This window comes from Strix aluco, chromosome 9 (assembly GCF_031877795.1).
Source record: "Strix aluco isolate bStrAlu1 chromosome 9, bStrAlu1.hap1, whole genome shotgun sequence".
NCBI lineage: Eukaryota > Metazoa > Chordata > Aves > Strigiformes > Strigidae > Strix > Strix aluco.
In genome coordinates, this window is record NC_133939.1 from 30,951,330 (window position 1) to 31,019,953 (window position 68,624).

The following is a 68,624-nucleotide window of genomic DNA, read 5'->3' on the forward strand; positions in this document are numbered from 1 at the left end:
TCTAGCGTGCATGTCTTTGGGAAATGTAGCCCCACTTTTCTCTCCAAAAAGATTCTCAAATGCAGAATAGCCAAGTTTCTTTTTTCAAGAAATAATAGCAGCTGCTGGTGGGTGTAAATAAATAAATAAATAAGGTGACACATACACAGAAGAAAAAGTTCATTATTTCCATCAAAAGCCCTGCCAGAGATCTTATCACTACTGAAAAACTAGCCTGTGTTGCCAGAACTTATTACATATCATCTCACTTGAATTGGTGTAATAATGCCACTTTATTTTTCTTTATAAAGAAATGTGTTCAAAGGCGTGTTTATATCCCACTCATAGATGTGACGTTTATAGTCAAAATATGTGTAATTGCCAAAGTTCAGGTCTATTTCTGTGTTCTTTATTAGTTATCACCCCTCTTCTATTTACCACAGAGCAGTTTACATAAAAGGTGCTGAAGGTTAGGATTTTAGGTAAGCACACGAAACAAAGAGAGAACACTTATCTGTTACTATGTGCGGCAGTCAAGTTGCGTGTAGGTGTAGCGAAACAGCTTTTGGAACCATAAATGTAATCTTGATAGCACTTGCCTGGAAACAGGGCTATTGTATGTTAATGAAAATGGTATAATCAGCGTGAAGTGAAACCGGTGACTAACTCAAAAACAAACTTCCTGTCTGTAGCAAAAGCCCTTTTGTAGAGAAATGCCTTTTCTTCACTGACCCATGACATTATAGCACATTGTAGTATTAACTCTGTGGCAGTAGTGTTCAGATGCAGCAAGAAGTTATAATTTGGAGAGTTTTCACTCTTTAATTTGTTTAATTCCTCCATCTCCTGACCAGGAACAAAGAGTATGACAGTTTTCTGTCAAATGGCAGTGAGGAATGAATACTTTCAACTGTGATCTTATCATATTTCGTAAGTGAGGTGGGAGATTTCCAGAAGTCCTAAAGAAGCAGAGAGCGGTGTTTTCAGGTCACCAGGTTATGGTCTTTTCTTGCCTGTGAGGAATCACTGTAGCCAGCTGCCTTTCATCTCAGATTGGTGGTGTAAAATTGTGGTTGTAAGTATTGGCGGTTATTAAGGTCTGGGGATTTTGCCCTAACTAACAATGAGAGAAACACATCCTCATTTAAAAAAATGAGAGTACATCTATGGAAAGAGGTCTCCTAGATAAAACCAGAGTTGTATTCCGTTGCTTTTTCATTGCCTGCAATTCCCATGAACATTACCGAGTGATAGGTGGATCCAACAGACTGGAGAGTCCGTAGCTGTTATGTGGGTAGTGTGGAACTGGCGTGAGGAAGGGGCCTGCAGAGGGGAGACAAGTGAACCTGTTTCCCCTGGGTACCAGAACAGGAGAAATAAAAACTTTTATTCCATTTATTAAGAAGAAAAAGTGATTTAAACATAGTGAAAACACTTGACAGGTTTTAATTTTTAGGGGTGTCTGTAGTTTTCAGTGGACAGCATGGAATTTCACGTTAGAATGTCATGTAGTCAAAATATCTGTTGAACAGTGTTTTGTGGTATATTTTGCCTAACCCTAATAGCAAGTAAGAAATTAATAGCTGCCAGTACTTGCGTTCTTCTAGTTCAAATTACCGTGAAATGTCTGTCAAGGTAAACTCTTTCCATTTCCTGACATTATTTCTCTTGCTCCATTTTAAAACCAGTGTGAGCAATATATCTGCTTCTGGATTCAGATGGAGCACCTGATGACTTTGTCATCCCCAGCTGGAAACGTCTACACCCACAGTTTGCCCTGCATCCTGAGCTGTGTGATGGCTCCCTAGGCTGCTTCCATTCCGAGTGAGCCAGGGTAGCCCAAAGCCCTTTGCCGGTCAGAGCTGAGTGCTAACCTTGCACTGAGCCACAAGGAGGTTGTCCACAGCTCCTTTTTTTTTTTTTTTTTTGCCAGCTTTCTTGTAGCCTCTAGCATAGACTCAGTTGTGAGAGGAATGGAGGAAGCCGAGCCTTAAATCACAGTAGGTGTTTACAAAGTGAATGTATTTAAACCCAAAGTCTCCTTTTTTGCAAGTTGGTTCTATGTGCTGTGAACATTTACATTGTCTGCAAAGGGGAGATGCCAAGTTAGGAACATGGCAACAAAGCAAGCTGAGTTATGGAAAAACTCCACTTATTCAACCTCCAGGGACATTTGTATAAATTGACATCTTACCTGACAGATCGGTGAGGATTAGCTGACTGACTCACTGTTCTCTGTCCTGTGTTGCCATATTTCATCCTTCAGGCTCCTGAGCCAAATCAGTTGATACTGAAGGAGACTCAAACCAGCATTTCTCTGATGGCAGTGGCTGTAAAAGAGAAGCTGCAATTTCTGTCTCCAGGTTTAAAAAGGATCACACAGCCTTCAGTCAACAGTCAAAGCTTTAAAACCTTTGTACCCATCCAGGCCTTTTGCCTGCTTTTGGTTTTGGATTCGTGGTAAGAGCTGTGCAAGAGAAAGTTGCCACACAACCATGTCTTGCTCTCTGTCTGAATCTATCCCCACATGTTTTTTTCAGGAGAGATGATATTACTAGACTTGCAGAAGTTCACAAAAAATGCACCCATTTCTAGGCACTTGGTCTAAACTCGTGAAAGATTTACAGTATGGCTCTCCAGGAAGCTGAGCATCTCTAGGTCGCATGTAGGTAGGCAAGCCACAGATCCCTCAGCCTCACCCTGATTGAGTCCTTAAGACTGCAAGAGAAAAGAAATTAAACTAGACAAGAGGAACGGCCTGCTCAATTGAGCTTTATTTTGTAATACACAGGCAGACTGCAAGGTCAGCAAATCTCTGCGAGCTATGTGGCCATATGGGCAACGGCAGTTTATGAAACAACCGTGCCAGATTTGGCAGCCTTGATGATGACCACATGGCAGGTCAGTGAAAACCATTTCAGTGCCAGTTGTATAATTTCACTCTTCAGTCATCTGAGAAGAGTATGTAAGACAAGATTTTTTGAAAGGATGGCATCGTTTCAGCTCTGAAACTTGCACTGTTCTTTATATAGTATATACGCTGCTGATGCAACCAGCAGAGTTCTTTTGCTGCATCTTGGGTAGTTGAAAACATTCAACTTTAACTATTGATTGTTATTCTTTATATGTGTGTAGACTTGTATTTGAGTACTTTGAAGTAATTTTGAGGTAAAGATATCAACAAAGGAGATGATGGTTTAACTAAGACCCATGTTAGGCTCGGACTGATAAGTTATTTGCAGCCTCAATAGCCTTCAAATCTCTTGAGGGCCTCTACTTCAACAAAACGCCATGTTTTCTGATTGTTTTAAAAGGGCTGCTGCTTCTAACTTAGTTGGTTTTGGCTGGTCAAGGTTGGAGGGATCATTGTGGCTGACCACTGATTGTATCACCAGCCTAAATACTGTTTCATCTTCCAGGCCTTCAGCTGCTGGGCCAGATTAAGGTGAATGTGGGAGCAAACTGAGTCTTGCAACACCTGGCCTCTGCAGATAACCCCACCCAGCTTGACTTCAGGCCAAGTCACAGCACAAACAACCTCTGTTGTATTGACAGATGACCTCATGAGAATGAACAGATAAAGTGATGTTGATACGACTTGATCTGTGAGCCATGTCCGATGTTGTCAGCCAGGGCAGTCAGGAATGCTGATGTGACCACAAGCCCCTGGAGAATTTGTCTGAAGGCTCGCTATCATCACGCCCTGTCAAGGCACTGCCTGCTCCCTCGGGCCTTCATCCCCCCGCTGGCTCTTGCCAGGCAGATTCCTTGCCCCGGCGGGGAAACCCACTGCTCTGAGTTTTCTGCAGGCCTTTCTGCATACCGCAGTCTGTAACTGCAACCATAAATGTAAAATATTATCACTCACTGAATGTAGATGTATTTCTATTTCTCTATACTTCATTTTGTCATAAGTAGTTGCAGTAAGAAGACACCACAGGAGTACCAGTGGCAGTTTATCAGTGTAACCGCCTCCATTGGTGCACTGTACTGCTCGAAGTGCCCCAGTAAAACACATCCCAAGCTAGTCCCATCATGTGAGAAAAATGTACTGGAAAGACCAGACAAAAATGACTTCAAACGTGAATTGATTCTGTTTGTAACCCATCACTGAACAAGGGTGAGGGACCTGCAGTAGGCTCGTAGAGACAGATCCCACGGTTCTTTGTCAAGTGAATTGTGACTTACCTGGCAATCATGTCTGGATGAAAGTAGAGTAACGTGGTATCAGGAGCCGATCCATAGTAAACGGGGAAAAAATGTGAGTTCCTTTATTTACAAGAAGCCTGTTCCCCAGGACAGACTTGAATTCTACTTGTTTGTCCCACTTGCAAACAACAAACAAGATACCTGGTCCTAGGATCTCTTCCAACTGATCCTATTAATGCTTCCATTCATTTTGGCCAGTTCTTGGTTGCTCGAGAAGAGGTGAACTTTGAGGATCTCTTAGTATCAATGAAACAGATGTGCCATTTTAACACTAAGCAAAACAAAATGTCAGGATGGTCAGAGGGTTTCAGTTTTCATCTGCACTTCAGGGTTTTTTGCTTGGTTTCACCCTACTAATGAAGCCTGCTGACTACTTCGGCCTGTGAGCAGATTCTTTCTGTGTAATGGTAAAGTAAAAATTAAAACTAGATACATCATTAAAGATGGTATACAAGGCACAAATGTTTGTCACTTATCCAGTTTATCAAAATCACTTGAAATTCTGATTCTGTTCTCCAGAGTGCTGACAACCAACTTGATAGCATCCACAAATTCTGCATTAGGACTTCTGGTGTTCAAGGCATTAATACAAATACAAACTGCACTACAAATCTTTTGATATGTCTTCCTGTTTTATGGCAGACTGTTGATAACTACTCTGAATATAATATGATAATATATCAACATTGTTTTCTTACTAGAAACAGAGGATGTGGGAAAAGCTTTTCTACAGTCAAAAATACATCAGATCCACCAGCTCCCACTTTTAATATATGGCCACTTCTTTGGGCAAACATGGAAAGTGTGTGCACTGTGGTGTGGTTTGGCCACATGTATGTCTGGATTCGCATAAGAAGTTTCTTAACAGGTTATTATCTTCTAGGTGCTTTCACAGACTGTTTAATGAAGCGTTGTAGCATTCAGCCAGGTATGCTGACACTGAGGTGACTGACTAATGCAAATATATATGTAAGAGTCAGTTTTGGTTTCATCGTTAACTAGTGCCTTGGTATCTGTCTTTGTACAGTAAACAACATATTTCATAGTTTACATCAGATTGAATCCTTCTGCAAATATAAACAAGTACATTCATGAGAACAGGAAAGTAAACTGTGGGACATTCATGGCTGCAGTGGCGAATTGATTAAAAATAGTCTCTTGTTGATTTTTTTAAACTCAAGCATCCAGCAATGTAGTGTGTGGCACCTAGATTAAGAGGAGTTTGGGGTCTGCACAGCCTGGAGAAGCGTTTGGAGGAGGCTTTGGGATCTGGTGATTGCTGGGATCTGGAAGGAATGTGCCAGTTCTCTGCATCGTGAGCTCACTCTGCACTGGCATTGCTTAATGATTTTAAAGCTCCTTTTAGTCTTCCTGGTTAAATGCTCTCATATGAAAAGACTTCCCTCACCCAGGAAGGACTGCTGTGGCACGCTGTCAAAGAAGGGGTAAAAAAATGTCCCATTTAGTTTCACTCTCGGTTAACTGGAAGCAGAAGCGCCTGCAATCCTCATTCTGCGTGTGGCTGGTCCGGGCGTTCCCCTCGGGCTGGGGTGCGGCGGGGCCATGTGGGGAAGGGGCTGATCCGGCTGCTCCTGGCACGGCTCACCCGGCTGCGTGACTGGGTACGGCTTGTCAGCAGCGGGGCAGCGGCTTTTAGGGAGCGTGCTTACCCATGTTTAGCAAGTGTCAGCCGTGTTTGCTCTCTGCCTGCCAGATTCGTAGCTGGTGTGAGCGCAGCAACGTCAGTACCTGTGTGCTGCAGTTAGTAGTCCATAAATACCACCCCGAAAACATGAGTCGTGCCCCCTGTGTAAGACTGAAACCCACCTGGGACTGCAGGGAGTGGAGGGAAGGGGAGAGCACGTAATACCCAGGACATTTTATAAGGTGTGGTGCTGACTCAGGCTAGCTACAGCCAAATCTTATGATTTTGCTGACCAATAAACAGAATTACCCCGTAACAACAAAACCCCACGACTTAAACAGTGCGAAGCGGCCGTCTGCCATATGTGTAAGACTCCTGAGCACCAAACCTAGTGTCATGTCCGAGGAGGAGGACGCAGCTCAGAGCTGTAGGGTTGGGAACCACCACAGCAATGCCGTTAGCTGCTTCTGCGGTAATGAGCGTGGTGAGAATGTCTCAGTGCACTGACAAACGCATGCCCCGTGGCTTTGGATGGCCTCCCATTTATATGGAGAGCTGCCTTGGTTCTCCACATGTAGTTATCGAGCTCAGTCATGAAGAGATTGACATCTGTTAATAAAACGACTGCATTTAAACTAAGTCTGCTTACCACTAGCAGTGATAAAAGAGATTACTAGATGCTATTACAAAATCAAATCATCCTCCAAGAGGCACCGTGCCGAGGGAAGGAGTTGCAGCTGACTGTGCTGCACGGTGTGAGGTGAGGATGGGGCGCTTCCCCCCATGCTTGGCCACGCTCCGTGGTTAATACCGCAGCCACTGTTGCCTCCACACAGTCTGCTGCTCTCTCGATGCAAAGACCTGGCTTGGCTCTTAGCTGGGTTTGTGGAGAATGGCCAAAGTTGGGGCAAATTCCTTGCGTCTTCTTTGCCACTCACATGTCTGTAGAGAGCAGGCACCACCAGGGAAGACAGAAGTGGGTTTGCCATTTTAGTGACAAACATTGCTGATGTGAATGATTAAAAAAATGGTATCCAAGTGACAAATTCATTAAAAGTTAATTCTCTTCCTTTATATGTAACACAGCCATTTATTCCTATCATCAGTAGAAACCTTATAGAAGCTCTAATTATGTGTAATTAACTTTTCTCTCTTTTTTTTTTTTTTTTAAACCAAATACCTAAAAATCTGTGATCTCAGAAAAACAAGCTGTGTTAGAAGGGGAGAGCTGAATGTGGGATCAAAGTCATCATCTATTCTTGCTAATGAATGTGCTCCAAAGAAATTCACTCTCGGTTTTGCTTCACTTGAAAAAGAGCAGAGGCTCCAACAAGAAATATCCAGGGTATTATGAACTTTCCTGCTATATAGTGAATATAACTGAATGGATTATTTTATAGTTGTAGTTATAATGCATGAGGCGCTTGGGATTCAGATGGTGAGATTTATTGGTGCTGTGAGACAGCATCCCTGGTGAGTCTGTGCTTTCCTGTGCTGCGTAAGAGAAAGGCCGAGGCTCCAGTGCAAGGGGACTCGTCTGAAGGCAGTGTTGACTCATGTAAGACATTTTAAAAGAGAAGTAGGATTATGGCTGCAAAAATTAGGTAACACTCTCAAATTCCTGATCTTCTGATCACTACAGGGGCAAAGGTCATTTAATCTTTTTAATGGTATGGACTGTGCTTAGACTGCATCAGTAAGGGAATATTTTAAGGGAATTGATCATAGCTCCTGGAGAGAGAAGAGCTGCATGCTCTGAAGTTGCCTCTGGATCCAAGTGCTTTTTCCACTGATGTGACAATAAAAGCTGTACAAGGAAACAGATGAAAATAAATGCTGCATTTTCAATGCAGATTTTTTTTTAAAGCAAAATTAGATGTCACAGATAAAGAATGAAAGTTTGCCATACTGGTGATCCCTAGCTTCATGGGTGAAAACAAGTTTCTGTCTGATCTTTTGGGTTGTGAGATGGGCTCAGATTTCAGTTGCAGAGATCAAATGAATGCTTATTGTAGTAGTGTTCCTAGGCCATGGGATAGGTCATATGGCTACAACCCTGCTGCCATTTACACAGCACATTTACAACATTATACAAACCTTGTCTTGTCTTAACTGCAGCAACCCTCAGTTAATAGTATACCGAACCTTCACTTGAAGAGGAGTTTCACCTGATTTAACTTACCCTCGCAAGCCTCGGAGCCCACAGGCAGCCCACACTCGGCTGATTTGCCTGTTAGTCAGGATGTAGCAGTGGCACAAACATTACCTGGGGATTGCGGGTAGTGGTTTGGGGATGAAGAGGGTTTCTCGAAGCTTCTCCTTTGCACATCCTCAAATATGAAAGAACAGATTGTGAAAATGGAGTAAAAGTCATCTGGAACATTAGAAAAAACCCAACAAACTGTAGTGTTATCTCTTTATTGTAGATGTACCATGAGTCTACAAATAGACAGGCTGTGTTCTTACTACAGTTACTTCATTTTTAAAATAACATATTGGTAGCAAAAGTAAAATTTCAAAGTAAAGTTTAATGTAGATAAAGACCAAACCACCGTTCCTACTCCTACTTACCGTATGTGAAAAGCCACTGAATGTTACAGCTATGCCAATAACTGAACTCATAGTACAATGACATTCTGTAAATAGTATTTAAGCATTGACAGTATTTAAACATTTAACACACTGAGCCTGGTGTAAGTGCACTTTTTCAGCACTAGGAAATCTATTGCTTAATTAATGTTTTATGGCAGTTTGCATATGTGAAGCACAATATAAATGCTGAATATGGTTCAAGTTGTCAGTATCTGAACATAAATTATGTTTCACATGGGGTTTGGGATAAGAAATTCCATAACATTTGGCAAAATGGCTTATGCATTCCCAGTAATTTTACATAAAATATTCACAGTGTCCATTGACTGGAAACAATATATGTGATTCTTTTAGTTGAACTACTTAATTCAGCAGATAACCACTGCTGCTTCATAGTTCATGGATGAGAATTTAAGAGAGCAGCTGAGGCATACATTTGAATTTGATAAATGACAAAGGAATCATTTTGGAGGACAGAGGACACACTGTCCACTGAGCTCACAGTACAAAACAAAAAGTCGAGGCGACCACTTTCAGTTGAATAGTAAAACGAGAGCTGGTCCTGCCCTGAGCGCAGCCAGTCTCGCACAGAATGGAGGCATGAGGAGGTGTGATAGATACATCAGTGCTTCAACTGTCCTACCAAATTTATTTTTTCTGACATTCAGTCAAAGTGAGACACTGCTTACAGCTTCTGGTTTTGTTTTTCTTTCCTCCTTTTGATGATGTCAGAGTTGTTAGGGCCTGCTACTGCGCCCTTTGCATACACAAAATCAAAGCAGATAAATGGCTGAGACAAGCAAGAATCAAGTCTGCACGGGGCTGTGTGAAAGACTTGAATGAGCTCTAAGCAGGCTTGAGTGTGGAGGGAACGTTGTCCCGGCCTGTAAGGCGCCTGTGCAGCGCAGGCCGAGCCGGGCAGCTGTGGCGCTCTTGGCGCTCGCTTGCGTGGGGCTGAGATGCGCTGGGCGGTCTCTGAGCCTGGTGCTGTCCTGCCGCTGCTCACGGGGCCGAGGGCAACGCACAAACCTGCTGTCGGCACCGAAAGGACAGCAGCCTGAATGGATCTGGAGCTGCAGCTGCCAGACAGAAGCACCTCCAAAATCCCTGTGAAGGGACAAGGCAGGAAAACTGCCATGGAGGGCTGATATGGAGCAATTACCAGTGAAAAACAGGTGATTGTGGTAAAATAATTGCCTCATAGTGTCTAAAACTGATTTGTCCAGAAATTTCTAACAGTGGAAAATTTCTTTCTGCTGTTATTTTATGAAATGGTGTCAGTATTCACTCAAATAACAAAATAATTCTTTAAATTGCCTTTTTTTCCCTGTACTGAGTATCTCAAGAGACGCAGCTGCAATGCTGTGGGATGTTTGCTCACCAGAAGATGACAGTTTGAGCTCAAGGAGGAAATTATTGCGATACACAGACTAACAGAATGGGCTCTCCTCGTCCATTGCTTTGGACAAAATCCATGAGATTTCACTCAGAGAGCTGTAAAACTAGACCCAGGAACTCCTGGTACTAGTTATTTCCTGAAGAATGTATTTTCTCTTTTGCTGTCCTGTTTTATGCTTCTTCGAGGCAGACCCCTTGTAGATCTCTCAAAGCTGCAAGGAAGCCTGGTCAGATACCACTACCTGAGTGAAACCCTAACTCTCAGCACCAATTTGCTGGGAGAGAATTCAAAGCTAGAACCCAGTTTAGTGGAGGACCAACAGCTTAAGCTGCTTATGCTTTTCTTACATCTTCAGTTTGAGCAAGAGAGGTCTGAGACTTGTAAGACTTCTTTCCTCTATCAGTACATCTGCAGAGATAATGAGAGTGTATTACAAACACACTATGCCTTTCCTGTAAGTTTTTATTAAATACAAAATACTTTAAGTGCTCCTGGTGGAGCTGAATGACTCACAAGATTGGTAATGGGATTAGATCATTGGTTCAAGACTAGTTCAGGACCAATATCCTGTAATCTGATATAGGTGGCTAAGCCCTGTTTGTGTCAGTGGGGTTCGGTGGAGAGATCCTGGCTTTCTCCTGCAGGTCTCGATGCAGGGGGTAGAAGAACGCAGGCTAATAAGTGTTGGCATTTAACCATTGGGTTTGCTCATGTTCTTGTTTCTGTTCCCAGTTCATGTTCTCATTGCTGGGTCACATCATTAAAGAAATAGAACCTTTTAAGTAACTGCGCAGAGCAGGCAGAGAGCTTTTTTGCTCCTGCAGTGCCTCTTGCCCCGAAGGACCCCACAGGTACTCCTGCTCTGGCCAGCAGTGTCTGAGGCTACCGGCACCTGCTCTTTGGACATGGCAGAGGGGACACATCTCTGCTGAGCGGTGAGTTGTCAGATTGTGCAGGAGGGTCCTGCATCTGCCCTGTCTGACAAATCAGCCTGAATCGTGCTAATTTGTAATTAAAGACTTTCAAATTGTATCCATCCACAGTCTAGATGTCATGCTTGAACTGCGGTTTTGTAGAGCTTGTCCATGCTATTCTTTAGTTCTAACCTAGGAATATCTTCAACATACTGAGAGTTTTTCATGTCTCCTGACTCTGAACAGTAGGTACAGTCATTCTCTCTCATTTTCTAATAGGATTTTTATTACTTTTTATACGGAAGGATAGCATCTTTTTCTTCTCATTTAGTGCAAGAAAGCCTTGCTATAGCCAAGAGGGAAAGCTTTCAAATTGCCCGAAGCTCAGAAATTTCAGAAGATTAAAGATCACATCCGCATTGGCCAGGATAAAGATATTCTAATCTATTTTGTAAGAGCATTGGTGCTGTCACCATTTTCTCCTTTTGCAGAGCTTATGGAAGGAGAATGTAAAACGTGGGCCTTCACAGATTGTCACCACTTTCATGTCATCTTTGGAAACAACAGGAGTCCTCACTTTATTTTCCTGGCCAGCACGTAACCGCCAATATGTCCATATTCTTTCTGCTCTGGCACTATTTTTTCCCCATCATGCATATTTTAAGACACCCTAAGGATTTTAAAAATATTCTAGTTTATTTTAATGTTAGTGTCTAGGACCCACAGTAGTCACAGAATGCCATCTCCCCATACGGGAGAGCGACAGCGCTCACTGCAGAGCTCCTGGACACCGCCTTGTGTAGGGGCAAAATTCCTCACCCACAAACCGCCTTCTCTTCCCTGGCCAGCTACGGGAGGCCTTTGGGTTTTAAGAGGCTGTGGGAGGAGGTGAACACTGGAGAATTAAATTGTGGTTATTTCAGTTAGTTTTTTCATGAGATTTCTGAATACTCCTAAATCTGCCTGCAAGAGGTCTTCGGGGTGGAAAGGGAGGAGACAAAGAGGCATGAAGCATCGTTATTTCTGCTGTCACAGGAACAATCCTAGGAACAATTGAGTTTAAGGAAGTTACATACATGTGCATATATATGTATATAAAAATATATACCAGGGTATGATATATTTACATATACACATATTAAATATATAAATATAGTATAGATTATATATTTGTATACGTAATACAGATCATCTATAATTCTATATTTAATAGCGTATATAATCCACATTAAAAATACATATAAAATTCTGTATTCTCTATGTCTTTTGCTATTTCGCTTCTGGGAATTACAGGCATCATTCTCATCCCCCACATTTGTCAGGACTGCTGAGACCTGAACACTCCACCTCCATTTCTGCCCACAGCCAGGTCTGTCCATCTCCTCCCACAAGTCTCCTTTTTCTTTCTTTCTTAGGTTTTCTGTTCCTGATAAAATTGTTATTCTGGTTTCCAGCTCTTCCTAAATGACTTGCAGAAGGCAGTGACAGGTTGCAATTTTAAATCCACTTAGCTATTTTTTTTCTGAATAATCCTGTTTGACAGGCTTTTCTCCCCTCCCTCTTTGTCATTAAGCATGGCTGCAGTTCAGGCTGAGTGAAGAGCAGGCTAATTGTTTTGGTTTGGGACACCAATGAGAGAGAGGGAGATTTTCAGCTACTGTAGCCGAAGCAGAAACAACAGAACTAGTGTCCAAAACCCAGCTGAAAAGTAGTTTAACTTGTTACATGCCATGAACATCTATTAATTAATGTTTGGACTGACATTTGAGTATTGATTCACTACTGGTAAAACAGAATATGGACGCCTTTAAACTGTTTATGATCAAGGCCCAGCAATTAGAGGACAAATGTAGATAAAATCACTTCCTCTTGTGCAAAGTTGTAATTTTATTCATACAGTTCTTAACAATGATCTGTTACAGATTATGAATATATTTTTTGTTAATGCTTATGCTAATGCTTTCTGATAGCATAAATTACACAATCTAATCATCTTAAATTTTATTCCTCCCTAAAGTGAATAAAAGGCTGACCTAAGACGAGTGGTTAGAAAATGAGTGTGGATCTCCATCTAAGCTCCCCCACCATGACCTGTGCTGTGTAGAGGTGAGGGGCGAAGCGCTGGCTCCAGGGCTGCCCCCTCCAGCCAGGCTTGCCCAACACTTTGCTCAAGCGCACAACCAGCCTGTCTGTGCAAGCGTCCCCGTTTAGCTCACAAAAATGCTTTCTGCGCCTTGGTTAACAGGGCACATCAGAGACCAGCCAGGAGAGAGGGAGGGATGTGTGGCAGAGAAGAGGCGGGAGGCAGGCAGCGTGCTCAGCCCCCCACCTTGCTGTGCTGCAGCTGTCTTGTGACCTGGTGCCAAAATTGATCCCGGGATCGGGACAGAGAAGCCTTTCCTACCATGTAAAGTGTACCAGGGTATTACTGGGCTGATGCAAACATGGGCTCACCGGGTATTTGTGTGGGCTGTGGATCTGATACAGACGTTGTAGGTGGCTGTAGTATATAGTATATAAGTAGTAGATATAAACCACGTACACTGAATGGGAAGAAAAGGTGCCTAGATAAACCTAGACTGTGTGGTGGAGCATTACTGCATCTGTGCTTAGAGAGATACATGCACTGTGCTAGTCAGCAGCCAGCCACCAAATCATGAATAGCAGCAGTGGGGGATGACCAAAGGCAGGACAACCTGCCCACAGCCTGCTGTCCATTGCTGGGGGAGAGCTGGAGGGTACCTCTTCGCTAACTTGTTGGAGATAGACCAAATCTTACCCTGCCTGTGCTCTGAGCTGGTGGGATACATCCAATCCAGGAGCCAGATATTTGTGTTAGAGGTGTTGCACCATGGCGCAAGCACGGCCACGGGGCTGTTCCACTTGTTCCCTGGAGCTAGGACAGATCTAGCCACGGGCAACGTAAATGTGAGTCTGTGGGTGCACAGCTCTGCAGACGTGAACTTACACCTGGATTCATTCCTTTTACATGCTTATGGAAGAGGCTTATGTTAGAAGCCAGATTGCCAGAGCCCCTCACTACTCGACCAGTGGCAAGAAAGGGCGAGCTTTGGGCAGGTGAAGCTCTGGCTAGATGAATGACATCGCAGGCTGAGTTGCTCTCTGGGGGTACCAAAACTTAACAGGGGTGAAGCTAGGTATTTGTATTTGATAACATCATGGGAGTCAGCTGTTTTGGTAAAACCTCACTTTGCCACTCGGAATTTGTGCATATATTCTTTTTTCAATGTTGATTCACAACAAAGTTAGGCCTCTCAAGGACAAAGCCAAGTCCTTTAGAGTACATGCACTCTTTCTTCCTCAGGCTTTGATCTCTGTTTCTCTCTCTCGCTCCTTTTCACTTCTGTGGGCCAGGCAGGCCTTACACATACCGAGGTCAGTCTGGCCCAGCAACACTCACCTTGCCCAGGCTTGCACTCTCCAGGGTCTCTGAAAGCCCTGTTCACTCAGGTGTTTGAGGACACTTTGGGGAGCAGTGGGCACAGAGGATGTGAGACCGGTTGTTTGCAAAATTCAGAGGCAGAGCATGCTGGCAGAGGGGTGGCCTGACAAGGGTTTATTACAGCAGCCCCCCAGTAGGGCTAATGTCTGAGCTTGAGAGCTGCAGTGTGGGGGTATCTGTGGATCCTGGCCAAAGCAGGGTCCCGTCGTGCTGTTACTGGGCAAACATGGGGCTGTCGGGCTGATTTCTCTGAAGCCCACACGCAGTCAGGCCTTGTGTGCTCATCCATTGAGGCACATTTATTCTGTCTGGCTATGCTCCAGTTTCAGTTATCTAGTACCAGTTGGGGGCTCCCAACCTCCAGCACATTTGCCCTGGGCATTTCTTGCCTCCCGGCTCAGGCTGTGGCCGTGGGGAAGGGATGCCCTGGGATGCCCCCAAGGGTCAGGGTCGGGACCTGCCCATGCCTCAGCCTCACTGAGAGAGGTGGCAGGGATGGCCCTTGGTGCAGGAGAGCTCTACCAACCTCGTAAGGCGATGTAACACTGATGTAGCGGAGAACTGTTATCTGAGCTGTGACCTTTTTCTTGGAGTTTACTCCCTTCACAAGGCACTGCCAAGTACGTGTTGTTTTTATTGCAGACAACCTCCATTGTGCCAATGTCCTTTACAAGCCAAATAGTATTAGTCTTCTCCACTTAGTGCTTCTGACAGGAATTTTGAATAGATTGGAATTAATACGGTGAGCACTGTGGATGAACAACTGTTAACTTTAGCCTAGCTAAATCATCAATTGTACGTATTTGCGCTGTTGCATCCCCTCATATTGAAGCAGTGTGGGAAAATTAATTTATTTTACTTCTTATTGATTAGTTTAAAAGGTTTTTGCTTACACTGTGCTCTAGAAGAGATATAAACCCAATCATTTTGAAAAGCTAATGGCATTTTTCAGATTGCAATGGACACATCTACTGCCATCATGTTTAAAGCGTACTTGCCTCACATCGAATTGTCCAAGTAATCAACACATACAGCACATGCACTCTGAGATGTTTATTATTCTAGAGGAGAGAGGGAAATAAAAAATAACCTCCTGTTGCCTTTTAATTGCTCATTTCCTGCTTAAGACAGCAAATGCCTGTTTGCTGCTATAGGATACATACATGGGTGGGACTTCTTTGCATTCCATTAAGAAGGCAGTGCTTTGATTAATTATTACAGAAGCGAAAAAGTAATCATTAGGAAAATAAACTAGAGGTAGTATTATTTTCTTATGCAAGTAATAAATGCAGATGATTTCCTCCAAATGCATAGCAGTTCTGAAGTCACATAAAGTGGCACTAATTGATTCGATTCTTCCGTGCTGCCTGCTGAGCAGATGGGTTTATACTTGTGCTTCAAACCAGAGGCTTGGTAACTAAGTGGATAAAAGCTCTGGCCTTTCACCTCAGGTGCAGCTTTGGTTTAACAGCGATGCAGGGCTTGTCTTTTCTCAACAGATCTGAATCTTTATGTACGGAAGCTCATTCCTGACTTGCAATTTGCATTTCATCTATACTTATTTCCCTTTAACAATTTTGTTTCTTTGCACTTCTCATGGGCTTGTTAAATGCCTGAGGTGTGGTTAGGGACAAAACATCTAGACTCTTTGTGAGATTTCAGCTCCAGGATGGTGCAAATATCACATAGAAAAACTAGTGATGTGGCACAGCTGGGAGAGCAAAATGCTCTCCCCGGGGCAGACAAAGGCCAGGGGCAGTGGAAGCAGACAAACCACGAAGACCAGCAGTACCTGGGCGCTGCTGTTGAAGATGCTGTCGTGGTGCTGGGGGAACCAGGAGTGCCCGGCACTGTAATTCATCTGCTGGGCATGGATCTGAGCATTTAACAGCTGGGTGAGGCAGGGAGGGGGTGTCTGCGGTGTGTGGCCCCTGAGTGATGGAGCCCCAGGGCTGGACCAGAGCAGGGGAGCCCCACTGCTGCCCGGGGGGCAGGGATGCAGCCCCACTTTCCTGCCCGGGAGAGAAGCAGACATCAGTGTCTGTATCAGTGAGAAGAAACCTATCTGCAGATTTCCCTATCAAAGGTAAAACTCACCTTTGAACAACAAAGCCACCCCTTCAGGGGAGGGAAAAGTCAAGGAACCGAGTTTTCACTGACCTGCTACATGTAGGTATCTATGCCAAGCCGCAGCTGTAGAGCTGCTGTGGTGCGAACAGTTCTCACAGGATGAAGGGTTTTGGCTCGGTTCAGCTCCTATGCACGGAGGCGGGCGGCTGTGAGGAGATTAGTGAGTGCTAGCAGAGCCGTACAACCAGCTTTTCTTACAACTCTAGCCATGTTTCACCTGGAGAGGAATGAACATTTTTAGCTCTCCACGTGCTGTTTGCGGATTAAGTCACACACACAAAAAAATAAGCAAAGCTCTTAAAACTAATTAACAGCTACCATTTGTAAAAGTCCTTTGGGTATTAATAAAAACTGCTGCTCCACTGATCTCAGTGTGCAGCATTTTCACGTTATTGAGGCAGAGAATGAAGCGAGTGGGAGTCAGGCACAGGGAGCTTAATCAGTCACTGCAGGCTGAACGTGGTCCTCAGCGCAGCGCTGGATCTCACGCTTAATAAATAATTGTGACAGATGTTGAGAACGCTGAAAGCTTGTACTTTAATGTGGTGTTAAATTCACATAGACATGTCTACAGAATAAAAAATGGGAGTGCACAGACTGAGCCAGTCTAAATGTAGTGAAGTTTCATCATTAAGTGTCTATTTAAGATCCTTTAAGTTAATGCTTCTGGGATTAGAAGTCAGAGATGTGTGTGGTTGTGCTTGCACAGGCACTGGGAGATGGTGCGGTTCCACGGGGAGCTGATGGGGTGATACAGCAAGAGGCCACTGGTACCAAACTGCTCCGAGTCTCAGGGGGAAAGACAGTGTTTGAAACACCTTCAGCCCAACTCAGCTGTCTTTTGGCTTTTTTCTCTGCTGTTATAGTATCTGTGTGCCAAGCTTTGTGCTTAAGCAAAGCTTATAGCTGATGGTATATAGGCAAAGCTGGACCCATCAGCTGTTTACATGATGGTTTTTCCGTGATTGCTCATCCCAGCACAAAGCTCAGACAATGTCCCCCGGTCTCTTCTGGTGGGATTGTGCAGGAGAGAAGGGCGGGTTATTTCTGTCACCTTCCCCAGGCAGCCAGCACGGTTAAAGCGGAGCACTGTCCCTAGCCAGCATCCCTCATCTCCCATGGAGAAGATAATTAGAAAAGCAATTATTTAAATTGTTTGGAGACCTTCCAGCTCACATACCTACCGCCAGAGAAGAGCGAAGGTGAAGGAATGTTTCCAGAAAACAAACTTAGATGCTTTGCATATTCAAGGGATGAAGAAGGGGTTTGCCTGATGACTGATGCTTGTGGAGCCTGATTCATGTAAGCTGCATGAGCTGGAGTCAGCGGGGTTACTTTAACCTCGGGCTGGGTGACCATAAATTTCAGACTTTGATTTGGCTATGGGAATAAGCCAGAAATATAGATACGGCCACAGACTGTGCTCCATTTAATATTTCTAGCGTTAACACTGCAATCAGCACGTTAGCAATCTACCCTTGAGAAGTGTTTGGCTTTGCACTGTCTTGTCTTTGCATTACTGGGATTGCTCAATCATGTGGAGCGAAATTTTATTTTACTGGAAAAAGACTCTCATTAACTTCAGTGAATGGCTTACAAATCCAGCCCAGCTTTACTTCAGTTTTCTTGCACTGGGGCAAATTCTGTGCTGATCAGCCTGTGTTCAGTCACAAATGCTTAAGGGGTTGCACAGCAAATCCATATACAACTCAATCCTGTGATTTGAGCCAAAATCGAGTCAGTGTCTAGAGAGGGCAGCTGAGAGCCTGTGCAGAAGACATTTTAAAATCCCTTACACCATCTTAATAAGAAAATGTCAAAGTTCCTTGAAATCTTAAATAATCCTTTACCACCATCACAGTCATGGGAATTTATGGTGGTTTCCCTGGTGTTTGCAGCCTTTTTCCTCTGGACCCATGCTGGCACAGAACTGGAAAGGAGAAAGATTTCTGAGGTGGATTGAGGAGCTGTGGCCTCTTGCCATGCAGTGGCTGAGCCAGCCCCGTCCATCCTTCCCGAAGGCCTTTTGCCTTGTTTCTTCACAATGCCCTGGAAAGGAGGATCATTCATGCAGTGTATTATGGTGTGAGAATACTTAAAATCTTATGATCATTTTATTCGAATGCACGGGTCATTTTAGTGGTTTGTTAGTGTCAAGCTAAGCTCCATATGTGTTTGAAGGCCTATTGCAAAGCCTCTGTGTTAACACTAATCCCTCAGGATCCCCCCTCAGCAGGCGGGACTGCTGACCGCTCAGAGCAAAGCTAAGCAAATTGCCCCAAACAGGGTTATCTAGCGAGGGGAGCAGGAAGGCCAAATGCAGGCTGAGGTTTTACATCTGTAAACAAAAGGTTCCCCCAGCCTGGAAGGTTTGAAGCTGGGAAGGTCCCGTCTGGCACATGCAGCTGTAATTCCAGATCCTGGCAGGCTAGAACAATGGGAACACTGAGGTTCAACAGCCCATTGGGAGGTTTCAAGCACCATTTGCTACCCTTGTTTACAGTCTTGTCTATTTTAAAATCAGTTCCCTTAGCCAAACAAGGTGACAAGAAGAGTCAGATTAACAAACAGGATTAGTCTCCTGGTAGGTGGGTGGTTTTCTGTTTGTTTTTGTCAAACGAAAGATGTTGAACATTCAAACTGGGGAAGATCCCAAGAGGTGAGCCCACATCTGTTTACCTTCATAAGTGCTGCATTTACAGGTATGTGCTTGAAAGTTTCCAACTGCTAAGGCAAGATCACAGCTGAGAGTAGCCAGAGCTGCAGGACCGACACAGTTGCAGACCACAGAGCTGACGAGGGGATTTAGGAGAGGTTCCCCTTTCCCGTCATGCAAGTGAATGCTCACATAAGGATGTGACACCCACACACAACTTTGTCTCAGGGCAGGCTCTGAACAGTCTCAGGGCAGTCTCGGGCAGGCTCTGAACTGAAATGCCTTGTTGCCGGGCTCTCCCTGGCTTCCCCAGGCTCGCTGCGAAGCTAGTGGCATCGCTGCGGCTGGGCTGTGCTTTCTCTGAATGCCTGGGAAGAGGAAATTGTGCCGGTGCTTCGCGGCTGCTGCTGCGCTGACATTTCCCAACTCCCGGCCCATGTGTGGCTACATGCAGAGCCAGCTCTGAGCACAGCACCTGCTGAGCCTCTGCTCCTGCGGCGGTTCAAACTCCAGGGCACCTTCTCCTCCGGGTCCCAGAATGGCTCAATATGAAGTGACATGCTTGTGTTCCCCTTGACAAGCAATAATTAGAACTGCATGCTTCATCTCAAATTGTTTCTGCTTCCTACTCAGAGAACTGCTGGAGAGAGGTGTTGGGCTAAAAATCACACGCGAGGTGACCTGTACATTGTTTTCTCACATCCTTCCTGCATCACCCTTGATCCTCTCTCTAGCCACTGGCTCCTGCGAAGCAGGGCAGGACGGATGGATGCCAGGACAGGCAGTGTGCACCGGGTGGGTTCGATGGATGGATGGATGGATGGATGCCAGGACAGGCAGCGTGGCACTGGGAAGGACAGACGGATGCCAGGACAGAACTCGGCTGCTGTGCTGCCTGGGATGGGCATCCTTAAGGGGCCAAAATGCTGCAAGTGGCAACACATGAAGAAAACTACACTGCTTTTAACCACTAACCTGGGCACAAATGACACTTTGTACTTACTGTTGTATGTGAAATATCTCCAAGGCGAGAGCACACGACAGAAGAGGCTGCATTGTGTTCAGCGATAGCGGTTGAATGGACTCGCGGTGATGTGGGTGACTGGCAGGATGCTCTCTGGAGAGTCAGCACTAAGCCTACGTGTAGCCCACTGAATATTTTCAGCACTGCAATGCTATGAGTGCATTTGGGTTTATTTTGTAGATCTTTGCCTTTCTGAAAATTAGGTTGGGTGTGGAATTGTTTTTAGATTCAGTTATATTTAAAAATGAAAACAACAAGACCCCACAAAACCAGCTGCTGCTCTTCAGAGCTGGAAGTTGGTGAATCAGAAATGAAGGTCCAGTTTCAAAGAGTATTGAACTAAAGAGCTTAGTCTGTTTGGTTTAACAGAAAAATAATTACAGTAATTTGATTACGGCTTATGAGCACCTGTAAGGAGAACAGAAGTGCTGGTTTCAGGTCTCTCTAGCCTAGCAGACAGGCATGTTTTAAGATCCAGTGGCTGCAGGTTGAAGCTCAGTAGTGCCAGAGCAGGGCAAGTGTGAAGGGCCAGGATAACCACGGCGGGGAACAGTTTCCTGAAAACTAGACAGAGCCTCCTACCCCGAGGGGTGTTTTAAAGCAAGATAGTTTTTTCCTACATGAGGTGCTGCAGGCAGGCAGGAATGCAGCTTGGGGAGTGCCGCAGTTTATAGTATGGAGAAGGTCATATTGGACAATTACAGTGATTTCTTCTGGGCTTGGATTCTTTGAAGTCTACAGCAAGTAAAGCCTGTGAAACACAAACCAGAATACCTGAGCTATCACAGGAAAAAGAAACCAAGTTATGAGTGAAAATTACAGAATGCTGTGTCGTATGCTATTTATCGCGGGGATAAGCCGTGCAACAACTCGCGCCCAGGCAGGTGCCTTGGAGCAGCGTCGCTCCATCCTCTGCGTGAATCATGCCCATGGTCGGGAAGGTGTTTTACTGTCATTGCAGGGAAAACGCATGTTGGAATCAGCAGCAGATCCTCGAGGTGCTGAGCAAGAGGCCAAAAAGCTGCCTCACAGCCCCCCTCAGCCCCTCGGTACCTGCTGAGCCCGGGGGAATTTCGGGGGGACGGCGAGGGGAGCTGGTGGGGCGGGCGGCTCTCTGCAGCCGCCTTTCGGTTCCCAGTGTCTCCAGCCGTTCTATCGCCTGTCGCGCCGCAGGGGAGGCCCACGCGTGATCCCCCCCTTCAGCCCCCTCGCTTCTGTCTTTCCCCGCCGTTTCTCTCCATTTCTTTTTGGCTCCGAGGGGAAAAACCAGACGCCGCTGGCGCCATCTGGTGCCACCTGCAGCCTGTCGCACCTCCCTGCCTGGGGCTGGGGGGGACACTGAGGCTGGGAGGGGGGACATCAGGGTTGGGGGGGACATTGGAACTTGGAGGGGGGACACCGGGGTTGGAGGGGGACCCGCTGCTCCCCGCGTGGGGCCGGGGAGGAGCCGTGGGACCTCCACGGGGACGCATGGACACGTTTTGTGGTTTTTCTTCTTGTTTGGGGGGGTGAGGGGTAAGAGCAAGGGCTGAGTGTGGCATCTCTGGGAGCAAGTGGCCGTCCAGGGGGGACCGGGTGGCAGGCAGGGGCTGCGGGGGACCGGGGGAGCCTGGGCCTGCACCCACAGCAGCTTAAGGTGAACCCTCGGTGCCAGGAGCCACCGGGTGCTGGCCACCCTCAGTGGCACAGGCTTGCCCGGACTACCTGCTGAAGGCAATGAGGGACTTCAAAAGTTTGTGAGTTTTTTTCTCAATACTATCAAGCCCATGCCATATCACTCTTTCATGCTGAAAATGTCATGATAAACGTCAGACAGCTAGCAAGGGGAAGAGCATTTTTTTGTGTCTGTGTGATGGGTTTATGCGTGACAAACCCAACCCAGTCTTTCACTCCTCTTCAATGCTACAATGCCCCAAATTACCACAAGACTGACCTCAGTGGACTGTGTGTGAAGGAACAAGTGAAACTTTGCACTGGTGATGGATCTGAGTCTGGGGGCACCACAGCCTGGGTCCTTACCCAGAGACAAGCCCCATGGGCTTTTTCTGCCAGGATTTCCTGGCTGCACAGAGAGGAAAATGAAAACCAGCTCTCTCAGAAGGGCAGAGCTCCTCGTGTCCATTTATTCCCGGTCCTGTGCTGCAACTGCCACCACGGTCTCAAGAAACGCTAATTGTCACGGCAGGTCCTGCCCCATGCCCTTTCCTGGCTGGCAGGGGACATCTGTGGCACTGTGGTCACCAGCCAGCCCTGGGCTGTCACCTCCAGGGCTAGGAGGGAGCCGAGCAAGGAAGCCGATGGACGCGGTGATGCAGGGCGGCAGCTCAGCATGGCTGTGGTCACTGTCCCTCGCAGGTACAAATGCTGTTTGGTGGCGGGGCACAGGGCAGCCTGTCACTTCCCACGGGCCACCCATCATCAGCTGGTGACAGTTTTAGGATTGGCACGGTGACCTTGTCACAGCCCAGGCCTCTGCTTGCAGTTTTATTAATCAAGAATCGCCAGGAGGGAGTTTAGGATAAAGACACAGAAAATGAAGTGTCTTTCATGTAAAAGGAAAACCAAACCCCAAGCGCAGCCCCTTTGCTTCCAGTCTGGTTTCTAATTAATTGCAGTGGTATAATATGTCAGCTCATTTCTGTTCAGTTGTTTCCAAGGGGGACTTTAGCTTGGCCTTCATGTATTTTCTAAAATCTTTTAGAAAATGTGTTCTTTAAGGATTCTTAAATAAACCTGCCTGCATAGGGACTGTAATGCAAGGTGCCCCTGATGTTTGCTGGAGAAACTTGATGGGGGTGGGGGATGACATTTCAGCCCCAGAACAGAGCAGATCACTCAGCTCCTCCTGGTGCAGCCTGGGCTTTCCAAAATATAAAGGGGCCTGGAGATATAATTCTGAAAAATAAAGGTTCCCACCTGTGGGCATCGGTCCCTGCCCGGCTCCTGGCCCCCGCGTGGGGCCACTGGCCGCCCTCTGGAGAGGGTGCTGGGAAGCAGGTTTCGGCTTCAGCGGTGGGAGACGGAGGGCTCTGCACAGCGAGTGCTGAGGGAGCATGTTAATTGTCTGGCAAACACTGTGTAAAGGTGGATTAATTCATGTGAGCAGCACGGTGCAGCTGAGGCTCCTGTGGGGGATCCAATGGGACCCGTCATGGTGCGCCGCAGCTGCCTGGACAGCCTGTCCTGGGGGAGCGGGGACAGGGCGAGGGACAGTGAGGCGGGCAGGGTGTGGGCAGGGTGCAGGCAGGATAGCTCGGCCCCCACGGGGTGTGCAGGACCACGGGGCCACAGCAGCTGGTGGGGTCAGCGCCACACAGCTGGCAGCACAGCGCCGAACCCCCAGACCTGGGACCAGCACCCGGGACCCCCTTGCAAACACAAAGGGTCTTGGGGACCCTCTTGCACCCGCATCTCCCAGCACGGTGCGCGGAGACAGGCACCCCTGCAGCCCTGCTCCTGCCCAGCATGCCGAGTGATTCTCCCCCATCGCCGCTGCGCCGCGTTGCCGGCTTACCCATGAGCACTGCCCTTTCTGTCACATGTCTTTCCAGGATGTGACAAGCAACAATTTGGGTGTTCAGTGTTTTTTATCTCATCTTCTTCCACCCCACTGGACCACGTTTGCAGCTTTCTCAAAACCCGGCCACATGCTGCTTTGCCGTGGCTCTTCGCCAAACGTTACTCACCACACAGTACAAGACTTATATATTTAGCCAGTGCAGAGACGATTATCACCAACTTAAAAATAGGCATAAATGATCCTGCAGCTATTGCTAACAGCACCCGAGCGTGGCAGAGGGGCCGTGGCCGTGGGTTGCCATGGGTCGGGGTAGTGTTGGGTGCATTCCCCATCACCATGCACCCGTGCAACGCCAGCGCCAAAGCTCCCTCTGCCCTCGCACGTCTCGGCTCGCGCTAAGCCTTCCTGGGCGTGAGAGTGCGCCTCTGCCCAGTGCTGGCCCCAAAAGGGCTCTGCATGGCAGCCCATCGCCAAACGTAACCCCGACCCTTCTGTCATGTCCCCCCGCCTGCTGTCACCCAGCACCCTGAGCCCAGCCGAGCTGCCAGTGCTGCCTGAGCACCCTGTGCCGAGCAGTAACCATGGAGATGCCTGTGCCTTCCTGGGTCTGTCCTCCAGTGGATCTGCGGAGGAAGGGAAAGACTGCTTTGCAGAAAAGCAAATTATTATTTGCAATTGTCCCTTTCTTGCTTTTCACACATATTGCTGAATATCTGCGCCGGTGCTTGGCTAACCCTGGGGATGCAAGAGCTGCACTCGATGGTGTCAGGCAACCGAGCCGCGGGGCTGATGCTCACCTGCAGCACGGGGACTGTTGGCGAGCCTGTGCTGGTGACAAACTCACCGCTGCTGTGTCCTGTCCTTCAGACCCTCATTGCCCCCCCAGGGCTCTGCCCGGCCCCTGTCCCTCGCAGCGGTTCCACAAGCAGTGAGTGAACTTTGGCAGTGGCAGGGAAACAGCCCAGTCCAGCGAGAACTTGTTCATGGGCACTGCATGCGTTTGTGGTTTCCATAATGGGGGTGAATCTCTTAAAACAGGTTTCCCAGCAATCACCTCTTTTTGGAAAGGATTTTGTTAGGAGCTGGCAACGTCCCAACCTGCACTGCCCCCAGCCCACAGCACTTCAGTGAGGTACCTCGTCTCGGGGATTGTGTCCAGCTCTCTAGTACTGTGATACCTAAACATATGATATCGAACTACAGCGGAGCTAGAGGAGAATAAAAAAGTATATGCTTTGCTAAAATCTGGGTCAGGCTGAAACCAGCTCCACAGAACAGTGAAAGATATTGTCGTTCCCTGTCCATCCTTTGGTGAAGAGATAACACGTCCTTAAACTGCCCAGCACAGTACCTGACCTGCTCCTGATATTTCTGTGAAGTACGAGAGTACAAATGGCACTTGCAAAATACATGTTGTTCTCACAAATCACACATTGCAGAGACAGATCAGCAAGCTTCGCAAGACACGGGCCCGTTACAAACAACAAACCCAACTGGTGCCAAGTAGCTTGTGTGTGGTGGGCAGGCACCCAGACACTCGCAGTACCTAAGAAGCTGGGATCCAGCTAATGCATCACCATACCTAAAGGGAATAAAAAACCTTCAGGGCTAAACGATGCTTTCTAGTGTCTTTCTAAATTGACCTGTGATACATTATTTAGGAGCTCAGATTATATAGACCATCATTCTTTTAGTGGGGTTAGGACACCGTTAAGCTCAAGAGGAGAGATACATCATCTTTCCAAAAATAAAACACTTCATGATCTTAATGCAACTTCTTGTTAGTGACACATTTGAGCAGACCATAATGCCAGAGCACTCCTCCTTTAAACTGCTGGGGTTATTAGCAGACCATTTCATTTACCCTGCTTCCATCCTAACATATTTGCTGTCACATCCAGATCGCCGTTTGCCGAACACACTGCTAGAGCTCTAATTTACATTTTACCAAAACATCACGACTCCTTTCTTAGCCTCTTTACACCCACCTTGTTTTGCTCCAGTCCTGAATCGCAGTGTTCAGTACCTCTTGTGTGATGGCAGGGTTGTGCTCTCACTATGCGAGGAATATTTAAGTGCTTTTAATTTTGGCGCTCCCCTGTCCTTCGGACACACCTTTCCTGTCCCTTCCTGTTCTGGTCAGACGGTGTTATACCCCACACAGCCCAAGTTTTCTCCCCTCTGCTGCTGTGGAAGCCGGTGCCCGCAGGCCCTGCTGGGTCCCGCTGCTCTCAGCCCTTTTCCCGGCGCTCCCCATGCCAGGCTCTGCCGATGTGTCGTGCCAGGAGAGCACCCTTCAGAAAGGCCTTGTGCAGCGATGCTGTGATTAAAATGGGCATGCGTCAGTAACTGTCTTCTCAAATGAGAGAGAATATCTCACTCTCCTGCTGTAAGGCTGGTGGAACGTTCCCTGTTTGGGAACAGCAGAGAAAGGCCTTGTCCCCGCTTCCCAAAACTGGGAACATTCACCATGTGGCGCTCAGCCCCTGGGGAATGTGACCTGGCCCCGGGGTGGCGAGGGGGCCTCTAAGCTCCAGGACTGCACTAGCAGGGACATTCAGTCTGGAACTCCCCTTTTTGGACATGTCTGAAGACCTGGGAATACCCGCTCTCGTAGGAGGGAGGCTTTCACCGCTAGCTCTCTATCCGCACCTTCAGGGTACAATCCCAGCTCAACATGTCTGACTTTCCCCATGTGCAGTTTTCCTCCAGCTCTATGGAAAATAAAAGTATCCCTTGGAAAACTGCTGGTTTCCCACATCCCAGGCTCTGCTCCATCCAGCTTTCCGCACAGCCCAGCACCCGATAGCAATTTCTCCTTGGGTCCAACAAGCTGAAGATGGGTCGGCATGGCCAGAGGGTTAGCACCCTCCTTGCCCGAGGCTGGGGCAGAAAGCGGGCAGGCACCATTCCCCTGGCCATATCTCAGATGTTGGTAGCCATCATCCAAGCTTCCGAGGGTCAGAGGTGGCAGGAGGAGGCTCAGTCCCCAGTATGGGAGCACTGCCCCGTTGGGATGTGGGGATGCACCTGGGCCTCAAGCATGTCTCCAAGTCCCAGTATACTGAAATAAATGGCAGGCTTGTGACAAAAGTGTAATTGGCAGAAAACAGCCACTTTCTGGCACTAAGCACAAAACAACTTTCTAAATCAACAGCAGTTTTTTCCCTCATTGACTCTGGAAAGCCTGCTGACTTCAGAATTGCTACAGCCTGCTGTAAATGATGTCTGAAATGAAAAAGTGTCCTCTGCCCCAGCACAGCTGGACTTCCGCCACGCGCTGCAGCTCAACACAAACCGCGTCAGGCCCCTCCAGGGTGGTCGAGGAGGTTTTGCTCCTTTTGTTGGTCACAGCGTGAACAGCTTGATTTTTTTTTTTTTTAATTACAAGAAAGCTGCTTTCTGCCCCCCAAGGCCAGCCTCTGTGCAGGGTACCCTCTGGCCAGGCTGGGGTCTGATCCTGCCCGGTGGTGCGAGGAGGTCGGCAGTAGCCTGTCCCCCTACGCTCACTCCCAGCTCCCGGAGAGGCTGCGGGAAGCCGAGCTTAAATGGGATCAGCCCCAAACAGCCAAACCGGTGGAGCATAAAAGTAGTTTAAAGTTTTGGTTTTCCCTCATGTACCCCCTCTTTGGGTGCTGGAAGGGGAGGATGGAGCCTGGGCTGCAGGCAGGGCAGGCAGGGCAGGCAGGGCAGGCAGGAGGGGGTCACCATGCCCCTGTGCTATGGATGCACAGGCAGTAGGCAAGCGGCACATCCAGCCTGCGCCGTCGGCGAGGCTCGGCACGGCTGAGCACAGCTCCAGCACAGAAGCCCAAGCCCGGGCTGGCAGCAGCCTGGCAGGAGGGGGCTGAGGCTGCTGCAGCGCGGGGGCTGAACAGGAGCCAGAAATGCGGTGTTATTGCAAGAAAAGCAGACGTGGGAGTGTGGTATCCCTCGGATAACATTTTTCCCCCCCTCTACCGTGCAGTAATAAATGTTAGCTGAAGTGCAGCCGGAGCCCGAGGCGCGGCCGTGGGCGCTGTGCCCAGGGAGATGCAAACCCACTGCTGAGAGTTCGGGGGGCGAAGTGAGAGTGGTGAGGAGCATGGAGAAGCTGGGAGAAGTGCTGGGAGAAGAGGAGAAGGGAGGGCTGAAGGGAGGGGGGATAAAAAGCTGCTTTGGAGGGAGCGGAAGGAGCGGGGAGTAGCTCGAGGGCTACAAACCTGTAGACACAGGGTTTGTTCCACGGTGGCTCGGCCAGGCTGACCCTGGCTGGGGCCAGTGGCCGCTGGGGCCGCCTGCGCCAACACGGGCCACTAGCCCAGCAGATGCCGGGGGTCCGGTGTGGGCCTGAGCTGCGCCCCGCCCTCCCAGTGCTCCCAGTCCTCCCAGCCACGCTTGGTGCTCCACCACTGGCAGAATAATTGGTCTCTAAGCATTTGTTTCTTTACTTATTTCCAGCTTCTGTAGCCCTTAGCTGAAAGCACAGCTTGTGCAAGAGCATACGTTGGCTAGACGGTGTCTGCGGCAGGGTTACGGTGCGTCACTCCAGGCACAGTTCACAGAGGTGCTGCCGGGCCGTGTGCTGGTGAGCGGTGTGTGATGGCCCGTCGAGGGCTTGCCAGGAGCAGATTCAGACGCTGTGGGTTATCATCAAATGCTCACCTCTAGGAAATAATGTAAGCCTCTAATAATTTGCCTGATTATGTTGCAGCAGAGCTCTGAAATGGGAGCTGCCAGTGCCTGCTTGGTCCTGGTGAGCGCAGGGGGCTGCTCACGGCAGATGATGTCTGTCACCCGGTGAGGTTTAATTCCAGCATATGAGGCTTCCTGGCAGAGATGCTGCATCTCACAGGGTCTGACTGGAGGTTGGCAAAAGTCAGGAGGTTTTCTAAGCAGGAGAGATTCAAAAATCTTTAGTTATGCTAAGTGGGACTTGCCTAAACCAACAGTGGATTTGTGTCTGGCTGAGGTAACACAGAACTTGTTTGACATTTCCTTGCTTCAGCCCATTACAGCTATGACATATTTTTCCAGAGTATTTAATAAATAAAAAGCCACATGAAACCCAGGACACATAGATGGCTGTAAGGAGCTGGGCAGAGGATGGGCTCCTGCAGCAAATCTCTCCTAATAGTTCCAGTTCCTCTGAAAAGAGGTATTTTTCTCCTGAATGCACTTGGTAAAGAAGCTTTGCTAAAATAGAGAGTTAAGCTACTTTTTTTTTTCTTTTTAAATGGTATTAATCAGCTTAGCACAATGAAAGGTGCAATGGAGAAGTTGCTTTGTAATTTTAGAAAACCTTGCAATCCTGACCTCACTGTTGAATTAGCCGGGGGTGCCCTGTCTCCAAATCTGCTTTCCGTGCACCTGCAGGATGGGAGGGGAGTGAGAAGGAGATGTGGAGGGACACATCTTCTGCCCTGATCTCTGCTGGATATTCCCTGGAGGAGGGACGATACACTGGGATGGATGTGGGGAACCCGAAGCAGCACCTGATGCCTCGAGGTCCCACCCCTTCCCAGCACCTGGGGATTTAATCAGAGCTGAGCTTGATGCTCAAGGCCAAGAGAAATGTTTCAGTGCTGGGGTTTGGGTTTTTTTCCGTAACAGACTTTATGGTAAAGGGATGGCAGTGCCAACGGGGAAGTTTCCTGGGCCTGTTTCTGTTTGATTCCAGTATAACCAGATAATGTTACATTTAAGAGAAGTTTGCCTGTGATTATTCCATCCTGGCGGCTGGCCGTGAGCTTTTATACGCTTCGTACGCTTCGAACTTACTGCACTTGAGCACAGCGTGAATCCCTGTCTCTTCAGCTGTAGCATCGCCCTTTTAAAAGTCTGAGCACTGATTTGCATTTAACACCCATTATATAGGGCATTCAGCTTCTCGGTGGCCAGCAGGGTAAAAAAAAAAAAATCTGATATTAAAAAAACCCTCCGTATATAAATATGTATGCCTGCAATGGAGCAGAACAGCCCGTGGGAGCCAACCCACCTCCCGCTCGAAGTGCTGCTGCAGCCCATCCATATGCATACCCGGCTCCCGGTGTATTTATAACCCCTCGCTATGTGCATCTCTATAAAAGTGCGAGGTCGGGCGCCAGCCCTTTGCGGGGCCTGGCAGGGCTTGCGGCAGCAGGAGGGTGCGGTGGGGGTCTGGACCCAGAGCTCAGGACCGGAGGCCATCCCACCCCCGGCACCCCGGCCCGGGCGAGGAGAGAGGCGTCTGCCCAGGTCGGCACGCACCATTCTGGAAAAAACCCCATGTGACACCCGCAGCCCACGCGGGAGCAGCTCGCTCCCAAAAGTGTAAAATTACATTTCCAGAAAAAACGAACGTGCTGCAAGTGGCTGGGAAACACAAGTGGCAGGAGGTGGCACTGAGCAGCTATTTTAGTGTTTTATTTTAAAAACACAGGCAGTGAGTGCCCCTGGCAGAGCCAGAGATGCCAGCATTTCAGAGAAACGTGTTGAAGAAAAGAGAGAGGAAAAAAAAAAAAAGAAAGATTTCTGCTTCCTTAGGAGGTTTGCAAATGTGGTCTTTGGAGGACCAAGGATGCTGATTAACTTGAACAAGTAGACAAAGACCCTGACATCAATTAAATACTGCTGATGAGGTGAGGTCAATAGTAATTATAACCTGCTCATATCTTCATGCATTATAGACATGTTTAATTTTTTTATTGAAAAGCCTTTTACTGAAATGGTGTGGTATGATAATTTCCTACAGTGTCCTGTTTCTAATTAAGTAGCTGGAAATGCAGTGGATTGCACTTAATCTTCTCTGCTTCAGTTAAGTCCTTGCTAAAGAAATACCTTCAGATTTTTAGGGTCTTTTTTAAACTGTAGCCTTTTAAGTGGCTTTGAAAACGGAGATCACACTTAAACCAGTATTTATATACCCTTCCCAAATATGAGCCTTAGAGCCAGTGACCATGACCATAGGACAGCCGTACCTTTGTGTTTTACGGGGAAATCTGTTTCCTGTGGGTTTCTGGCTCTGCCTGATGCTCACCAAGTACCTGGTTGGTGCTGAATGCTAGAAGCGCAAAGGACATTTGCTCAGCGATGAATCATTGCCCGTGTGCTGGTGCCGGCGCGGTGACCTTGTGGCTGTGTTGCTGGGCTCCCCGGAGCCTGGTTTAGGGGTGCCTGGTCCTGCTGGAGCGCTGGGGTGGTGGTGGACAGGAGGAGTGTCATGTCTTAGAGCTGCAGAGGGAGCTCTGGCTTCCACCTCCACAAGCTTCCTCTACCTCATACAAAGCAGCTTTGGTTCAGGGACTGTCCGGGTCAGTTTACAGCCCTGTAGAGCTCATCCACCCAGTACTAAGCCCAGCAAGAAACATCATAATTTTTCATTTTTGCCCCATCTGTCCTGGAAGGTGCCACCCACCGCAGAGTGAGCCTGAGGAGCCGCAGCCCCCAACCACCAGCAGCCCGGGGCGGGGGGTGAAAGTCTGGGGGATATTCAAGGACAGAGGAGGGGACGCGTGTGCCTGCCCCCACTGGTGGCATTTCGAACAAATGGCCATGCAAAAGGTGTTAACCACATTTTTTAGTTGTGAAATCTGAGTGCTTTAACCCAGACAATTAAAAGAGAGCACGACTGTCAGTGGTTAAATACAACTCTGGAGCAGCAGTGGGGTTTGGGAAGATGTTTTGAGGGGAGGCTGGGAAATTGGGGAGAGCTGGTGAGGGGGGGGCAGCCACCGGTTCATGCTTTGCTGCCTGAGCTGAAAGTGCAGCCAGGAACAATAACACGGCTCCTCCGTTGCGCTGTCAGCTGGGAATACACTTCAGTGCATATTATCACCAATTTGAAACCTCTACGGAGAGTTTATAGCTAAGGTGAACCATGTTGGGAGCAGAAGTGGCGGGGAGGGGAAGGGGCTGGACGGTGGTGCTGGATGCCAGTTGGGCGTGGGGCCGGCTCTCCCAGAGCACGCCGGCAGCTCTTGCTTCTCATTCTCAGCTCCTCTCCCTGCTTATTCCCCAGAAGTTGTGAAGGGATTTGTCCAAAGCATCAGTTACCTTATGCAGTGGCAGCAGTTGTCTGCTGACATTGCCCTGAGCATCACTGCTTGTGCTGAGGGTGCTGGGGGATCGGGGGGGCCCTAATAGCTTCAGGACCACTGCCGGTGCTGCTGGGCCAAATCAGGCCTTGTGTCACCATCTTGAAGCTGTTGGTTGTGAGACTGAATCCCTGCTCCCACATGGTGAACCTGGGCTGTCTACCACCCAGTCACATACTTCAGCTGGCGAGGTTGCGCCAGGCTGGAGCTTGCAACCCTCCTCTCCATCTGCCCTCGACACCCCTGGGACTCGCTGGTTGGGATGTGCTGAGGTGAGTTTTGGACTGTGTTCACTTAATGGTCACTCAGCACCGAGACAAATGTATGAGATCTGTTGGAGAAAGTTTATATCCCAGTTAAGTGGCTTTTATAGTTCCAGCCTGTCTGGGAGAGCTGATGTGGTGATTAGTGCTTTTGACTCAGTGCTTCACTGCTCTGCAGACTTCCCACGTGGTTTGGGGTATCCCCACCACTCCTCGTCCCCTTCTCTCCCTGTGGCACCATTCCCTTAGCCCAGGGGAGGGCTGTGGGGAGAAGGAATGCTAAAGGCACCGAGGCTCAGATACAGTGGTGACCACAGAGATTGAAACACTCGTGGTGGCTTCGGCGATCACTTAGGAGAGGCAGGGAGTAACCAGCCAGGCTCAGGGTGTCCTGCAGAGGAAAACACTGGAGCCTCAGCACCTCTCAGGAGGTGTCACTGCCAGCTGGCCACCTGCTTGCACCCCTTCCCCAGTAACCAGCTCCTGACATGCCAGATGCACAGGAGACGGGTAATGAAGAACCACACATTGTTACATGAGCAAAGACAAGCACTGAGAAGTTCTCCTGAAGTTACTTAAATCAAACAATGTCAGCAGCCTCCAGTGCTCCCTTCCCTCTCATCATCAGTCAAAACAAAGTTGAAATAATAGCTCAGATCTCTCTCTGCAAGCCACGAGACACCAAGTCACCAGGAAAAGGCTGAGAGCAGCTCCTCAGAGCTCGTGCCGCTTGTCTCCCAGCATCCCCACTTTCCTGGTGATTGGGTAATTACGGCACCGGCTTGCACTGGGCTGGAGCAGAACTGCTTTTATTTTAAAATAGCCCTGAAGTCTGAGGGGAAATAAAAGACGTGGTCTTTGCCTTTTCCTCACCAGCCACAGCAAAGCCCCTTTGCAGTGTCCGTGCCGTCCCTAGAGCCTCTCCTGCGCAGCTTCTCCTTGTTTCAAGGGCAGGTGGTTCGGCTCCGTGGGGGCAATGGGGGTCACGTCCCATCCCCACAGCTGCCGACGGTGCTGGGGTGGTGGTGGCACTGTCATGCTCAGGACCCGGAGGGTGCTGTGTGTGTCACTGCCTCTGGCCTGGCCAAGGGGCTGAGCTGCTGCCCCCTTCCCTTCCCTTCCCTTCCCTTCCCTTCCCTTCCCTTCCCTTCCCTTCCCTTCCCTTCCCTTCCCTTCCCTTCCCTTCCCTTCCCTTCCCTTCCCTTCCCTTCCCTTCCCTTCCCTTCCCTTCCCTTCCCTTCCCTTCCCTTCCCTTCCCTTCCCTTCCCTTCCCTTCCCTTCCCTTCCCTTCCCTTCCCTTCCCTTCCCTTCCCTTCCCTTCCCTTCCCTTCCCTTCCCTTCCCTTCCCTTCCCTTCCCTTCCCTTCCCTTTCCTCTCAATGTGCACGCATGTGTGCCATGCATGTGTGTGCCGTGCACGTGTGTGCCGTGCGTGCTCCGTGCACTGAACTCGTGGTGCAAAAGCTCTACAGAATAAACCCCATGGCATGCATCTCTCCACACGTCTCTCCAGAAGCCCCCCCCCCAGGTTTCTCTCACCCCCAGCCCGCGGCTGCCCGAGCAACTCTGCCAGTGGGAGCACAAAAGGGGACAGAGTCCCGTCGCAGCACGGCTCAGGGTCTGGTCCCGCCGAGCCCAGCTGAGGGTGTGAGCTGGGCTCCAGGCCGAGCCTGGGCTGAGCAGGAGCTGCCAGAGGGGCTGCGCGGTGCGAAGGCAGTGGAGAGGTGCAGGGTTCGAGCTCCAGGGCTAGGAGCCCAGAGCTGGGCCCTCCTGCAGCACCCATGTGCTTCACTGCGATGGGAGCTGCGGTGGTGGCTCTGGGGAGGGCACATGTGTGCCCAACCACTCCCGGGCAGGGGCAGAGATGGCTGTTGGACTCAGCTGCTCACCAGAAACCCCCTGTTCCTTCTCAAAGTGGCACCAGGATGCTGGTCTCCTGCCTTGCTAGAGGGTGAAGTTGCTCTCTGCTGCCTGTGCATGAGGGTGCACGGCAGTGGGGGATCTGCCGCCGGTGTCCCTGGCTCAGTGGGTCGGAGAGACCCTCCCTGCTCAGTACATGTCTCCAGAGCATGCCTACACATTTTCACATCAAAGTCTGCGAGTGACAAATTGCAGCCTGTAAGGAGAGCAGGAGCCTTCAGGATCAGCCGATAGTTTGCAAGCGAGAGCCCAAGCAGATCCACGGGAGGGAAGCAGTGCCAGCCCTGACACATGCTTCCTGCAGAAAGCTGAAGAGTGCTGCAGGGACCTCGGTCTTCTTTTGGTGCTGTTGACTTTTCTATAAATCACAACAGCAGTGCTAGCCGAGGGCATTAGGCATCTGGGAAATGATCTCCTTCGCTCACAGAGGGTAGTTCAAAAGGTTTCATGACAACTGCAGCTGCATTACACCTCATTTTACTGGATTAAATGTGTTAACAACTTTACAGATTTGGAGTTGATGAAAACAAGCATCACACTCAAATCATTTTCAAAGCAGAGATCTTGAAAACCACTGGCAGCCTGACACACTTCTCCATATGTTATATAAAGTAACTGTTTACAATATGAGCTGGCAAATATCATATAATATAACTAATAATTAGATGACACTGAAATATGACTCATTTTGAGTGATCTCATATGCATATTTATACCCCTAAAAGTATTACTAGGAGAGAAGAGAAAAAGCTTCTCATGGAGCACCAGCCCAACGGGCGTGCTGCTGCGGCTCCCAGATGGGGATTTCTGGGGGTGCACAGCCTGGATCAGCCCCAGCATCCCAGGGATTTCTGGGGGTGCACAGTCTGGATCAGCCCCAGCACCCCGGGCCCCTCAGCACCTGGTGCTGAGCAGGTGCCCTTGCTGCTGCAGGCGGGGGGCAGCACATCCAGCTTGAGAGGCACCAGCATGGGCAACCCGAGGAGCTGCTGCTCTGCCAATGCTGAGCAGGATGAGGGTATCTCAGAAGACAGAGAAAAACTGTAGAAAATTAATAATTCACTGCTCTTTGCCATGGATGAATGAACTGCTGTCCTCATGGCGGCTAAAGCTGTCTGACTTCTACTTCCCAAAATCGTTTTCCCTCCCAGCATCAGGCTGGGTCTCTTCCCTCCACCACCCCGATGCAGAGCACCCTAGGGCAGCTGGCCAGGGGGTGCAGCCTGCCCGAGCCCCCCCAGCTCAGCCTGTCCACCCTAGCTCTGAAATCCAACTGGGAAACACTGTGCCCCAGCAAGGCTCCTTGGGGCAGCCCTGTTCCTGCCATGTCACCTGCGCAGCTTCAAATATTCAATCTGGCAGTTAATTACAGGTAGTGATGACAGCGAGGTTAGTCATAATGCAGTAATTAAGCCCAAGGTTTGTATTCACTAGCTGCCGTGAGGCGTAACGCGGCAGTGGGGGAAGGCGAGGCAGCAGCACGGCCAGCACCTCTCCTCCTGGCAGCAGGGTTGCACCAGGGAGATGCCGGAGTATTTCACAATGTGCAAATTATTTCTGGGGTTTGCTGGAGTAGACCTGTCACAATTTAATTTAAGTTTATCTTAGCCTAAGAGGCAAATTCTTTTGTTTGATATTTTAAACAATTCAGTCAAAGAGGCAAAGCAGAGCCCAGAACACATCCCCTCATCTTCTCAGCGTCGGATGCTGATGAAAAGGATGACGGGGCTGAGTGGCTCCAGTTGCTCCAGCCCCTCCTGGAGATTTCCCACCAGTGTGAACTCACTAGTGCTTCTAGATCTGCTCCCAACTCTTATGGGCACGGGGGGCTTCATGGCGTGCTGAGCAAATTACAAAAACACCATTTGTGCATCGTGTTTTCTGCCTCCCCACCCTTCACAGCAAAGTATTGGGAATTTTGAACTCTGAAATCCTAAAACACTTACGGAAACTGCTGCAAGGGCTGGTCACAGGGATGTGTGGGGAAGGGGGCTATGCTGCGCCCGGGGCTGGGGTCACCGCCACGTGCCCTCGGCCACCACGAATTCCCAGGGCAGCGCGGGGGGCTGCAGGGGAGTGGGCTGGAAGTCCCTGTTTCTTCAGCCCCTGTCAAATGAGGTGGGTAGAAACCATCTCAGACAGAAGCTGTAGAACTTCTCTCCCCGCAAGGCTGGATATTGCAGTAAGCAATTTCAAATGTGCCATTTAAAGTGGAAAAAAATAGTATAAATTACAATTGGATCTTAGCTTTTTAGGTACACATGCACACGCACGTAGTTACACACACCCCCCTCCCCTTAGATACTTCTGTAGCTGTCGGTGTATTTTTAGATGAAATGTAAATTGATCCTATTCATAAGCTCTCTGCTTGGTATAAATTGATTAAGAAAAGCTGCAACCAAAAGCTTTTGTTTCTATAAAAATATAAAGTATCCATGCAGTTCTGGGAAGGAAAGGGAATTAATTTCTGAAGGTTTACTTTGAAATCCCCTCCCGGACGGCTGGTGATTTTTCCGAAGGAGGTGCAAAACCCGCGCTGGCTGCGGGCTGCTGCTCTGCATCGCACCTTCCGCTCCTGCTGCTTTCGGAGTTGTTAGCGGGGCCGACACGCAGCCCGTGAGGCGGGCGAGCTGCAGGCAGGGCTTGGCTCTATTTTGGGTACAGATAACTATACTTAGGGCTGAGTCATCCCTTCCCGTATCAGTTGCAGGAGAGCTTAAACGAGCAGAGCCGGTGACCAAACCCACTGGTCAGCAGCCATGGATCGGGCCCACGGGTGACAGTGTGGGTACCAGCTCTGGCCTATTCTCGCTGCCTGAGCCCGGCCCAGGGCGAGGGGGTCAATTTGGGCTGGCGGCTGGGAGCAGGGAGGTGGGTGCTGCAGCCCCAGCTGTGGGCAGGGCTCCTGCCAGCCCCCATGCAGGTTTAAAGGCAGCGTCCCTCCGTGGAGCCGTCCCTCGCAGGGCACCATGCCCCAGGGTGGGGATGCTACAGAGAGCTGCTATCCACAAGTTCAGGTCTGCTTCCTTACCTACATCCGTTAAGGGCAACTGCTTATAGAGCCATTTCCTGGGGAATGGTAGTCAGTGGTATTCACTGGTATTTAACCTCTCCTAAACAGGTTTTAGTAGCCTGTTGGCGATCCCAGAGCCAGCCAAAGAAGCTTTTCAGCATACTTATTAAGAAACGCCTATGGAGCTGGCCATAGCAATGCTAGATATTGCTGGTATGGTACCAGTCCTGCCAGCAAACAGCAAAGAGAAATGTTTTTCTTTGCAGATTTATTCCCCATGCAGAAAAGGAAGGCTAGAGAACATTTTCATTGAATCACATCCAAACAGTCAAGTCAGCCTTCTCCATCTGCTTGAAGTGAGGCTTTAGCTGTTAATTTGCCTCCATGGGTCTCTCTGTACCTATTTTCTGGGGTGGTACATTGGACACCTGTAGGTCATTTTTCTTCTGATTTTTGCTGTGCTCAGTTATCACTGTCAAGTGACATTTTGCCCAGTGTTTGAAGGACAGGAAACAGCTTAGAAATAAAAGATCATTTTGGTGGAAAGCTATTCTGATGGTAGCAAGAGCCGACTTATAAAACCAGAGCTTTTACTCTGAATTGGGTCCCTTAAGTAATATCTGAATATTGGTATAATTTCTTTTAAAGGTGTTCAACATTGGAAACTTTATTTTTAGCGTGTAAATGTCAAGGCAAATGACAGCCTTTCAGTCTTCCTCCTGCTTCTCGGCTTTGGTGCCCGAAGTTCCCGCTCCCCTCCAGAACCCCTCCGGGGGGCCGGGAGACCCCGCAATAGGGGAGGAGGGTGCTGCTGCACCCACCTGGGCCGGGGGTGATGGGCTGGGCTGGGGGGTGACGGGCTGGGGGTGCTGGGGCTGCCGTGGGACTGGGGCAGGCAGGGAGAGGAAGCAGTCCTTCTCCTAGCTCGCTCCCTTCCCCGAAGGACTTTGTTTTAAAACAAGTAGTCTTTTAAAAATCTAGGGCAAGTCAGTCTCTTGCCAAAATTAGTCTTTGTGCAAGAGCATGAGAAGGAATTTTAATGGGTAGCTGGTATGTGGGGATGGAGGGAAATGACTGCTTTTACTATCTAAATGCTGTTTTAAATAAGGCTGTAATACCAAGGAGCTTTGCCACGCTCGCAGATATGTTTTACAGGAAGCATCACTGCCACCGCTCAGTAATACACAAGAATGTTAAACAACAACTTACTTTTTCATTTGTGCCAAACGTGTCCTGACACATTGCTGAGGCAGATGAAAGCTGCAGCTCAAAAGAAAGCACAGGCAGGGCCTGGGCACGCTGCTTTTATCTGGCCTGGTTGTCGTCGCCATGCTGGGGCCCTGTGCGGACCCTGTGGTCGGGATGGGGATGGGATGAGGATGGGCTGCCATGGAGGTATGTGGTAGAGGACATTGCTGGTTATGGAATGAATATAATAGAAAACAGGGAAATGGGAGTTGCCGGGGAAAAAAAAATAATTACGTGATTGCACACCCAGCTCTGTGCTGGCTCCTGCCCCTTGTCAGCACAACCCGGGCCCTTCGCAGCGGAGCCGACCTGCCCACGGGCTCTGCCGGCTCCTCCAGCTGCCGGTGGCTGAGCAGCACCTACAGAATTATCCAAAGGGGCTCATCATTTGTGATTTCTTTTTGCAAAAATTGTGTTTGACTTTTTGTAAACTAAAACTCATAAGTACAGTCCCCTCCCTACAACAAAGCGGTTTATTATTTTTAACCGGGATTTTACAGTCTCTGCCCATGCTGGTCCCAAGTTTCCTGCCGCATGTCCCCCCCAGGATGTGCTGTGTGGCAGCACCACTAATTCACAACTCTCCTGGCACAGGAACAGAATACTCATGACGTACTGCTCTTACTGGTTACCTGGGATGCGCCAGTCTGTACACTGAGTCAGAACCTGTGTGACTTCAGTTTGCATTAATCTGTGTTTCTGAAGAAGCCCCTTGGCCACTTTGGGTCCGGTGCTCTGGCCGTGCTCCCTCCCAGATTCTTGTGCACTTGCACACGGGCAGGACACGGGGAGTTGAAAAGTCCTGGATCTCTCAGCAACAACTAAAACCATCAGTTTATTATCAACATTCTTATACCAAATCCCATACTGAATCCAAAACACAGCTACTAAGAAGAAAAAATGAGCTCTATCCCAGCCGAAACCAGGACAGGGGTCAGTGGGAGGCTTTAAGGAAATAGCAGCAGCCTCTAGTAAGGGCAGTGTTGTTTGACAGATCTACTGCAAAAAAGGCCCAGTAATATCACACAAATAAATAATTTCTCCTCTACAATACAAAGTTTATTTATTTTCAACAAATATAAGGAAGAAATTCTCCCCTGTGAGGGTGGTGAGGCCCTGGCACAGGTTGCCCAGAGAAGCTGTGGCTGCCCCCTCCCTGGAAGGGTTCAAGGCCAGGTTGAACGGGGCTTTGGGCAACCTGGGCTAGTGGAAGGTGGCCCTGCCCGGGGCAGGGGTTGGCACTGTATGTGCTTTGAGGTCCCTTCTAACCCAAACCATTCCGTGATTCTGTGATTTCCCATGTATGACTGAACTTAGGTGTTTATACTGAGGATATTCAAATTCTACCATGCAAGTAGTCTGCAAAGAATTAAACTTATATGTTTTTTTTAAAAAGTACTCTTTCATTCTGAAATTAATAATAGCATAATATTTGGTACGAAAACAAGAGCTTCTCCCAGCTGGGTCCCAGAGAGACCAAGCGAGCAAGTCCTCACCCACTGCTGCCAGGGCTGTGCCCCGAGACTCGGGCGCATCGGTTTGGGATGCTCAGCTGCGTGCGGGACTATCCGTCCCCCACCCCTGCCAGTCCCTTCCATCTGTTTGGGTGGCCAGATACCAAGGAGAGGGCCTCGGCGCTACAACAATCCGCAGGCTGGCTGACGATGGCCTGTAGCTAACACCACCCGCTCTACGGCTCTGAAGTTGCTCTGTGCTCCCCGGAGCATTCTCCCCTTGCATTCTCCCCACTCCGGTCCCTCCCGAGCCATTCACTGGGTCAGCCGAGGTGCTGCCCTGGCCCCAGCACAAGCATCTCACCCAAAGCCCTCTGAGTTGGTGGTTAACTCCATAGCTGGGTCATTTCTCAGTCACCGTCTTGGAGAAAAATCAGTTTCCTACAAAAGGCCGTTATTTGCAGTGGAAGGAAATGCATTTTTCGCCAACCAAGCCCACTTTCACAGAGAAATCTCTGTTAGAGAGCACGTGCTGCCAGCGGGGCAGTGGGTGCCTGAGCGGGCCCAGGGTGTCCGCCCATGACAATGACCACGGTGTCACCCATGGTCCTGGGTGTCTGGCCTGGAGGCAGGGGGGGGGTGCCCCAGCCCCGTGTTGGGGTGCACTTGCAACCAGCGTGTTTTTTCACACAGTGCAAGTGTGGAAATGATCCCATCAAAGGCCAGGAACCAATCTGGCCGATGGATTTCGGCCTGTCCCCGGGTCGCTGCCGCAGACTCTGGGAGGAGCGTGCAGGGCGCTGCTGCGTGGAAGAGCCAGAAACTGAACAGAGAAGACTTTAATGAATTATTTACATAAGTAGCTCCGCTGTTCCTCGGCTATATGGGAATGCCAGGAAGGGTACGTGGTGTTTCAAGCACTTTAAATGAGCGGCTCTGCTGGGGGTCACTGGGGGCTTCTCCCTCGGGCAGGCAGCAACAATGGGTTTTCCTGTGGGACTCGCTGCCTGACTCTTGACAGCCCCAAAGGGGTTGGGGGTGTTGAGGTGCAGAGAGTCCATCCAGCTCCTGTCCTGCCAGTGAGATGAGCCATTCATGCAGCCCGGCTGCTGGCCAGGAGCAGTGGGCAAGCTGGGAGGACAGTTGCCTCAGCACTCTGCTCTCTCCTGGGGAGGGCGGTGGGTCACTGCCACCTTGCAGAGGGGTGACACCATTCCCCAAGGAACACTGTGCTACCGTGTGCGCCCCAGGGGCTATAAATACACCCGGCACTTCACTGTCCTCTTGGTACCTCACGTAGAGGCACCACTCGCATGTGTGACACCCACACTCAGCTGCCATGTAACTCGTGAAGTCTCCGGGTATTTATATTTCTGCCAGCAGACACGGTTAGTTCAGGCTCAGCGGCACCAAACAGCTCTCACGCCTAACCCTCAGTCAGGTTTAACCCCGCGGGGACGCGGGCATGGCTGCACGGGATCCCACTGAGTCCGGTGTGGGTGAGCACTGGCACCGTGCCTGGCCGTGACTGGGGGTGAACCCTGCAGGAATGTGTCACGTCTCCCAGTGGCCTCCAAGCACTGAGCTGCTCCCAGCCCAGCCTGCCTGAATTCAGCCCAAGCCATACAGTGGCGTTCCCAGCATCTCCCTCCCGCTCCCATCCGAGCAGGAGCCTGATGCTGGCAGCAGAAACCTGAGCTGCCCAGTTTGAAAACCCCCGTTTATTTAATTATTTATCTATTCAGCCCATTGCTTATCGCCACAGGCCTGTCTCCTGTTTTCTAATGCTGTAAGATAATTTGAAAAAAGTTTATAAACAAATATTCCCCATGTTCATGCACTGCCTCACATCTGCCAGGGTAACAGCAAACTGCATTTGCACGCTTAGGCCAAGGTTAAAGGAAGCCAGAAATAAATGCACAACCAGTTCAATTATTAAAATATGGTGTTTACATACTGTATGTTGCTGTTTATGTTCAATATAACCAGCAAGAGTGGAGCTTTACAAACCCTGGTGCTTCTAGACTTGACTGACTTGCAGGTATTTAAAGGTTTCTGTGCTGAGGGTGGAAGAGGCCGTTGGGTCTTAGCAGGTGTTGGATGGGAAAAGGAACTTCAGAAAGGCATGAAACAGCACTATGTGTTGAAGATGGAATCAATTTACTGATAAGAAAACATCATTACGGTTGAAGGGTTATTAAAGCAAAGCTAAAACATCTTCATGAAACCATTTTCATAAACTAAAAGGGAAAAAAATATTAAAATGAGAGGTAAATAAATCTTAAAACAAAGAGGTAAATAAAGATTAAAACAAAGCAGGTGACATAAATGAAATACTGATCTATTCCATCCTGTGTACCTGCAGTTTGCATCCCAGCATCACTGCCAGTGCCCCATGCCCACACCTTCAGTTTGCAGGATCAAAAAGTCTTCAACAACAGAAACTTGGTGCTGTGTGAAGTTAGGGTAGCTGCAGGCAGCGAAACAGGCCAGTGGCATGAAAATAGAGGTCGACTTAAAATCTGAAATACCTGTAGTGTCAGGTGAGGTATGGATAAAAAAGGGGGTTAAAGATTTTGATTGGTTTTTAAATGTTAAGCTGTTTGGGAAGGAACAGTCACTCTGCATCCTGCAACAAAATCAGCATGCAGCAGCCAGCACTGAAGTGGAAAAAAAGAAAGTTTCTGTAAAGGCAGATTTAGCTTTTGGTGGGTACAGAGGCAACACGCTCCGGGCTGTCAGCTTACGGTTGCTTGTGCTGGACAATAACTGCAGTAATAAATACCCGGGGCCGAGTGGGAGCTGCCAAGGAGGAGGGAGAGAGGACTGGGAGCCAGCTCTTCCCCGACCGAATGCTGGGAACGGGAGAGGTGCTGGGAGCGGGGTGCTGGGAGTGGGGTGCTGGGCCAGGCCTCTGCCCACACCCGTGGACACGTGGCCCCCAAACCCTGGGAGACGAGCACTGTTCCTTCACTCCCTCATCTTGATTCTCAATCAATCCATCTGGTTCTTCTCAAGGTTTTAAATTTGATATCTTTGGCAAACCTTTTATCATCTTTTTTAAGCCTGAAGAGTCACCTGGAAACATGAATTAACTGCAATAATACAAAAGGCAGAAAAAGTGTTTCATTATTTTATTGGAGCAGTTTCAAAGTGAGGTTGCTAGGTACAGTGCCAGTAACTCGGTGGCTGCTGTTCTGCCGCCACTAAAAATAGTTACAACTTCAAAAGCCATGCCTAACAGTGAATGTACATGCAAACAACCTCGTGCTTTATTAAAAAACAAAGTCTTTTTAGTCGTTAAAATTATAGACAAATAAGGGGATTTTTTTACTACTATTTAATTAAAGCAGTTACATAACCTGAGCTTAAATACCAAGGAGCACTGTCTCTGCAGATATCGGAGTCAAATTTCACTAGTATTTACACAAAAATTGAACTTACTGAACAATATTAAAATCACAGTACAATAGAAAAATAAACATTTTCACGTCTATCCTGGAAACACACTGTCATCCACAGCCACAAAAGAAGTAGTGGTTTTAATGCACAAGTCGTATGTCTTCAAAGGATTTGAAATCATGGTGCCAGGCTCCAGAAACACTGTTCTGCAGCCGATTCTGAGTCAGTGCAAAGCACCTGAAGTTAGAAAGAATACAGCAAACATACGCAGGGCAACACAGTCCTGTCCAAGCAGCTACAGCTGTTGGCGGGGGGTGGGTTTAAAGTTAGTGTCTGTCTAAAATGACTTCACCCAGGTCAGTGTTTCCCCCCACTGCTTGGCTGGTCCCACCCCCTTGACAGCCAGCAGCTGTCGGACATGGCCGCTCAGGCGCTTGAAATACATTTCTCGTATTCAAATTCAACCTCAGGCCTACAGCTTCCTTCCAAACTCGGACCAGAGGTGAAGACTAACCACTGCAGGTGACAAATACGGACGTATAGACTTGAAAAGGAATGAGCTTATCACAGAAATAAGTAATACCTGTGTTAAGACACATCACTCTTTATTAATGTTTTTGTTCTGGACCAATCTGAAGACAAAAAACTAGCAACAAGGAAAAAATTAAGAACCCCCCGGAAGGCAGTTAGCAGGTTTTCTGTCTCCTGGCCCCCCCAGGGCCAGTGTGTTTAGCTGCTGCAGACTTTCCAGGTGGGGTGGCAGCAGAGGAGCAGCCCTTTCCATGGGGTGTCCTGCCCAGCTCCTGGCAGCACTGGCGCCAGCCCAGCAGCGCATCACACTCCGCCAGCTCCTGAGGGGCTCGGCTCCTGCCCGGAGCCTCGGGCCCTTCCTCGTGGAGAAAGAGGAGGATGCCAGCCTGGGGAGGACTCGGCCTCAGCTCTCGGGCTCGTACACGACGCCACGGGTTTAGTCTGTGGGAAACAAACCTTCAGGGTCCGTCCCCGGCGGCAGGATGCTCCACTGCTCTCGCGGGCCGTCAGCCCCGGCAAAGGCCCTGCAGCCCCCCAGAGCGGGGTGGTGGGGGGGAGGCAGCAGCTCCCCAGGGCAGCGAGGGCAGCCTCCCGCTGAGAGCAGGGTCAAGCGAGAGGGTTTCCCCACAGCTGAGTGTCGCTTCATCAATGTGGTGTCATCTGAACTGGATTCAAACAAAAAGTCTGTGGTGCTGCGTTATGAAAATGTACAAACTGACAGCAGATCCTGCGTAGGCTTCACGCTGATTTCATTTTGTGTTAGTGATTACCATATGTAAGAGTTAATGGGCATAAATGAGGAAAAAAATTAACCCTGTGAGCTGGAGGAAGGAAAATAGAGCTGATGAATAATAATTTGTTTCGGTGTGGATCATTGTACAACGCTTTGGCAAAGCTCTAAATATTCACTTCAAACCTTTTGGTGTCTTCAGCGAATGATTTATAGTTATTAGAAGATTCCCAGATATACCCAGAGGAAAAATAGGTTAAAAGTGTGACCACGAAATCGCAAAACGTTTGATCTCATTGGCTAGTTGTGCTAACACAGCGCAACGGGGCAAGGTGGAACTTCCAGGTGCTCTTCCTGCAGGCAGACGATGAGTCTCGCTCCCAGTAAATGCAACCCACTGTCGCCGCTGACCAGTAACCACCAGCCCGGGGGCCGTAGCTGGGATTGTGATCTCTTTTTTGGGTATCGGATGGGTCGGGAGGAAACTCCCAGCGAGTCACTTTGGGAAAGGCTTCTTCGACTGTGCTCATCACAGAGGTGCATGGATAAACGCGGGCATCACCGCTAAGGCTGGCGGGCTGATGGCCTTCCACAGATAATTCTAGTACAAATAAGTGCCAAAAGGCAAATATTGAACTGCAAGAGATTCGCCGAGAGTTCGCTGCCCCCGTCTGCTTGGTTTTGTCCTGGCAGTGTCCAATCCCCCCACGTCCGACCGGCCTCCTCCTTTCCAACGGGGCAGCCGGACCACACGATTCCATCACGCTGCCGGGAAAAAGTAATAGCGTGGGAGGAGGGAGGGAACCGGGGTGACTCCGCTGCGGTTCCAACCACCCCGTGCCGAACCCAGCGATGCTTAAAAAAAAAAAAGAGCATGAATTTCACACGAGATTGCAAGGCTCAGCCCTGAGTTCCAGCTGGATCCGGAGGAGCTGCGGCGTCTCGGCAGGGAGTCGCACCGGAGCAGGACGCCACCCGAGATGTGAGCTCTGTGGGTCATAGGAGCCAGAAGATGGAACATAAACCGGGTGGAAAACGCATTTAAAGATCGTTCTGGGCGTTCGGTAGGAGGCTTCTGTGCATGCCCGTGAGGCAAAGGTGCCAAGCGCCGCAGCCCATCGTCAATTAAAGCCATCTTCGTTAAGTGAAGCATCAGGCCAGACGGAGGGGTCATGAAGCGGGCAAACGTCCGCCCGGCTGCGCAGCTCTAAGAGGAAGCGCAGGGAGCCTGGCGCGGGCCGAGCACAACCCCGGCAGGCGCTGGAGGCTGTGCCGGGAGGGAGCCCTCTCCGGCCGCCGCTGGGCCCACGGGAGTTGGGTGTGCTCGGATTTCCTGCGCACTGCCAGAGTCAGCCAACGTTGCCATGTTAAAGAGACACATTTGCAGCAAGACTGTAAGGAACTGCACGAGGACCAACCTGGGGGTGCGGTTTTACATTCTGCCGCGTCTGCTTAGGATCTTTTTTCGGAATTAGTGGAACATTTTATTTCCTAACTGAAAGAAAAAGAGAGAAATAGACCACAAAAGGCTGGGAAACGAATACGATTTTAAACCTAGAGAAGCAGATTCAGAGAATATCCTATTTTTACACCCTCTCCCTGTTTAATTCACTGCCATTCCAACCAGGACATGCCTCAGTTGAATGAAGTCTCAAATAATCACATAATAGGAGAAGTCATTTATTGTGAATCAGGCCCATTCTCCAGGGATATAAATAGGCTGCGCTGTTCCCCAGTCTTTTGTCAGGAGGGATTAATTAGCAATTGACCCTTGGTTGGGATTTCTTCACTGCCTCTACATTTTTCATCTTACAGGGCTAAATGAGACCTCAACACTGCTTCAAGAAGCGAGGCTTCCTAAGCAGCAGTTTAATTTATCTCTAGGCTATAAATCAGTAGTTTAATTTATCACTAGGTTACATATCAACAGTGAATAGTCAGGGTGGAATTGAGTTTATTATAAAGATGTGCTGTTAGAAGACACAGTATTACAGTGATTGAAACATGCTGTTAAAATTTCCATTAATGCCCAATTCTGAATATGAACACGGAGAACCACACTTTACATACTTTGCATTTAGCTTTCCAATAAATAAGCCCAATAAACAGGGATTCTGCAGATTAAGAAGCTGTATGTGTGAACAGAAGCTGCTTTACCATGTTGTCAAAAAATAACTAGAGCTATTCTTGCTTGTTACCAATCACTGGAAATTAGTTTGTAAAATATAAATATTTTACTCTTACTATGAAGACTGGAGGAACTAAGATCTGTTAAAATCACCCTTAAGATTACACAGAACTCAATTTTGTACACTAAATTTATAATTTAGAGCATGCTTTCCGTCCATTTTTAGCACACAATATTTTCAAATACATTTCTTAAAAATACGAGAAATGAATGACTGCCCATGTAGGATTTCGCCTGTGCTCGATCACTAGCTCTCTTGTTACACAATATTGCAGTTTGGCTAATTTTGGCTGACCTATTCCACATTTGGAGGAGATATGCCATAAAGGGCCAGATTTAGTCTGTAGTATATTGCAACATCTTGTTAATACAGTGATTTATTTGTCACAGTAGAAAAAAATTAATTCCCCCAAAGTATTTATTTTTATATATATATATAATATATAATCCATTTATATTATCCATTTTAACAATTATTTTATTGGGAAACAACTCTTACGTTATCCCTAAAGACTGCCAGGAACAGAAACATCCTTGTACCAACTGAAAGCGCAGGTAACTCGAGCAACTGCCATTCTACTCATCCGAGCAGCACCGTCGTTCCCAGTACACACGTCTCTCCCATTTTACCCGTAAAAAACTCCACCGAGGCTCCCGCCAGCGGTGGTGGGGCACCGGGGCGAGCTGCCGGTCAGCCTGCGCCTGTGGGCCAGCCCGGCCCGCACTCAGCCCTGGCCCACCGCCGCCGTAGGCTGGCTGCCGCAGCAGCCACTCTCCTCAGCGCGGCGGGCGGGATGGGCCCGTCGGCCGCCCTCTCGCCTCCGCACGCGTCCGCACGCCGAGGCCGCTCCCGGAAGGTGCTGCCACGTGTGCGGGGGCAAGGCGGGCACCCGCTGGCACCGGCTCCTAGAGAGACCTGCTTATCGGCCGGCCAGCGGCTGAGGTGCCAGTTCACTTGGAAGCCAATTTGCCTCTAAGGGAGGGTCCAGATTTTTTTCCCATGAACAACCATCGTAATCTGAAAGCATAATCATGCACACATCAGTAAGCCTACCTTTTGTAAAACACCAGCACTCAAAGAAGACTGAATCATAAATGCTACCGAACTATCAAATAATTATCAACACTAGTAGATGAAGAAATCATAAAACTGTAAAGGTGAGATAACGGCATCGTGACTTTGACTTAAATATCGTTTACAACAGCAAGTGAGCGAAAGGCTAGGTATGTGGACTGAGCCTCGGAAGAGAAGATAATGCTCGCTCTTACTTTTATTTCCTATTTTTAGAGAGAGGCTGATTGAGAGCATTTCTGAACGTGGGAGACTAAGTCATTAAAACAGAAGCACTTGGATTGCTTTCTTCCTTTAGGGGATTTACTTCATTTTACTTTATCTGACACAAGTCAGAAAGAAATGAGAACATGGTAAGGAGAAGGAAAGCTGAATTTTGACACGTTACTTTCCATTAAAATTCTTCCACTGACTTTGTTAAGCTTTTCCTAAGATCAGAAAACGAGGCTTTACCTAAAACGAATTTGAGAGACTGGTAGATTTTTCCTCACACACTTGTAGCACTACAGTGTCCTACTGCCTCAGAGCGGAGGATTTTTTCGAACTGTTCCCAAATCTTTCGCATTTGTTCACAAACTGGTATCTCCATTCTGTTTATACTCTGATAAAATATTGAGAGTCATCTCCTCGCTTTTGGACTGCACGTTGTGTTCACTTCTTCTGGACGATTTCCTGGTGGCCCTGGACAGCCGCCTTCGGAAGGTATCACCTGCCAGAAAGTAAAGAATCGGGTCGACACAGCTATTGAGGCTGGCCAGACCCCTCGTCACTTGGTAAGTGGCATAAACCTTATCGTTGAAGGCACACATCTGTGGAGTCTGAAAATCCACCCTGGCTCTTAGATTTAAGGTCTTCATCACGTGGAAGGGAAGGTAAGACACAGCAAAGACCGTCAACACAATAATAACCAGGTAAATCGACTTTCTCCTGAGAGGAGAATTGTCCAAATCTTTGTAAATCAGAGCTTTCACAATGAGCCCATAGCAACCAAGAATCAGTATGAACGGGATGCAGAACATAAGCACCGTGGTGCACATGCTGTAAATGAAGTAACTTCTCAGGTAATCATCAGCTGTTGTGTCATAGCACGTTGTGGTTTTATTCTTCCTTATCCCCGTTCCCGAGTAGAAGAGTATCGGAGAAATCACGGCCACCACGATGACCCAGACCAGGGTGCTGATGTACACCGCGTTCTTCTTCTTCAGCCTCCCCAGCGACTTCAAGGGATGCACCACCCCTGTGTACCTGTGCACGCTTATGCAAGTCAGAAACAAAATGCTGCCGTACAGGTTCACATGGAAGATGAACCTCTGCAGCTTGCACATGATATCTCCGAAGATCCAGTCCGTTTTATTGAAGTAGTAAAAGATGAGGGCGGGCAGAGTCAAGACATACAAGAAATCGGCCAGTGCCAGGTTGAACATGTAAACCGAGATGCCGCTCCAGGGCCTCATGTGGAAGACAAACATCCAGATGGCCACGCTGTTGCCCAAAAACCCAGTGATGAAGACCAGAATGTAGACGGTGGGCAGGTAATAGAACTGGAAGCCAGTTTTGGTCAGGGAACACTTGGTGGTGGCGTTTCCCGCAGACCAGCCACTGCTGGATAACAGGTTGGGTTCAGTTCCATTCAGAGCAGCAGAGAAGAGGACTTCAGTCATGATCCTTCCACCAGAGTCACATCAGTCTGAGGTGAAGCAACGAAGTCTCTACAGGAACAGCGACGCATCTAAATAGAGAAAAGAGCAAAGAAAACCTAACTGGAAGGTAAAACCTGCCCTGCTTCCCCTTGGAGGGTTTCCAAGCGGCTGTGCTCGGAGGAGCCTCTCCCACCCGCGCAGGTCGGTCTGGCGGGGGGTGCGGGCCGTCCCCCCGCCGCCGCACGCTGGGAGCCCGGGGCCATCCCGGCGGTGGCTGCCCGCTGCCGCCCGGCCCCATTCCGCGCCTCCCCCCCCCCCCCCCCCCCCCCCCCCCGGCCCCCTGCGCGGCGGGGCGGGGGCCACAGCGGCCCGTCCCGGCCCTGGGCCGCGGGCAGCGAAGGGGCAGCGGGAGCGGGGCCGGTCGGGGGCAGCCGCTCCCCGCCCGCGCTCCGCGCTCCTCAGGCCAGCACCGCCGCCCCGGCCGCCTCCGCGGCTGCCGGCCCCGTACCTCAGCCCGCCGGTTCCCCTCAGCCCGCCGGTTCCCCTCAGCCCGCCCGGTTCCCCCAGGCTCCCCTCAGCCGGCCCGGGTCCCTCAGCCCGCCCGGTTCCCGCCGGTTCCCTCAGCCCTCCCGGCCTCTCTCATCCCTCCCAGTTCCCCTCAGCCCTCCCGGTTCCCTCAGGTCACCTCAGCCCTCCTGGCCCCGCTCCCCGCGTCCCTCCCAGCCGCCGCGCCCCAGCCCGGCTCCGCGGAGCTCCGGGGCCGTCGCCCCCCACCTGCCTCCCGCCGCGCCCGCCTCAGCCCGCGCTCGCCTCTCCGCGCCGCCGGCAGCGTCCGCCCGGCGGGGGGCGGCGTCCCGCCCGCGGCCGCCCCGGCTCCCATCGCCCGGGAGGGAGGGAGGGAGGCGGCTGTGGTGGGGGCGGGGGGGGGAAGGCAGCGGCTCTACGGCGCCCGGGGCCCCTCCATGGCGGCCGGGAGAGCGGCCGCAGCCCCTCCGCCGCGGGAGGCAGCGCCGGCCCCGGGCGGACTGCGGGCGGGACGAGGCGCCGGCTCGGCCCAGGGACGCGCCGCCCGCCCCCCGCACCGCCCTCGCAGGCGGGCGGTGCCCGGCGCTCCCCGCCCGCGGCTCCCGGCCCGGGGGTGCGGGGTGTGTGTGTGTGTGCGTGTGTGCGCGCGGGGGGGGTGTGCTCCGCGTGGTGCCGGTGCTGCTCCGCCGCCGTCCTCGGGCCCCCCCCCACCGCGGTCACCCCGCGGTCACCCCGCCCGCCCGAGGCGCGGGCCTCGCACGGGACCCCGGGACCCCGCAGGGATGGAGGAGCCCGCCCCGACCGACACCTGACCCAGCCCGGAGCCCCAGCCCGGAGCGATCCCGGGACCGGGCAGCCCCATCCCGGAGCCCCATCCCACAGCCCCATCCCGGAGCGATCCCACAGTCCCATCCTGGAGCCGGGCAGCCGCATCCCGGAGCGATCCCGGGCCGGGCAGCCCCATCCCGGAGCGGGGTACCAGGTGTGCTCCTCCCGAGCGGCTGAACAACCCTTCCCTGATTGTGCTTTCACTCAACCCTTTGAAATCTGCTCTGCAACCCAGTTTAAGCTACGCGAACATGTTAATTGCTGTAAATGGAACAGCTGAGCTGAAATATGCTCTACTGACCTCTAATTAAGCGCTATACATTTGGCACTTGAGTCAGAATACGATTATTATTTATTGTCTTGGCAAAACACAATCTGCTGGTTTCAGCCATTTCTTCCTTGTTCACATTTGAGTTAAGATGTGTGGTGAGTGATACATGAGCTAGTCATATCTGCTCTCAACTAAAAGCTGTGTTCTAGACGGAGGATTATTAGTACTTCATGAATATGTATTCGTTTTTCAAACTTTTGAGGCTGTCTAAATTATAAAACTACTTTGTTGGGAAAGCTTAATTGGGAAATCAGCTGCATATTGTACCTCTGTAGGAATATGCAAGAGGATGCAGATGGAGTTGCCAGCCTGGCATCTCTTTTGGGGCAAGTTACACAGACTACAACTTTAAAGCAACAGCTTAAATTTTGTAAATATAAAACCTTTTCTTATTGTGTATTAGGCTTTTTTTCCTTCTTTGTACTCATCCATTAACTGCATGTTTACTGCTTTGAAGATTCTTTTAAATTTTAATACAAATTGAATATGAAGATAAAGGAAAGCGAAAAGTGAGACAAGAACAGCAACACCTGTAAAATCTGTGTTGTAAAGCAAGCCCGGTTTACAAAACTGTTCAGTGGTGCCCTCTAGGATTTTAAAAAGCTGGCAAAATCTAATCCTTAGCCTCGGTGTTCCCACAAGAGAAAACACTCAACCCACAAACCAGACATACGGTGAGTACAGTGTAATAATATCGAGCCCACCATGCTGGTTTATCAAAAAGCCATCTTGCTCCTCGGAGAATCAGCTGCATGGCCCAAACCAGGGTTCATTTTAATAAAGGACTTGGATTATTGTAAAGAAAAATAACAAAAAAGTACAAAGCGATGCTGTTAGCATAGGAGAAGCCTTTTAGTTTATCTTTCCCTTTATAACTGTTATTTCATTAGTGATTTTTTCAGTCCCATTGCTAACACATAGCTTTTCTTGGCAGCTTCCTTGAATTCCCCGTCTTGAGCAAATTTTGAGTCATGCCGAAGCAGCATTAGATAGCATCGGTAAATATGCACTATGAACTACAGCCTGTTTTCCTGTTACCTAAGCAGAACCATAAATCCAAACTGTGGAGACGAAAGGTCGGAGCAGTAACTCAGGGAGCCCGCAGCTGCCCAGGGAAGGAGCCATTTCCCAGGATTTGTGCTGGTGCCTGGGCCAGGCCAAGGTGCAGGCAGCAATGCTGGGCGCCGGGGCCGGCTGCAGGCATTCGCAGCCTTCTCTGGAAGAGGGTTTGTGAGCCCAGCTGCGAGCCAGCCGCGGCTCAGAGTCTGGGACTTGGAGGGGTGTGGGGCCACCAGCGCAGGTGTCCGTGGGAGCCGGTGGATGCGGCTGCACGTGCCTGATTTGCCCAGGTGCCTGCGGCAGCATTCGCACCCACCGCAGGCCTCAGGCCGGTGAGACACCGGTGGGGACCTGGCACAAAGCCGTGGCTCATCCGACGTAATGTTCTTGTAGGACCAATGCATGTATTCAAGGACGAAAACATCGGAATGCAGAAGTGAATCTGTACTGAACCCGTGCTTCGCATCCTTCAGCTCCAGCACTGTTGATCCATTACTAAAGACTCCACGCTCGGATTTATAATCTGGTCTGAGAAACTTCAATTTATTTAGCCTGCTGTGCCAGGGCAGGATTTTCCAAGATACCTGACTCATCCCTGTAACTTTTTTTTGAGTGTCATCTTGTTTTTCAGTGGCTGCTTTGAAGGGTGGGCACCCAAAGCAGACACCGTGGTGATGATGTTGCTGACACTGATTACAAGCATCAAGCTGCCTCCTTGCCCCAGCAGTTTCTGATGGTACCCTTGGGGGTGTAGCATCACACTCGTGCATCATCTCCCGGCTTCTCCTGGGGAAGAACCTCCACCATCAGAAGATTAGGTGCTACCACACACTGCAAATAGCAGCATCTTTGCAGAACCACACTCACCTTGCCTCACAAGAGTGGAAAAGAGCCATTTCCCTTCTTTATGCACATTTTCAAAATCACTGGCATGCTTGCCTCCTTTTCACTCCTGCCTCACGCACCTCACTTCGTCCAGGCTTTCATTTTTTTATACCCCGTTTACTGTGACTGCTCAGTATTTCATCCCTTGCCTAGCAAACCTCAGCTGTTCTCTCTGCCCACACTCTGTTTCCCCTCTGGCTGCGGTGTGGGGTTGGCCGGGTGCTGCTGATGGGGGGGCAGAGGTGTGCGGGTGGCGGCACCCTCGCTCCTCGCCAGCTTCAGTGGCACTTTGGGACCTGCCGAGGAGCCGTGCAGCCTGTGCTGGGTGACAGCTATGTCCCTGCCACTCCATCGGCAGCCCGTGGCTCAGCACCGCCCTGCCGAGCCTGCCAGTACTGGAAATGGAAATCTCACGTACTGGTTTTAACAGTTTGTGCATTCTGGCTGCAGCGCTTCAGCTGCAAAAGGTCCAAGCACTTACAGGAGTAAAGAACGACGCATAGCTTTTAGCAGCCATACTGTTACATGCCTTCACACACAGCCAGCAAATTAGTGTCTTCCTGCTTGTATCACTGATCTGTTCTTATTTTGGACCACAACCATGAAGCATGTTGCATTAGCACCTTTTCCTCCATAGCTCCAGCATATGCCTTGTAGCCGGATAGGTTTCTGTCTGGTATAGCTGAAACTGAATTCCTTCCAGCTTTGCCTCTTAGTGCACTTTCTGCAAAATCTGGGATTTTATGCTACCGATTTCCATTAAACTGAATGTTTTGTTCTGTTAACAGCTGATTTAACTCAAACGGATGATATATCCCTAATGAGAAACGAAAGCATGCTCAAGAGCAAATGGAAATTCCCAGTCAGTCCAATTAGCGCTGAACTATCACAGTGTGTGGGTGTGCAAAGGGAACGGCCCGGACATAAATCCAGCTGTTTCTACCTGTTGGGTTTGGTTATCAGGAAGATTTAGATGCAGATTTCAATATTTCAAAGTGTGCTGGTATGGACAAGGGGCCCAAACCAGGAGCAGACTGAGAGGCTGGTAGAAAGGATCATTGCAATGCCTGCTCACAGCGAGGGTAAATATAGATATATCTACACACCCTGGTGTGTCAGGCACTCTGTGTCTCACTTGGGGGTGCTGCTGGAAGCAGGGGTGAGCACAGGACTTGGAGGGTGAGCTGGTCTCAAGTCCCCGCTGCAGGACATCTTCTCTGCTGCAAAAAATGCTTATTTCGCATTTTACCTGAATCTGCTTGTGACCTACCTATTGGCTTCTGGTGAGCTTTATTCCCCTTTCATTAGGAAATTGGTTAGGTCAAATAATGCTTTCTCACACTGTATTTTCTTTCTCCAGTTTCTGCAGCTTCATATCTTCCTTTTTTGTTTGTCACAGAAGATGGCATCTCTTCCCAGCACCCCTTCTACAACATGCAGACTTTCCACAGTGAGCCTGAAATACTGATTTATTTTATTTTAAAATACAACTGCTTGCCGTATTTAAAATACTACAACTTCGAAGTTGTAAGAGGTGTCTCAGCTGGACTTCCAATGGCCACCTGCACATAGGTGAAAACTGAGGAAATTTTGGTTTAAGGGGTCCGAGCAAACACTTGTACAAAAAAAAAGCAAAACATCCCTTTCTATCTAAAAATACTTAAAAATATGTAGTAGACAGATTGTTAGCAATGACTATTTACCCCAGTTTTTGTTTCCTTCCAGCCTTAGCCTCACATGCTGAAAATGTCCAGCTTTGGCCTTGACTTGTGAGTAAAAAATCTATTTGGGAAATGTGAGGGTGAGCATTATTTTGTGCAATAAGCAATTTCTGTCACCTTCCTTGCAAGAACTTGTGGCCCTTAGCAGCTGAGGCAGAAGGCTGAACGCTGGCAGGGAAATGAGAGACAAGACTAAAAAGCCCGTAACGGCAAAGAAAACCAGGAGGGCGTGTAAAATCTCCCACAAGAGATGCCCGATGTTCTCTTCTCCCCCTCGTAAAGGGCTGACAGGGTGGGTTTCTGGTCATGGCCCCGCACCAGCCCCAGGGATCCTGCTGTGCTGGGCCCAGGGGATGCACGGGGATCAGGGGACCCCGACCCCAGCATGGCGGCCCTGACACGGTGCAGGACCTGCTTGCCGCTGCAAGCCCCGGCAGCCTCTGTTTGCCTTTCCTTGGAAAACAAACTTGAGAAATGACAGTTCAAGAGCTGATAAGAATAATCAGACATGTCTGTTGCAGATATGACATGCGCTGCTGGTTGAAAACAAGTCTTAGCCGAGTTCCCAGCCTGCTCATGAAAACTGCCAGCAGAATACGTGCCCAAAGCTCTGCTTCTGCCAGCAAAGTCTCTGCTTCGCCCCTGCTTTGCTCTCCTGCGCTTGCTGTCCCTGGAGATCCGGCATTGCTGTCCTTGGAGACCGTCAGTTTAGGGGGGGACAAAATCCTGCGGTGCCACAGCCCTCCAGGAGCCCCCGCCAATGCCGGCTGCTGAGGCAGGGGGAGCGGCGCTCTCTCTGCCCCAGTGCGAGGGGAGCGCCCGCCTTGGTGCTTTTTTAATGTCTGGGCTGACATTTAGCTGTCTTGAAAACAAAAGCTGCTCATGGGCTAATTAAATAGATCCGCACACAGCGTAACGTAAGCCCCAAGGAGCGACAGAGTCCCAACAGGGTGTGAGCTTCGGCAGGCAGAATGACACAGTATTGTGCATGCAAAAGGCTCTAATTTGATAATCACTAGTGGGTAACGTGGTGGGGGGCTAGCGCGGGAATTCAGAGCGCTTGGTCCATAAGGCCCTGGTAAGTACCCGGTATGACTGCCACCTCGTCCCTTAGGGCTGGATACTGTACATCTTCTCTTCTCCCTCTTTGCCTTTATTAATATTATAAACCACTTAATATTATAAACCAACAAGAATAATGAAACTCCTGTTTCAGAGTGCCTTCTGTATTTCAGAATATGCAAATAGTTTCTGATCAGCACTGCCACTGTGATGCCCCTGTGATACCAACACAGCAATAAATAGAGTTAATGGAGCTGACGCATTAATCCTAGTAGAGAAATGACACTTCCAGAGTCTAAAGATAACGCAGAATACTGGAAAACTTGTTCTAATTACAGCAGGGAGCATCTTGCCTTCTTCCTATATTGCCATTTTAAATTGAAATTACTATTCTCAGTAGAAAAGATCTTTTGTTCAGCTACCAGCCAAGAAAGACAATTCTACTGAGAAGGTTTAATAGTGCGTTAATACTCACATTACACAGTTTCCTCAAATGGCCAAGAAGACAAACAGGCAGGAAACAGTGAAGATCGTGTACCAAGGGAGACAAAATTAAGTATTTCAATTAAGTACTTGCTACCTAATGCATGGAGGGAAGTGAACACAGCGCTCCCCCTGAGGTGCTATAACTGAAGCCCCCTCCGAGCCTGTCTCGGTGGGGAACAGGGATGTTCCTGCTTCCACGTGGCCACCCACCCGGCTGGCAGGGAAGCCACGGGGGCAGCAGCGGGGCTCTGCAGGTGCCTGGTGCCTCCTTCCAGCTCTGCTTCACCCCCCTTTCTCCCCCAAAGCCTTCTGCACCCCCAGATCCACGCTGCCACTGCAGCAAAGCTGAACTTCCCCGTACAGCTGAGCCTGCAGGCAGCAGCACCACGTCCCACCCTCATGCTGTTTCAAGACCTAACTCTGATTTTCACTGGAGCCAGGTTGCAAGTACATGTCCAGCTGTGTAATGGGCTGGCTGGGGTTTTTTAGCCATCTCTCTGCCTTTTTCTCCATTACCTGGACAACAGCTTGCAGCGGGGAAGGCAGTTGGGTTTTCCCGGTGCCGCTCATACACAGCCTTGCTGCTGCGGGGAGCTTTCGGGTGGATTCCAGAACGTTGTGAACTCTGCGCTCCATGTCAGAGATCCCACTCTGAGGTGATGGAAAGGGGTGTGAGAGCCACGTTTCCTCAGAAGCCGGGAGTTTTGCATATGTCCTCACTCCTCACCTCCCGGGCAGGTTTCAGCTCCATCTTGCCTCCTGTAGGTATATGTGGCTTACAGGTATGGTTAGGCAGCTGGGCCGACAGCAAGAATTTAGTAATCAGCATCATGGGCATGTTCTTCAGGCTGCAGAGATTGGAGCAAAGCCCTCGGTTTTCTCAGGTTTGGCTGCAGCAAATCCACCTCCCTGGGTGTCACTGATGCCTTGTCAAGGGCATCTCTGACCGCGGCCAAGGCAAAGGTGTTGCTGATGACTGGTGTTCATGTATGGAGGTGTCCTGGCCATGCCTCTGAGCCGTGCTAACACGCAGGGACCCCCAGCACACAGTGACCCCAGGCACGCAGGGACCCCGGGCATGCAGGAGCTGGCCCCAGAGGCGCAGGAGCTGGCCCTGCTTCGCTCCATGCCCACAGCCTGTGCTGGGATCGCAGTGCGGGCGCGGGGAGGGGTGAATCCCAGACTCCCACCCAAAGCACGGACTAGAAAGAGGTGGCCCTGCATCCCCTGGCTGGGGCAGGACGGCCCAGGCTGCTTCCCTGGCCACTTCCAGATGTGCAAAGGGCACTCAGCAGATGGAATAGGGTCTCAGCCACTTTGCACGTTCACACGGTGTCGGCCTCCAACACTGTCCCTGAGCGGGCACCTGGCCCCTGGCTTCACACTGGTTTGCAGGGGGAGATTATTTGAATGGGCTTCTGGGTGCTTGGTAGGTGCTGAGGGAGCAGTCCTGCCCTGGGGCCTGGCAGGCACAGCTGGAGGCAGCCTCCAGTTCCAGAACAGAGGAAGTCAAATATTATTCAGAAAATACCTGCAATTGCATCACCGTCAGATCGTATCGATGGTAAACATCAGCTGCTAACCTTTAGCAGATATTAGAAAATATGGTAATACTGGATTTTCAACTAAATTTTCCTTTTGGTGTTTCTTTATAAACATGTAGGGCAAATTGCTTCTTGACATTTTAATATAGTATTTGATCAGGCCATCTATTTGGCTAAAATAAATTTTGTCAACATTAAAACACACGAAAGCTAAAATCAGACAAAGTTTTCAGGTACTCAACTTTCCTACTGGGCATGAAACACTGGAAAGATGTTAAGACTGATCTGGAACAATTTTTTAAAAGCTAAGATTAAGAAATCAGTGAATGGTAATGTAATAATAGGTGAGAGCCTAGTGCATTGCCTTTCTACGGACTGGAGGTAGCTACAACCGCAATTTAAAAGTTGTGGAGGTGTCCTCTTGCTGCTGTTAGCAAAAAGCACTTACTAGAGCCCTTCTGCGCTTTCATCCTTCCGCTTTTTCTTTACTCTGTACCCACATTTTCTTTCCCAATCAGTTCTACGTGAGTTGATCTAGATAAAAGGCGGAACATGCCGTATACCCACGCACGGCATTATATTTCCTGCAGACATCTCACCCTGTGCTATTATCCTGATGGAGCTGGAGTGGGTGACTCACCCTTTTCCATACAGCGCATCTCGCTGCACGCCCGCCGGCCCGGGCACTCATGCTGGGGATTGGCTCACACTGGCCTGGCGTGGCCGATGGGACCGGCTGGGTTCGCTGCACCAGGGTGCTTGGGGGTGCTGGGGTGCCCCTTCCCCAGGGAGGGCCATGCCTAAGGGCAAGCACCCTCCCTGTGCCAGCAGCCATGCTGGGCTGGTCCGAGCCCTCACCTGCCTCTCCAGGCTGGACTGCTGCTCTGGGAGCCCCTTCGTTCACTGGAAAACACATAACTTCTGAATTCTGTTGGATTGTTATTTCCACGTGGATAAAAATAAACATCCACGTACCCTTTTGCTTTGCTGTACAGCAGCAGTTACATGCTCATGCATTCGAACACTGACAAACCACCACAATATCTAACCCTAGAACCGCATTTTCAAAGGTTGTTAATGGAACTTGATGCTATTGATCAGGTCCCTGCTTATGCCACAGGCTCTGTTTAACTGTGGGCCGTGTTAAAATCCAGCTGTATGAATGAATTTGAGGGTCCAAAGCTACCAGTAATGACCAGTCAATGGTTTTTCTAACGGATCCAAAGGATCTGCTTTGGCACTGGTTTTACAACAAGAATAAGTAAGGTGCAATTCTTGCCCAAGTCTCACAGCCGGTGATGAAATCCAAGCGGCCCTGGGCGGTGGTGGTGCCCCGCAGCCCTGCCTGCCCACAGCAGCAGCCCTGCCTGCCCTGAGTGGTGGTGGTGCCCCCACGCCCATGGCACCAGCCCTGCCAGTCCCTTCCTCCCGTCAGTTTGCCTTTTTGCAAACTGCCCTCCCTCGCATTCCCACCCAAAGGGTTTAATTTGGGCAAGGAAGGGCCTCAAAAATACCAGTCATGGAAATGGAAACTAAATTATTGAGTTCAGTGCTGCCACATAATGAATCCTGGATTTTTAGCTGTCCTGATGCCAATACTCTCTTTTATTTTATTTTGGGAATATCTGAAAATACAGTAAGGACGGAGAAGTGACAGGAGTTCAAACTAAGTATTAGAAGTCCCTTTTTTTTTGCACTCCCTTATGATGGGTTTGAAGCTGATTGGGGTAGGAGCACCCTGAGCAATACCTCTGCACCGATGCCTCCACAGCCAGACCCTTTCATTCCTCCTCCAGCTATTGTTCCCCTTCTCATTATCCTGCAGCTCTTTCTCTCTGTGCCGCTCTGGCCTCCTTCTTCCCAGAGCTGTTCCTCCCCGGGAGCTGCTGCGTGGGCCGCAGTCGCCTCTCATTATCGGGATGCTCTGAGCTGGCTTCTGTCCTGCCTCTGGGCTGAAACCCAGCGAGCTGAAGGTTTTTCTGCCGCGTCCCAGAGCACCCAGGCATCTCTCAGCTCTTTCTAACTCAGTGAAACTTCAGTGTGCGTTTGACAACTTCAGGTAAAATCCGACAGCTCCCACTGGAAGAAGGTGATGCTAAGGAATAAACAGAGAGATATGTCAGTACCTGGAATAAAAAAGCCTAATGAAAAACTAATCATGCAGTACAAAGAAATGCCAGCTCAGCTCTTACTGGAAGCAAATGCCCTGGCAATCATTACTAAGGCCATTTCTAACTCCATGGGCAGTTGCTGAAGCAACAGCTTCAGTTTAAGCTGCAAAAGCTGAAGCACCACAGCCCTGGTCAGGAGCAGCACCACCGCAGGGACTCTTCTGCCCCCAGTTCCCCACCCCCCTTATTTAACTTCCAATTGCAGACAGACTCACCTGGTTTGCAGCTGAGTCATTATTAAAAAAAAAAAAAAAAAGAAAAAGATAGGCATGTTGGCTATAGAAAAAACATAAAAGCCATAAATGTAAATCTATTCTGAGATGTTGAAAAGCAAAGTTAGCACACGCCTCAGGTATGTGTGTGGACACAGGACAGAAATGCTCCCAAGGAGCAGACCACAGTGCAGTGTTGGTGGGAAGTCCTGGCTAAACCAGGCAAGTTTTCCCTCAGGAAAGTGAGTGCCAGTCTCAGACCAGCTGATGAATGTTCTGACAACTCTGTACGGTGGCATGACAGACCGCATCGGTCCCTGCAGCGTTACAGGTACCTGCAAATGGCTCATCCCCATCAGAACCCCTCTGTTTTCAGCAAATCGCACTGGCATCAGGTCTCTCATTATATTATTTGAGCTCCCTTTCCTTATGTCCCTGATTCTGTCTCCTGTTTCATACCAAACAAGTCACTTTTCTGATTTTGTACCACTCGCTGTGTGCAGCCATTTCGCACCAGCTCCTTCCAGACGCTCTCCCCAACAAACCCGCCACAGAGATAAAGGAGGTGTGGAGCCATCCCAGCCACGAGCGCTCCCCTGAAATGCTTCGCAAAAGCAGAATGGACCCCCCTTCCCCTCAGGTGAATTTTACACTCTTTCTCTTTTTTAGTATTGGGGGTTTTTTTGCCTAGAAATCAAATCAGCTCTTGCTGGGCACTATGGCAGTGGGACCCTCTGCACCCCACCACAGCAGCGGGTTCAAGGCTGAGGGCTGCTGCCTGCTGTGGGCACATCTTCTCTCTCGCCTTTCAGCCTCTGCTTTCACTGCACTAATGCTTTCCATCCCTTAATGATTGTTTATTGAGCTCTTAAGGGATTAAACTTTGGCTTTTAAAACTGGAGCTTCAGGAGCTTATTTCAGGAACATAGTTTAAAAATGTACTGGAAAAAAAAAATCACTGGCATAGATAATCTTTTTTATAATCTCTAGAATTTATCTAAGAGAACCCAATGTTAAGGAAAAATACCTCCATTAATGCTCAAACAGGAGTATGGTTGTTGTTGTACGAACCTTTTAAAGCTATTAATGATTGACTTTAATGTCTTGTATTTAACGGGGGACAAGGCCGGCATTGACTTCAAACCATAGTAAATTTGTCTGTAGAAAGGCAAAAAGTCCACTGTGAGTTTCCATTTGCCACTTTGATTTCTAATATAAGTAAAATCAAGAGCAATTATAAGTGGGGGCAGGTAGAAAAGCTGTACTCCCAGCAGTGCAGAGATGTCTCAGGTAAGGATCAATACCAACCATTCTGCTATTTAACCTGGGGTTTCTTAAGAGAGACTTGTCCTCCGTGCACAGGACCAGCATCATCGCGCAGAGTGTGCTGGGACGTGCCGGTGGTGCAGCTGTGGCGGATCCCATGCAGAGGATCCCCTGTAATCCCACACAATCAACTGTCACTTTGCAAAAATTGTTCCATAAAAGTTCCTTAAAGATTCCTTTTGTCAAGTACTGAGATAGCAAGTGTGATATTCAGCCACGTGGCTTAAATCTAATTCACTCCTGGAACTGCACCAACATGGAATTTGCCGCTCTGTGGGTACCAGCAAACCAGGCAAGTCACGGCGCTGCAGAGCCCTGGCCGGAGCCTGCAGTGCACCCTCCACTCATCCCCAGGAGCCGCTTATCTAATTCTGCAGCTAATGAGACATCACTCTATTTTAAGATCCATCTTATTAAATGCTTTTCAATTATTCTTACAATTCTGGTCTTCTGGTATTTTGGCCACACTGAATATATTTTATTGTAACCTGCTTGAGCTTCTTTCTGTACGAGCTGCAAGAGAGGGGAGAGGGGAAGTGTCACCAGCAGCTGTGCCTCCGTGGGGACCCTTGCTGGGGGTCCAGGATTGCCCAGCACCCTTCCCAGGAAGCCATCCCCTGCCCTCTCCCTCCCGCTGCCTGCTCCGGCCATTGCTGCTTGTCAGAGGACACTGCCTGCTGCCTGTGCCACCGCCAGGGAAAGGGCAGGGATGGGCTTTACCTGCTTTCAGAGCCTCACCAACTTGGCCTGGGCACCCTAAACTGCACAGAGCTGCCTACCTTTTCCTTCCTGTACCCCTGACCTTTAAGGAATGGCATCACCACACATAATAATAAGTTTTTTAAATCTTGATTTGACACAGTTGAAAAGGTGACGAAAAGGGAAGGTTCCCTATGACTCTGCGCCGTGGTTTTACAGGAAATCACCAAGATGTGACTGTAAGTTGTAAATACAAATTGCTTCCGAGTTGGAGTGCCCCGTTCTGTGCGATCCTGTTACTACTGCACAACCACAGAGAGAGTGATTTACTGAAATCCTGATGGCTGGAAGATGAAACACCAGTGAGATACGTCTGGGGATTATTCCCTTTCTGAGAGAGCCTGGGCGTTGCTACCAGCCGGTTTCTCCTTGTCTCTACATAAGAAGGGACAAGGGGAGAAAGAGGGAAAAATTCCTGAGTCACTGAGAAAGAAAAGGTGACAGTAGGAGGCCGAGTGAGGTTCACTGATTAAAATAGCAATGTTTGTAGCTGATTAGTGTGGTCCTGGTGCAAAGACTTACAGCCAAGAAGTGGCTTATCCTACAAAATGTGCCATCCCCAGGGTCCGCAGACCCCCACACCCCCGGGCTGGCCGGGGTGCCAGCGCTGGCCGCCGAGGGGGGAGGGCAGAGCCACAGACACGCTCGCTTGCGGCTCGGTCTGATTTTGCCCGACGGTTTAAATAGATGCTAAGTGATGCGGGAGCTCTCGGGGAGAGAAGAGCAGGACTTTGTCTCCCGCTGTGCTGCACCCTCCATGCTGCCTTAATGGAAATAAATACCTCCCTGGGACAGGTGCTAATGAGGCTTCATCTGTTTGGCTAAGGCGGCTGCCGCAGGAACCTGGCCAAATCCCCTCAGTCCCGGCTGCAGCGGAGAAAATAGCAGCCAGGGCAAAGGTTTAGTACTTTTGTAAACTAATGAGAGAAGAGGGATCATCCTGCCAAGCTCACTGGCCAAATAATGAGATTGAATCTCTGAAGTCATCATTTGGTGGTTAAGTGAACAGGACTAATCCTATGTAAACTGACGGGTCTAATTATTGGACCCATCGCTAGAAAAAAAGCGGGCAGCAGGCATCTGGCAGCCTGCTCCAGAGCCACGGTGGTTTGTGGGGGCCTTGAGCACCCACAGCCCCCATCCCGTTTGCCCTGAGGCTGCCCCAGTACTTGGTGAGGGTGCAGGTGTGGGGGGGGTGTCACACACTGACCCCCTTGCCTCTGGGTGACAGGACACCTCTGCAGACACATCTCGTGGCTGTGGTCTTCCGCTGCACGAGGAACATCCTGAGCGCTTTGCGGGAGCCTCCTGCCTTCGGGTCCGGCAGGAGAGGGTTTAGTAGCCGAGAGGCCCCTGGTGCCGGCCCCGTAAGCTGCTTACAGCCCGTGGAGCTGCGAGCGGCTGGAACGGCATCAGCTCTCCTGCCCGGCGTGTTGGTCCAGACTAAGCAGACTGGTGAGAGAACTGGCTCGCTGGGTGGTGACCCCCCTCCCTCACAGCCCGCGCACGCCTCAGGATGCCACGTCAATGCCCAAGTCGGCTGCGGGGAAGAGGCTTTGCAGGCAGGAGATGTGGTGGTTCTGGTGATGCTGCTGTGCTGGGTCTCACCCGGGGGCAGCCGCAGAACCCGGGGATGGATCAGTCCCTGCTGTGCTTCCGAGGGGGCACAAGGGGTGGGCAGGGGTTCGGCGAGTCGCCACGTCCCCTGAGCACCAGGGCTGCCCTCCGGGCTCCTCGCTGGCAGTGACATTGTCCTAGCCCAGAGTAACCCATCCCTGCAAAGAGACTGGGAATTTCTTTGACCAAATTCAGTTCCCCTTAAATAACATCACCAGTTTACGCTGGAGGGGCCTGTGAGCTCGCGCTGGGTTTGCAGCCCCGAAGTGCTACAGCATTAAGGTGCTGCACCGTGGGATTTGGCTCAGGAAAGTTTCTCGCCATAAACCCGACCGACTGCCGAAGGCCCCACCAGGCTCCCACTGTTGTAGCAAACCCAGGGGGGAGCTGGGGGCAGGAGGCGAGGCTGTGCGCCAGCGGGAGGCCATGCCTGCTCCCTGCCCTGCCCAGCACCACACTCTCGCACGGCGCTGTGGGGCCTCGCGTGGGGCAGCCCAGCAAAACCGGGGCAGTTTGGCACCGGGGGGACACACAACCCATTGCCGTGCTTGTGGTGGCAGCACGCCCCAGCACACATCGGCACGGGGCATTTGCTCAGCAGCAGCTCGTGCAGCGGCATGGGCTTCCCAGCCCTTCTCCAAATTAAAAAAATCCCCAAAACCCAAGCCCAGGATGTCGGTGCCCAGCTATAAATCTATCTGCAGTCTCGCTGGACAGATGTAGGTCCCGGCAGCACGTCCCGCTGGCAGGAGCCTTGAGTTAGAGCCACAGATGTGTTTGTCAGTAACGCGGCCGCTCGTACCTGCTTGCAGACTGAAGGGTTTATCAGGGAGATTTCCTGCGTGCTGTGGTTTCACAGCGTCTGTACGAAGAGGATCTGTCTGCAGAAAGAGGATAAATTACAGCGTGGCTGAAAGATGCTGCTGCTCCTGGAGGTTGAGGCAGTTTGAATTTTGTTACTTGATGAAATACAACGTGTGAGGGCTTGATGTGTTAAATAATAAGTAACCAGCAAGTCTGATGCTGCGTCCCTTGGTGGGGGTGTCCCCGGGCCAGCGCCCGCTGCAGCCCTTCACTTCGCCAACAGGCAGCCTGAGCCCACAAGAGCAGTGGCATAACCGGGGGTCACCGCTCCCTTCACCCCTCCGTTCCCATGCACAAACACCACCCACTTGCCCCCGACCAGAGGAATTAGTGTGCAAGCGACACAGATACTAAATGACCCTGATTTTGAAAACGGGAGTTTCTCTTTCATGAGAAAACAGTGTGTCTCTGGTAAACACTGATGAGAAGATAAAGGGGGGGAGAAAAAAGGCCAGATAATGAGACTTCCATCACATCTCCTGGGAGATGTGTGGAAAGCATAAACCCTACTTTTTACCACTCTCTGGCAGGGAGCTTCTCGCTGCCAAGCGCCGTCCGAGCTGCTGGCACAAGGGAGAGCGGGAGGCAGCCCCAGGCTCAGGCCACACACCCTGCTCGGCGTGGGGAAACCTCCCAGCCGGTGCCTTTTCCAGCCAGGATCCGCGTTAACCGGCTGCTTTTCCAAACAGCCACTCGAGGGGCACGTTCCCCGCTCCCCCCCATCACGCACAGCCCCCCACACAGGATCTCGCACCAGCTCTCCCTGCCCGTCTGTCCCGCTGCTGCAGGTATCCTGCCTGCCAGGTCCCAAATCTACACATTTAAACTTCATCACCCTTCTGTGCTCTTTTCTCTAGTGGATAGAACCTGGTTTTTTAAAATTATTTTTTTTTAGCACTGATTAATATTAAAGTGCATCTCCTTAGGGGTTGTTCAAAAAAAAGGCAGAGCCTTTGAAGGGGGGGAACACTGAAGTGCACCAAACCACATAATTTAATTTATATTATCTTGTTTAAATTAATACTGGGTTTTAAAAGGCTGCTTAAAATCAGGACAAAGAAATCACTGGCAAAGTTAACTGTGCCACTTAGACTAAATAGGCTTTTGCAGAGAAATGTAAAAATAAATATGCTGTTCTTCTAGCGGCCTCACTGATCATTTCATAATGAAAGCAGGCAGGCAGATGAATTTCCTTTCAGTGAAAACACACAGAAAAATGACAGGCTCATGGTTATTTACTTTAGGTTTTGAAATGAAATTACGGCAATTATTTTGCTCTTCAGAACGCAAAACGCAGAATTAATAGAATTCACGGAAGATGAATATTCAATTATCCCGGTTTAGTGTTTTTTTTTTTTTTTTTGTGGCTGGTGCTGAAGCAATAAACAAACATTCCTTCAGAGAGCTGGCTCCAGCAGCGCTGTCTGCCCGCGGGTCCCTGCCAGGGGCAGCTCTCGCTGCGCTCGGGGGCGAGGGGCTGCCGGGGGCTGGCCAGGCTGGGCCATGCTCCACGCGCTGGACGCTCCCGGGGGAGCGAAGGCCTGGGCACCTTTCCCAATCACCGGAGCAGTGGTGGATGCTGGTGGTGGGTGCCAGCGGCCAGGGGAAAGGGTCAAGCAGATTTTGCGGGGAGCACAGCAGAGCTTGGAGGTGCTCACCCCGCTGCTGTGGGCAGCAAAGCCCTCATGGCTGCACTGGCGGCTTCTTTACAAAATGTTGTGGACAAACGGCTGAAAAGTTTGTAATCAAAACCCACTCCTGTTCCCAGAGGGTTTTTTCCAGGGAAGACAGACTGGTGTTACCTGCAGTCCACAACTAAGCAGAAATTTTTTAGATGAGTACGGATTTGTATGCTCAGTGTGAGCTCAAACTCCAAAATGAGTTATTTTTATTGCTCTACTTCAGTGCTACCATTAAAGTTGCCGGCTTGTTGTTGTGGTTTAACCTGGCTGGCAGCTGAGCACCACCCAGCCACTCACTCGCTCCTCCCCAGGGCGACAGGGAGAGAATCAGGAGAAAGGGGAACATTTTACCTTACTAGGCAAGATCTGGAGGATCTGCAGGTTACAGCCTCCGAGGCTGGTCTGCACCAGAGCCAGGAAAACACCTTTCGTGCAGAAATCAAACCTATGGAAGCGTCTTTCCGTTGGTGTGACACCATGCATCTGTGAGACCCACATGGCACAGCCTCTCCGCTGCCCTTCAGACCAGCTGGATGGGGACACCACAGAGCCACCTCCGAGTCCTTGGGCATCTGCTCTGGGACCGGTTCTGCCAGTTCTGCAGTTTAAATTTAAAGCATTACAGAAGATTTCCTCCTATTTCCCTTTTATAGGATATTTCTTTAAGGATCACGCCGCCTTACCGGAGGAGCTATTAGAACAGCACAAGCTAACATGTTTACAGCATCACGTGTAAATTTGAAAATGTGTTTTCTAAACTGATGGCTGTATATTTTCAGACCTTTCCAAAGCACTTGTTTCCCTTTGTATAGCTTCTGTTTCATTATTCTAATTTAATAGAACCGTAGCTAAGGCAGAGAGCCGACTCTTTCCGGCTAATGACAGACTTTGATTTGTTTGTACTTATTGTTATAGATTATTCCTAATTACAAGCATTTTTCAGAGGCAGTTGAAAAAATAAACGAGCAGCTGGTTTGAATGTGCAACGTATTACTGTATTTCCTAGAGCTGTGGAAAAAGTATTACATTCACAGTAGGATGGTTTTCAACAGAGGAGGGCAGAAAAGGCATTTTCCAGTTGGGAGTCCATCTCACCTCCTCCCTCTCCCAGCGTTACTGCCAAGAAAAAGCTAATTTTTCAGCCTTTCTGGTGGCGGGTGGGACCCACTGCGGTGATAAGGAACGGCATGTAGGCACCACCCGAACAGGGGCTTCAGACATCAGCCCACTGAACAAAAAGCCTTCCATGCCAGTTGGTTGCAGTGTGACCCAATTCAGACGTATCTATACAGCAATTTCCCATTAAACACTGATGGGGATAGCTCCCGAGGTAAATGCAGATATCTTTTTCCATGCAGATGATGTTATTTGCTGCACAAATGTACATATTTTAAAGTCATGTGTGAGCTCTTGCAGTAGGCGAGGGAGCTTGTGGTTGCGGGCAGGACCATGCCAAATACCGAAGCAGATCTCTCTTACCAAATAGTCCTGCTGCTGCCAGTCGCAGTTTTGGCCACTTCTTGTCATGCAGTTCATTAGAAATCACGCACATATTATAAAACTGTATTGCTAAACTCCTGGGTAACTCATCCAAGTCAAAGTCCCTGCATGTTTGATTCATTCTGCGAACAAAGACTGATTTTCCTATGAAAACAAACCACTACATGCTTCTTTCCAACCCTGAGGCAAGAGCATTTCTGGAGGTGGTTTTGGTTTGGTTTTTTTTTTTTTTTTCCTTAAAGATAACATACTTGATTGGAGAAACCATTTTGAGACTCAAATCAAAAGAAAAATTGATCAGGAGCCTGTATTCTTTACTAGGGCAAGTTAGGAAAAAGCTGTATTTAAATCAAACAGTTCACATTTTTTCCCTTGGCACCATGTTGTAGAAGGGCTCCAACCCCAGAAGAGCCAGCCACCACTTAGCAAGTCTGTCTTTCAGCTGCCCCAGCTTTTGCAAAGCAGCAAAGAAACACAGCAACATGGTCATTAAGATAACACTGCTGGAATTCCTCTGCTAACTCCCCGGCGCGTCACTGCTCACTGTAGCAAGGTGCATTAGGCAGCAAATAGTTGTTCTGGATAGCAAGGTGCAGAGAAAATGCTGAGTGTTACACACAAGAAGAGCCCCGACCGCCTTCCCCGCGCGCATCGCCGCTGTGAGTCACCTAGAGATTGGCAGTGAACTGTCCATCCCTCCCAATGCCTGCCGGCGCATGGCCGCGCGTCGCTCCTGTGCTGAAATGCCGCAGAAGAGTTGGCAACTGGCGCTTCCCTTCACTCCCTCCGCCTGGAGGATGATTAAGTTAAAAAGTCATTAAACCAGAGCATTTAGGTAGTCCTGACGCTACATACGTGGCTCACTCCGGGCCCGCCACGCAGCCGGGGGGTGATGCGGGGCAAGCGCGGGGCTGGCGCAGGGCGGTGCCATGGGAGCACCCGGCTGGGGCGGCAGCAGCGGGCAGCGACTGCAGACCCGACGGCGGGGAAGCACTCACTGCAGGGAG

General features: G+C 49.6%; 1 protein-coding gene across 3 annotated transcripts; it reads right to left on the bottom strand.

Annotated features, from left to right (window-relative positions):
* Window positions 1–42,602: 42,602 nt before the first annotated feature.
* Window positions 42,603–50,057, bottom strand: P2RY1 (purinergic receptor P2Y1). 3 transcript variants are annotated; one of them, XR_012624352.1, is made up of 3 exons: window positions 49,820–50,057; window positions 47,859–49,134; window positions 42,603–45,640 (listed from the first exon to the last, which is right to left on the bottom strand). XR_012624352.1 is itself a non-coding variant. In XM_074834418.1 (2 exons), the coding sequence occupies exon 2, from the start codon at window positions 49,064–49,066 to the stop codon at window positions 47,975–47,977; it is 1,092 nt and encodes a 363-aa protein (XP_074690519.1). In that variant the 5' UTR covers window positions 49,067–49,134; window positions 49,820–50,057; the 3' UTR covers window positions 46,083–47,974. The 3 variants fall into 3 exon arrangements, 2 of the variants coding, with proteins under 2 accessions (XP_074690519.1, XP_074690520.1); XM_074834418.1 differs by lacking the exon at window positions 42,603–45,640 and having other exon boundaries at window positions 46,083–49,134; XM_074834419.1 differs by lacking the exons at window positions 42,603–45,640; window positions 49,820–50,057 and adding an exon at window positions 49,731–49,814 and having other exon boundaries at window positions 46,083–49,134.
* Window positions 50,058–68,624: the final 18,567 nt, after the last annotated feature.

Coding starts and splice junctions, on each gene's coding strand:
- P2RY1 (XM_074834418.1), bottom strand. CDS start 49,066: ATGACTGAAGTCCTCTTCTCTGCTGCTCTGAATGGAACTGAACCCAAC.